This window comes from Euphorbia lathyris, chromosome 1 (genome assembly GCF_963576675.1).
Source record: "Euphorbia lathyris chromosome 1, ddEupLath1.1, whole genome shotgun sequence".
Lineage (NCBI taxonomy): Eukaryota > Viridiplantae > Streptophyta > Magnoliopsida > Malpighiales > Euphorbiaceae > Euphorbia > Euphorbia lathyris.
Window position 1 is genome coordinate 138911058 of NC_088910.1, and position 72089 is coordinate 138983146.

Sequence of the window (72089 nt, forward strand, 5' to 3'; positions counted from 1 at the left end):
TGCCTAAGTACTGGAAACATTATTGAGGCTAAGTGGGACTATCATGTAAACATGTTTATCTAAATTCCTATACAAGTACCCATTATTAATGTCTAATTGCTCAAGATGCCAAGATGTTTGTGCAAAAACAGTAAGCAAGATTCTTAAAATGGTGAATTTTTCAACTGGTGAAAATGTGGAATTGAAGTCAATACCCTCATTGTGTGTGAATCCTTTTGTTACAAGTCTTGATTTAAATCTTTCTATAGTTCCATGTGACTTATACTTGTATCTATAGACCTATTTGCATCCAATGGGAGTTTTTCCTAGGGGGAGATCATTCAACTCCTAAGTGTTGTTTGCCTAAAGTGCTTGTTATTTCTTTTGCATAGCAAGCTACCAACTTGCAAATGTAATAGCTTGTTTGCAAGTTTTGGGTTCTGTATTTCATGTAATATTAAAAATATGTTTATTGTCGATTTCAATGGCAAAAGGCGAAAAGAAGGTAAGTATCTACTGTATTTTTGCGCTCATCTTCTTCTTTTTCTAGAAAATGAATTTGCAGAATGAGTTTGCTTCACATTTTGTGAAGCCTGCGAAGCAAAATCATCCTCTGAAGTAGTATTTGTTAGGGATTATTGCCAGTTAATCAACTGTAGTGCAGCGGAATTGCGGTTTAAAATTTATTTCTAATCCCTTATAGCTTGATCTTTGTCCGTTAACCATTGATTGAATAAAACCTTTTTATCCGATTAAGGATATAAACATACCAGGACTGTCTCTTCTAGAGACGGCTGAAGAATCCACAAGATAGTAAGATCTCCGTAATCAGGTGCACGAACAGCTATTGAGCTAGAACCGGTGCTAGCCGAAGAACGAAGAAGAACTGGAGAGATTGTGTAATTAGCCAATAAAAAACCCACTAACTCAAATTGTGATTATGTCGAAAATCAATGGTGATTTTCATATAGGTTTGGTGGCCGAATACAACAGTTAGTTCATTAGGGTTTTAGTGTTTTAATTTATATATATAGTGTATTCCTAAACCTAATTGGTTTAGGGTTAATTGGTTAATTACAAAACTAATCCAATCCTAATCTAATTACATAAATAAATACCAATAATATTTATTATATGCAATTAATTATGATTAGATTAAATTTAATTACCCCAATTAAATGAATAACACTAATTAATAAATTAACGTATTGATCTAATTAATTATTCACCGAATGCAATTTCATTAATTTACAAATTAATTAATTACATCGCGCAAACTAATTAATCAATTAAATACTCAACACTTAAGACCATTAATTAATTATCTTGATACATAGTATCAATTAATCAATTAATTAACCACCAATTAATTACCTTGACATTTTACTGTCAATCAATTAATTAATTCTATCTCTCCAATGTACCGTTCTATAAGTTCTAACTCAGATGTTCGATGTGCACGATCCTATTGGACTGTCCTTAGCTAGCAGTGGGCTTATGGCTCACAGACAGTAAGTGGGTTCTAGCAAACCATTACTGCCCCTAACTAAGACAGAGTTTCAGCAGTCTAAAGATGCAGAGACCCTGTAGTTATCTCTTAACGTCTTTTACCATTTGATATCGATATTATAAACTAGAGGCATGGCGGCTGTCATCCTCTCCGATGTTTATGATATTTATTGATCTTAAGTAGATTAATGAATCATATAAGTAAACTACTTATCAGGGTGTGGCCACACACTTATCAATCTCACTTATCAAGTGGCCTGTGATATCATCTCACTGTTATGTGAGTGGTAATTCCATCACTTCACTATCAATACTAATGTGTTCACATGTTCACCCAATCATACCCGTATTTGGCATCCTGTTACAGACCTGTTAGGCGTATGTCAAAGTGAACCGGATCCCACATTGATATTATAATGAAATCTGGTCTGAAGACAGTTAGAGACCTACTTAAGAAAACTAATGACACAACCACCATGTAGTTTTCTCGGACGGATCGATCTAGTCACATGTATACAACATGTACCCATATTCACAACTGACTTATCAAGTGCTATGGCTAGTATCAATTACTACGATACAGTCGTCGAATATACAAGTCTGTGGTCCTAATCATTCCCATGATAGAATAGACTTGGGATATGGTTTTACGATTATCAATCAATGGATTCTCTATTCATATTATAGCACAAGATATAAATGAACTAGATTAATGCCTTTATTAATGTGACACAAATACATTTTATAAGAACCAATGCCTATGAACTAGGGCACACCAACAGATTCCCACTTGAACTAGTTCCAAGCGGATATTGCCCTGAACACTATAGATCTAGTACTACCAATTGCCTTGGTAAACTGACCAGCAACATTGTTCTCAGTGTCAACCCTCTACAATGTAATGTCACCAGGTAAGGTGTTACTATCTAAGTACGCGTTTGGATCTCTTGTGTGACATGGGATCCAGTGCTTGTTCTATTGTCCCATTATTGTCACAGAAAACATCAACTGATCTTAGGAGAGTTTGACCTACTCCTAAATCAGTTATGAACTTCTTAATCCAAACTTCTTCCTCTGCATCATCGCATGCAACGATGTACTTAGCTTCCGTCATAGAATCGGCAATGGTTGGCTACTTTAAGGATCTCCAACTAATGGCATCGCCATTCAGGAGAAATCCATACCCAGTATGTGACTGGTTATCATCCTTAAAACCTCGGTCAGTGTAACCTGATATTGCCATTCCTCCTACTCATCAAATACTAAGAAAAACATCCTTGGTACGGTTGAGGTACTTCAGGATTGCCTTGACTATCTTCCAGTGTTCCTTATTGGGATCTGACTGGCACCGACTAGTCATATTTGGTGCAACACGCAACATTTGGCCTTGTACATAACATAGAGTACATGATGGATTCTTGTCTATGTATGATGCCTGACTCAAGCCTAGAAGTCGGTTGGATCTAACCTTGTAGATCTTAATCGACTTCTCCTAAGTCTTTCATTATGAAGCATTTACTCAACCACTGCTTGATCTTGCAGTGTTAATATATTGCCTCCAATGAGTAGTATGTCCTCGACATACAATATTAGGAAAGTGGATATACTCCCACTGAATTTCATATACACACAGGGTTCATCAGAATTCTGTATGAATCTACTTGAAACACCACCTGTATAACCGGTTTAGCCTCCTCAATGTTTTGAGGATCTATATCGGTTCCCAAAGCATCCTCAACATAAGCTGCAGGAGTTTGTGAGTCTTGAATCTCAACGAGATCAATATCACTCCCACTGTCTACTTTGGAAAGGAACTCCTTTTCCAGAAAGATTGCAAACCTAGCCACGAATGTTTTATTCTCAGCTGGGTTGTAGAAGTAATAACCCTTAATTTCCCTAGGGTAACCCACGAACTGGCATTTAACAGATCTGGACTCTAGTTTGCCACTTATCAATTTCTTGACATGTGCATCAAAGCCCCAAATCTTCATGAAGGAAACGTTGGGCTTTCGGCCCGTCCATAATTCATATGATGTTCCTTCAACTGCCTTACTCGGTGTATTGTTAATTATATGAGTAGCAGTTTCCAAAGCAAATCCCCAAAAGGAGATAGGGAGAGAAGCTTGACTCATCATTGAGCGGACCATGTCAAGCAGGGTCATGTTCCTCCTTTCTGACACTCCATTCCATTAGGGTGTACCAGGAGGAGTGAGTTGGGATACAATCCCACACTCTCTCAAGAATGAGACAAACTCTTGGCTCAAGTATTCACCCCCTCTATCGGACCGGAGCGCTTTTACTTTCTTGCCAAGTTGATTTTCTACTTCATTTTTAAAATCTTTGAATCTCAGAAGAGTTTCAGATTTATGTTTCATCAGATACACATACCCGTATCGGCTATAGTCATCTGTGAAGGTAACAAAACAAAGTACAGAAAACCAGATCTAGCACTAGTGCTCATTGGACCGCATACATCTGAGTGTATCAGCTCCAATAGCTCTGTGGCCCTTACACCAGTTTTGGTGAAAGGTGCCTTTATCATCTTCCCTCTTAAACAAGATTCACATGTGTCATAAGACTGCATGTCGAATGACCCTAGCGCTCCAGTAGAGTAAAGCCTAGTTATGCGTTTCTCATTTATATGGCCAAGACGACAGTGCTAGATATATGTAGGATTTAGTTCATCAGTCTTAATCCTTTTAGCGTTTATGTTATAGATTGATTCACTAGGTTTTAGATCAAGGATATACAAACCATTTTCTAGAAATGCGGTTCCATAAACAATATTGCCACGATGTATAGAAATCCTACCACGTCCAATATTAAAATTAAAACCGGAAATATCCAACATAGAAACTGAGATAATATTCCTGCGCATTGCAGGTACAAAACAACAATCTCTAAGTTCTAAAACTAAACCAGTAGGTATCTCTAAGAATGATCTCCGATCTTCAAGGCCTCTACACGAGCACCATTGTCGACTCGAAGATCCACTTCACCAGATCCCATTAACCTCCTATTTCTTTGTCCCTACACATTTGAACAAATGTGAGTACCACATCCAATGTTTACAACCCAAGATGTAGAAATAGCCAGATTAATTTAAACAACATAAATACCTGAAACAGAAGCTTCGTTCTTCTGTTTCTCCCTTAGCTTTGGACATGCATTTTTCCAGTGTCCTTTCTCATTACACTCATGGCAGATATCATCTGCTGAGGCCAACCTACCTTTAGAAGTTGCCACCTTCCTAGCCTTGGGCTTGGCCTTTTGGGCCTTTGCTTTGGACTTGGACTTGGCCTTTCCCTTAGGTACGTTCCCTTTATTAACCAGCAACACTTCTGGAGTCCTCTTGTAGGATTGCTCAGCAAGTTTCAACATGCCATGCAATTCTACTACAGACTTATCAACGCCCTGCATGTGGTAGTGCATGATAAACTGATTGTAGGATGCCGAAAGTGATCCAAAAATGATGTCGACTGCTAGTTGTGCAGGCACTGGTGAGCCAAGCCTTGACAATGTGTCAATAAAACCCTTCAACTTTAGCACATGTGTGCTAACAGAAGTCCCGGCTTGCATCGTAGTGCTGTATAGCGCCTTTGTTGTCAAGTATATTTCCTGACAAGCTTGATCTTGGAACATCCTTTTGAGTTGATCCATGATCTCAAAGGCGTGCTGCTCCATGAACTGTTTCTGAAGATCAGGAACCATGGTACCCAGCATAATGCATGACACATCTTTGTCATCCTTAACATGTCGGTCGTACTCCACCATTTGATCAGCGGTTACTCCCCGACCTGTAGGACGAGCTTCTGGTAAGGCAACAGTCAGCACATATTCCTTCGACTCGTGTCTAAGAACTATTTGCAAGTTCCTAGACCAGTCAAGGAAATTAGTCCCTGAAAGCTTTTCCTTTTCCAGGAGTGGTCTGAGTGAGTTGTTGCTTGTTGCAGCCATTTAATTTTCTTTTCGTGTAATTCTGATGTGGAGTTTAATCTACGTGGAAAAATTACATTAGAGTTAGAATAAAGGGCTTAAGCCAAAGATCAAATTAATAATCCATTTTAATTCGTTATTGGTGATATTTATTTGGCTGTCTTGACCAAGATCCACAATCCATCAATAATCGATCGAGCTAGGGCTCCGCCATCGACCATTGATGATTTGGTAGGATAAACTATCCAATCCTCCGTAAGGACTCTTGGTTTGATGGGCTTTGTGACACTTAGCCCATATGTGCTTAGGGCCCGCTCTGAGCTAATGCTACCCACGTTGAGTCCAACCACCATACACGCGTTAGCCATACCGAAGTATCCTAACCCTCGACGGCCCACTAATTACTACAGCATACCTGCTAGGGCACGTCATACACTGTAGCACTACCTGGGAGGAAGAGGTGTGAATCTGGAAAGCACTTTTAAACGACTCAATATTTCATTATCCGGATTAATTAAGTGATACGGCTTTAACATATAATTATCACGGGTGATGATCTGGTGATCGTTGCTACTTATATTTCATGTTATACTAAACAATTGTATAATCAAAATAAACGTAGAGACTCTATGGGCCTTATAATACATCCTAGTGAAACTAGATATACTATCTAATCTTCACGGACTTGCTTCAAGTCTCCTTGGGCTCCCACCATGGGCTTGGACCATCTGGGCTTCTTCACGACCAATTACAATTTTATGAATAGAACCTATTCTAAAATTACATTAATGAAAGAATGGCACGCAGGCCATATTTTCCAAAATAAATTAAATTACAAACCGACTTTAATTTAGGGCCCATAGAACTCTATAACACATTGCTGCACGGTAAGACATATAAATATAATGCATGATCATGACATTCCAAAATCATCTAATAAAGTTAAGCCGAGTTACTTAGGGTGAAATCGCCAATTTTTTTTTTACCATATGTGACTAAGGCCCATAAAGGCCCAAACGGTTAACATCCATTTATATGCAAAATTACAATTTTGCTCCCACTGAATTTTAGGGTCGTCACATATCTAAAATTTAGCCCTCCCAATTTAAACCGGTGTCACGGTCTATTGGGCCAATTTCACAAATTAACCATATTCAATTTTACACAAATTATCAATTCGATTAAAATTAAATATGCATGCCGATCAAAAATGTTTTAATACCAATTAATTTTCATTCAAAACACGTTTAATAAATTAAACAGTATTAGGACCCTGATTTTATTAAATTACCCATGAAAAATTTAAAGATTAAAATCAGTCCCGTTAAATCCAAAATTAGACTAATTCCGAATTTTCGACGGACCCGGGACATTGATGGGGCTGCTGTCCGTGGACAACAGTAGTGCTGTTGTCCGCCCAACAGCAGCCGCGGGGCTGCTGTTCGCGGACAGCAGTCCCGTGACTGCTATTCCGTGTCCGAAACTATTTTTTTTCTCTTTTACTGCTTAAAATTGCTGCTATATTTTTTTATTTAATTTTCAATTATTTCAAAATTAATTTCAGAACCAAATAATACAAAATACAGACAGAAATAATAAATAGAAAACTTCCTAGAACAATTTCTACACGAGGAATTAATAGGAATTCTCAAAACTGATTTGGAAAAATAATAAAAACCAAATCTTATTAATTTTCTATCAATCAAAACGGACTAAACCATGGCTCTGATACCACTGTTAGGGATTATTACCAGTTAATCAACTGTAGCACAGCGGAATTGCGGTTTAAAATATATTTCTAATCCCTTATAGCTTGATCTTTGTCCGTTAACCATTGATTGAATAAAACCTTTTTATCCGATTAAGGATATAAACATACCAGGACTGTCTCTTCTAGAAACGGCTGAAGAATCCACAAGATAGTAAGATCTCCGTAGTCAGGTGCACGAACAGCTATTGAGCTAGAACCGGTGCTAGCCGAAGAACGAAGAAGAACTGGAGAGATTGTGTAATTAGCCAATAAAAAACCCACTAACTCAAATTGTGATTATGTCGAAAATCAATGGTGATTTTCATATAGGTTTGGTGGCCGAATACAACAGTTAGTTCATTAGGGTTTTAGTGTTTTAATATATATATATAGTGTATTCCTAAACCTAATTGGTTTAGGGTTAATTGGTTAATTACAAAACTAATCCAATCCTAATCTAATTACATAAATAAATACCAATAATATTTATTATATGCAATTAATTATGATTAGATTAAATTTAATTACCCCAATTAAATGAATAACACTAATTAATAAATTAACGTATTGATCTAATTAATTATTCACCGAATGCAATTTCATTAATTTACAAATTAATTAATTACATCGCGCAAACTAATTAATCAATTAAATACTCAACACTTAAGACCATTAATTAATTATCTTGATACATAGTATCAATTAATCAATTAATTAACCACCAATTAATTACCTTGACATTTTACTGTCAATCAATTAATTAATTCTATCTCTCCAATGTACCGTTCTATAAGTTCTAACTCAGATGTTCGATGTGCACGATCCTATTGGACTGTCCTTAGCTAGCAGTGGGCTTATGGCTCACAGACAGTAAGTGGGTTCTAGCAAACCATTACTGCCCCTAACTAAGACAGGGTTTCAGCAGTCTAAAGATGCAGAGACCCTGTAGTTATCTCTTAACGTCTTTTACCATTTGATATCGATATTATAAACTAGAGGCATGGCGGCTGTCATCCTCTCCGATGTTTATGATATTTATTGATCTTAAGTAGATTAATGAATCAGATAAGTAAACTACTTATCAGGGTGTGGCCACACACTTATCAATCTCACTTATCAAGTGGCCTGTGATATCATCTCACTGTTATGTGAGTGGTAATTCCATCACTTCACTATCAATACTAATGTGTTCACATGTTCACCCAATCATACCCGTATTTGGCATCCTGTTACAGACCTGTTAGGCGTATGTCAAAGTGAACCGGATCCCACATTGATATTATAATGAAATCTGGTCTGAAGACAGTTAGAGACCTACTTAAGAAAACTAATGACACAACCACCATGTAGTTTTCTCGGACGGATCGATCTAGTCACATGTATACAACATGTACCCATATTCACAACTGACTTATCAAGTGCTATGGCTAGTATCAATTACTACCATACAGTCGTCGAATATACAAGTCTGTGGTCCTAATCATTCCCATGATAGAATAGACTTGGGATATGGTTTTACGATTATCAATCAATGGATTCTCTATTCATATTATAGAACAAGATATAAATGAACTAGATTAATGCCTTTATTAATGTGACACAAATACATTTTATAAGAACCAATGCCTATGAACTAGGGCACACCAACAGTATTTCTCCAGCAAATGACTTTGCAGAATGAGTTTGCTTCATATTTTATGAAGCATGCGAAGCAAAATCATCCTTTGAAGTATTATCTCCAGAAAATGACTTCGTAGTTTCACAATATGCAAGCAAAATCATCATTTTTCAACTTGTATTTCTCTTCGCAGACTTCACAGTTTCGCTTTCTGCGAAGCAAAATCATCATTTTTCAGGTTGTATTTCTCTTTGCTGACTTTGCAGTTTCGCTTTTTGCGAAATGTTTCTTTTATTATTTTCCTAAGATCACTTAATTTTTGTGAAAGTTGAATAGAAAGACATCAAATTCAAGTATCTGTTTAGCTTGAATACAAAGGTATCAATCACAATGAGGGATGATTGAGATGTGATGAAGAAAGTGAAGACCAAATGTTCTAGTTCCTTTTGCTTTTGAACTTCCTCCCAAAGGCCATTAATTTTATATGACGCTACCGATTTTTCTTGCTTCTGTGAAGCCTGGAAGCACTCCAATTAGGGTTTCTTTGGTATACTGGTGCTCATGCCATTGCCGGGGGTTTAGGGTTTAAGGTTTGAATTATTGTTGCAATCTTGTTGTAAATTTTGATAATGTTATGTTTTTTTTTATGTCATTCAATACATGTTGTTTACTTTGTGTATATTTTAGGCAAATAACAAAATATACTACTTCACATTTTTCCCAAACTGCGAAGGTACAGTACGTGAATTTTTTTTGCAGTTTGCGAAAACTGCGAAGCAAAACTCATTCTGCGAAGTAGTATTTCTCTTTGCAGGCTTCGCAGTTTGAGAAAATGCGAAGTAAAATTATATGCGGAAAGTATTATCTTGGGGAAAACATACAAAATACTAAAAATCAGAGTCCCAAGTTCGTAAGAAGAAAGATTTTACGTATATATGAGTCAATAATTAAAAATTGAGTGCCAAGTTCACAAACTAAGAAAGAAACGAAGAGAGAAAGAAGAATGAGTAAGAAATTTCTAAGTTGTTATGTATATATGAAGGACATTTTGGAAAAGTCATAAATAAATAGTCTAGATATATAATGTATTGGGTAATTGGTCTAAATATTTGAATGAGCCTCCCATTTGACCCAATTTTGTAACTTTCCCTATTTAGCGAGTATGCTAATTAATTCTAGGGCAAATTCTAAATAGAATCTAATGACATCAATTTGCAGATGGATACTTATGATTTTTTGTTGCAAAAACAAGAATGCTAGCAATGGACAACGAACCCGACTAAATCGTTGTTCGAACCGAAAACTGAAAATCGGAAATGGAAACAATGGTTAACAAACCGATGGACACATTTTATGTTTGTATATATATTGATTATAATGGTTAACGGTTTAGATTTAAGTTTAAGTCTTGTATTTTCAAAAACCGATGGTTTTAGTTAAACAAATTGTTTATATTATTATGGGATAATGGTCAAATTTGACCTAACATTTTGAGTGAATTTGATCCTAACGCACGAAATGACTCAAATTTAATCATAATATTTTCAAACAAGATTAATTTTAGTCCTATATTACCGAAATTTAAAAAAAAAACTACTTTTGTTGTTATTTAAGTGTCACATTGGACCTTTCAAACATCAATTACGTCTAAAATATTTAATGTGTCACTAGCACAATTACAAAAACAAATTGCTAAAATGCTAACAACTAAGTCTTCCATATATAAGTTAATCACAATTTTTTTGGCAATATTTCTAAAATGTTTATTGTGTCACTAGTATAGTTAGAAATAACCAATAAAAAAATTAGAAAATTGTTTTAATTTATCGATAAACTTGTTTGGAATGTATGATGTAACATTTAAATAACAATTAATCCAACCTTTTCAAGTTTTCGGCAATATAGAGCTAAAATTGATCTTGCTTGGAAATGTTAGAATTATATTTATAATATTTTATATGTTAAAACTAAATCTGCACTTCTTAAAAAATGTCGGGATCAAATTTGATATGTATCCTTGTTATTATTATTATGTATATATATTACACTTTTGCTTTACTTATTAATAAATGTGCTTTATTATAGTATGATTATATTTGGATATTAATTATGTATAGATATTTATCGAATTAAGTTTTATTTGAAATGAACTTTAATTTTTTTTGGTAGAAACAGAAAAAAAAGAACAAACTAACCTGGGATCAGCCTAGGAAACCTAACCCCAATCCTATCTTCTAAAAGAAGAGAAGAAAGAAAGATAGGAGGATCAGAAAGGGTAGTAACACCTAACATCCCCTCATGACCAGCCGCCGCCAAGCGATCCGCAACCCGGTTCTGTTCTCTAAAGATGTGGCTGAACTCTAAGAACTCAAAGGAAGAGCCAAGCTTTTTAATAGCTTTGATAAGGTTTTGGCTATTAAGACAAATAACATGATTATCAGAAATCATATTGATGGCCTCCTTATTATCAGACTCCACATATAGCCTCTTAACACCCAGACTTCTGGCAAGCTTGACACCAGAGAGAATACCCCAAAGCTTCGCCGAAAAGGACGAGCCCAACCCCAGGTTTTGGGTGAACCCAGACATCCAGGCGCCCCCCGCATCTCTAAGAACACCTCCGGCCGCGATCCTTCCATTGTTGAGACAGGAGCCATCCATATTCAACTTCACCACCCCATCCTTCGGCCTACTCCAACCAATGAGGTGAACCTCTTTATTCTGGGTAGACCTGGCAAGGGAATCCCCTTTGAAGCTCTCAGTAATAGTAAAGAGCTTTTTCGAGAAGAACTCAGGTAAGTTCTGAATAAAAACAGTTTTAGCACCAAAAATCTCCTCGTTCCTCCACTTCCAGATTTGGTGACTGATGCATGCCGTCTAGCGTAGTGTTTTCTACGACAAAATGTATATTACGATAAGTGCGTTATGACTATGGATGTGATCTTTCTAAGTGCTCTATCTTTACTAGACGTCACTACTTAGGGGCAAGTGTACCCCGTCGTATCAAGTAATAATCCGGTTAAGACCGGGTATCGAATCCACGGGATTTATAACTGCAAGTATTAAACGACTCGGTTTTATACGTTATTTAAGCGGTGAATACTTTGAGGTTGATGTGGGGACCAACTACAAACTACTCCTAACTACGGGTGAGGCGAATTTATATAACAAAACTCTATGGAGTGATATGGATGCGATAAGTTATAACTATGACAAATAACGACTTCTAATGTTTATACGGTTGATGGTTTACTCTTGCAAAGACGACTACGTGTAGTGTAACCGACCCGTGAAGTACTTAGACTACATGGTTCCTAGTCAAGGCGTGTCTAATGCTTGGGACCAGAAATTAGGGCCCGTAAGTTCCGTGGCTTGTCAATTCCTACGGTTTACGGTTTGTCACTTCCGGTAAGGCAACACCTATATGAATCCCTAAAGATAGCCCGGATGGCGTCGGAAATCGCGTTCTCCTACACAATAATCAATTATGAATATCAAAACAAGTAACAAACATCAACACATATATAGAATAGAAGATTATGAATCATAAATTATAAATATGGAGAATGTAAATATAAATTACAACCAAGCCTAGTACATAGGATGAGTTCAAGCTAATTAGCAAGTGAAAAGGGAAGAATCCACCATCGGAACTAGCTAACCGAACTCAAAGCCGTCTCTTCGGACTTGGATGGTGGAGCTTTCGAGCTTGGTGCACGGAAATGGAGCGGGACTTTGATGGAATGCCGGAATCAACGAACAAGCTCTCAAGATGGAAGAGTTTGGCTATATAAAGCCTAAAAACAAAATCTAAAACTACTAATGACAATAAGTACAAGATGTAAGGTGTCTAATGTGTATTGTCTAAGGTGTTTCAAATGAGTGCTAGTCACTCTTATTTATACATCAAGCTGGGGGTAAGATTGTAATTTCACAAGGTGCAAGCATGGAGGAACATAATTTTGTGCAGAAATCCCATAATACGCCCCGCGTAAGGTGGTATACGCCTTGTGTGTGTGCCCATTCCGTCAGAAATCTCCTGCATGTGGACCAATTCCAGATCTTGTTGTCTCAAACACGCCCCGCGTAGACTGGGATGCGCCTCGCGTGTTTGAGACTCTGACTTTTTATCGCTTGATTTGGTCCTTTTATGTCGTGCGTAGCTTGAGGCACGCCCCGCGTAAATGAGTCTCTGAACTTTTATGTTGAAGAATTCCCTCACACGCCCCGTGTGTAAGGTAGTACGCCCCGCGTAGGGATAGTTGACTCAGGGAGACCATGCAGTCTGACTTTCAGGATTAGGCTAATCATTTCTGACATGTGTCATACGCCTCGCGTAGGTTGGCATACGCCTTGCGTATGCTGACTAGATTCCACATGGTGCTTGTGGATAGGGCAATTATTTCTGACTCCATGTTTCACGCCCCGCGTAAGGAGTGAGGTGCCTCGCGTATTGAGTGGATTTTCACTCCTTGCTCGTACCTGAAATACAAATCTCGAGGGCCGAGTTAGCTTGACGTTTTTATTTCCTAAATTAATCAAAAACAAGGAAAATTAACTGAAAGCACGGAATTTATTTTTATTTCGTTATTTTATTAAAACACTCTATTTTTGTAATTAAACTTATTTATTTCTTCTAAAATTAACCCGTAAATCACGCTAAAAGATAGGGGTAAAATATCCCTATCAGTGATAGATAATAGCAAAGAAAATGTCACCATGCTCCATGTTAGCCAGTAACTTCCCACTAACCCCATTAGAGAACCAATCATCCTCATTGTGGGCTAGGAAGGAAGGAAGAATGTGGTGTGGGAGAACTTTCTTCCACACCTCTTTACTTTTAGAGCAGTCCCTAAGAGCATGGCACAAAGTTTCATCATGGCCTCTGCATCTACTGCAAGCTCCGAAATCCGCCAAATGCCGTCTATGCCTATCCGAATTAGTAAGCAACCTGTCCTTAACTCCCAGCCACAGGAAGCTCCTAATACGGTAAGGGATTTTAAGGGCCCAAATAGATTTCCAAGTATCCGAGAGAGGGTCAGATCTGTTGAGGGTAAAGGCATCAAAGGCTGATTTACAACAATAAGCACCATTGTTAGTCAGGGCCCAGCAATGCCTATCATTGTCTTCCTCTTGATTACTAATCTTAACTCCCCTGATTCTAAGGAGAGTATCCAGGCTAAAGAAGGTATCAAACTTTGACCAAATCCAGTCCCCATCAGAGTCCACCACATCGGCAATCCTCCAGTTGCGGATATTACTAGGCGGGGGGAGCTACAAACATCTACAAGTGGTTTATCTCCAATCCAGGTGTCATCCCAGAAGCTGATGGACTTGCCACTACCCACCTCCAGGCCAACCCCCGGGCAGAATTCAGCAAACACAGCGCTAAGCCCTTTCCAGAGGAAAGAACAATTAACAACTCTCTCCTTAGGGCCCCCAAAGATTTTGTCTTTCCGATACTTACCACAGAGCAGACGAACCCAAAGAGAAGAGGGGCATTTCCACATTCTCTAGAGGAGCTTCATTAATAAAACTTTGTTGTTGTCCTTAGCTTGTCTAATGCCAAGACCCCCCATGCTTTTAGGCTGGCAGACCTCCTTCCAAGGGACCAGGTGAATCTTTTTTCCCTCTCCAGACTCTCCCCAAAGGAAATGCCGGTTGATTTTGTCAAGCTCATTGAGAATCGGCTCAGGCAATTTACAGGCTTGCATGATATGATTGGGAGCCGCGCAATTGACAGACTGAATTAAAGTTAGACGGTCTGCCAGGGAAAGAGAATTAGCTTTCCAACTAGCACACAATCCATTAGTTTTATCCAGAGTCTCTTTAAAAGAGGCTTTGGAAACTCTGTCGCTGTGGAGGGGAACCTCAAGATACTTACCTAAAGAGTGAGTAAGAGGAATGCCGGAAAGATCACTAAGCCTTTTACAAACGCTTTTATCCATGTTCTTAGAGCAAAGCATCCAAGATTTTTGGATATTAATCTTCTGGCCAGAAGCAGCGCATAAGCAATTAAGGATATCCATAACCACACCAACTTGCTCCTCATTCCCTTCCACAAAGATCATCACATCGTCAGCGAAGAACAGATGGGAAATAGGAGGGCAAGACTTGTTAATGGACACAGGATGGAGAATCCCCTTGCTCATAGCCTCTTGAATTAGGTGAGACAGCCTCTCCATAGCAATAACAAAAAGGAAGGGGCTCATAGGATCCCCTTGACGGATACCCCTTGAGGGAGAGAACGCATCAGACATATCTCCATTGATCAAAACCTGGAAAACAGGAGAAGAAATACAATCCTCAATCAATCTCCTCCAGTTCTTCGGGATACCAGCTCTCTTTAAACTATCCAGAAGAAAACTCCAATTTAAGCGGTCATAAGCTTTCTCCAGATCTAGTTTGAGCGCCACGATCCCTTTCTTACCTTTCCTCATCTTCATGGAGTGAACCATCTCCTGGGCAATAACCACATTGTCCATCATTTGCCTGCCAGGAACAAAACTACCTTAATTTTGGCTAATAATCTCAGGAAGGATACGCCGGAGCCTATTAGCCACAATCTTAGTGATAGCTTTAATAATGTTTATGAATTAATTTTGTGTTTGATATTTAAAATAATGGTTTAAATATTTAGATAAAAAAATATAGTTAATCATTATTTTTGTTAACCATTATATTTAAATATGGATAAAAAATATGGTTAACTGTTGATATTTAACTATTGAAATAATCGATAACCGAAAAATCTAAATGAAATTACGGTTAATCAGTTTATTTGGACTGGTTTAGGGTTATCTTCATAACCAATAGAATCAATTAGGTTCAAAAAATATAGTGATGGACCAGTTAATCGAACCGTGCCTATCCCTAACTGCGGTTCTCATCGTTAGCAAAACCCAATGATTTTTAGCTTGATACTGTCAATTTGACATTTAATACCCCCAAAATAGAAAATTCCAAAAATGAATTTTAGCACTACATTTATTATAGAATCACGTTTTCGATTTTTCAAAATCACAATTTCCAGAGGCTTTTGTCTCTAAACATTTCATTTCTCTCCCCTAATAAAAAACACCTAAATAACCTCAAAAAATAAATAGTTGAAGAACTAAAGTTGCTTATAATATCGTCAATTCTTGAAATTTTTTATTTTGAGACCATCAACAATTAAATCGACAGTGCCAACCTAAAAATTCTTGGTCTTACTAAGAGTAAATTACACCAATGGTACCTGAACTTTATCCTAATTCACACTTTGGTACCTAGATTACATTTTATCTCAAAAATATATACGAAGTAATGATGATCGGATAATTAAGTATATTTTACCGGTTAATGGCCGGTCAATGCGATTTTGACGAGTAAATTACATTGATGGTACCTGAACTTTACCCGAATTCACATTTTGGTACCTAGATTTCATTCTGTCCAAAAAATACACTTCAAGTAAAGATGACTCAATATTTTAGTATATTTGACCGATCAGTGATTGATCAACCCGAATTTGACCATTTTAAATTAAAAATTGAGACCAATCATACACTCAATTAACATAAAATTATAATACTGTCATTTAGCTCATAAATGACAATATTATATTTTTATGTTAATTGAGTGTATGGTGAGTCTCAATGTTTAGTTCATGTTGCCCGGTAACTAACCGATCAAATGAACTAAACCATTCAGTCACCTTTACTTGTGTTATATTTTTAGGATAAAATAAAATCCAGGTACCGAAGTGTGAATTATTGTAAAGTTCGGGTACCATTAATATAATTAACTCATGAAACTCGCGTTGACCGGTCATAACCAGTAAAAATATACTAAATTGTCCGGTCATCGTTACTTCAAGTATATTTTTGGGACAAAATGTAATCTAGGTATCAAAGTGTAAACTATGTAAAGTTTAGGTACCATTGTTGTAGTTTACCCGTTTTACTAACAGTGAGGAACAATAGTCCTTTTTTTTGTAACAAAAAAAACGAAAATCACACACATTCGTCTGTAAATCCACGAAACTACATGAATTATATTTGAAATTTTTGTCCTTAATTCTTAAAGCAAATGTGAATATTGAAAATTCATATAATTCACTGAAAATTCAAGGCATTTATTCCTTAATGAGAAACATTAGCATGAAAGAATATTAATGGCATATATAAACAGTAAGTTCCTGACGTAATGAAAGCATACACTTGCCAAAATTATTCAATAGATATCTTTGGTTTATAATAGAAACAAAGCATATTATATATGACTAATATTCATATCATTAAGGTTGTGTTACTCTCGGTTCCGTCAATTCATCTGTTGGTATTTCGTTCCGGATGATCTACATGTGTTTAAACCTCGCATTATAAAGGATCAGACCTATGGACTAACTCCAGAGCCGAAGTGTCCATAGGGTTCCACCCTATAGAGACATCTGCTTCCTTTCAAGAAGGCCGAATGTCCGACTATACTAGTATGGACTAGCGTGGATCGTTTAAACCGGTAACGACAACTGGTGCAAGGGTTGGCGGAGATTTGACGCCACAGTATCCATATCCCCCTATATTGTTTCTTATACTAACTCTGAGCTCACGACTAGCGTACATTGATATGTTTCATTCACCACTCGCTGCCTGATCCTCCTTGTACCCTTACCAATGCTTGGGATGACTTTGTCCATGTCTGAGGTTCAGTTTGCCTATGACCAAACTCTTAAACCCCCCCCCCCCCCACCCCACAACCGGATGCTTGACTCTCCTAGTCTCTAGTGGATCAGTGTGGATTGCTTAAAGAATACCGACAACTGGTCTAGGAGTTAGCGGAGATCCGACGCTAGGGTATTTATGTCCCCCTACAATGTTTCTTACACCAACTCGGAGCCCATCGCTAGCGTATGTTGATATGTCTCATTCACAACTCCTTGCCTGATCCTCCTTGTAGCTTTGCCAATGCTTGAGATGACTTTGTCCATGCCTAGGGTTGAGTTTGACTATGGCCGAACTTCCCCATCCTCCTCTTTGACATCCTACCATACTTAGATGATCAACGTCCACATTGATCGAGCTTGCTTCCTAAGGATGATAGCTGGAACAATGGTTCAAATGCACCAAAAATTCTATGGAAACTGTGAACATGATTTTAAATTTTTATACATAAAAACACTCAAAACATATCAATTTAACACTCATAAATCACGATAAACACCCTTCTTAATGAATCTTGGATCCATACTGCTATGAAAATATTATAGTTTTATTTGTCAGCTCATCACACTATAAGATTCTTTATATATATTTATGCCTCGTCATAACAATAATTTCAAACAAAACCGTGTCAACCAAAAATGACATGTTACCTACTCAGCTAAACCAAAATACTAAAATTGTATATCGATTTCGTATCGTGTAATTAGATCATGTATACTTTTACCACCTCTACACGTACATAATTTCTATGGAGTTTTCTTACTTTTCCGAGGACTAGGTGCTAAAGTCCCTCGACATGGCTTCCCCTTCCCTTTGGATATGTCTTTGGGTAAATTACCGAAATTGCAATGTTGATTTGATAAATAATTTCATCGCAAGTCTTTTGATTGGGTTTTTATGAGTGCAATGTGCCTCGTGTAAATATCAGAGATATTTTTTCCGAAGATTTTCAGTAAATTACATCTATGACTCCTCAATTTTAGCTTTATTTTCTCTATAACCCTTAAACTTCAACACTAAAATCTGTGAACTTTATCATCTACTAATATAAAAGTTTCTTATAAAAGTAAACAATTTCAAAATGACTGTCAATAACCTCAAATTAAAACAGTGCAAGAATTAAAGTTGTTTCCAATCCTCACCAAATGAGGGATGGAAATGCTATTTTGGTGGCTCTACACCCAAATGGTGTAGAGATTAGAAATCAACCAAATTTGGTTGATTTTGGTTTCCACCAAATTGGTGGAAACCAATATTTTAATATTATATAAATATATTCATTTTTTTATTTTTTGTATTTATTATGTAAAAAGAATAAAATATTAGTAAAAGTATTATGTAGAATGGAATAAAATAGAGAATTTTTTTTAGTGTAGTAAATAAACTGGGTTGGAGGAAAAATAAGATTTGATGTTTGAAATATAAAAAAAAATGGAGATAGAAATAGCGTAATGGGTTGGAGATGGTCTTAGAACTACATTTTTCATGAAACCTATTTACCATTTTTCATGAAACCCGTCTACAATTTTTCAAATCATAATTTTTGTCACTTTCTCTCTCCTAATTAAACAACACTTAGATAACTTAAAATTAAAAAAGTTCAACAATTAAATTGGTTATAACACTATTTCCATCTAGGGGCAGACTAACACTCTGGCGTCGGAGCGGTCTAAAAGTTAGTATGATGGGTATATAGCTTTGACCCTAGCCCCACCCAACCAGTCTCTTTTATTTTTCAATTTTAATAATCTCTTCTTATATTATTTTTATTTTGACATACATATGCTAATTATTAAATTTAAATTTAGTAATTCAAATAAATAAATAAAATAATAAATTTTAGCAATAAATTTCTATTATTTTTAGTAAAAGTTAAATTATATATTTATTTTTAATTTGAAAGAAAACTTTGAAACTTAAAAAGAAATACAATCAATACCATCGTACAAACAAAAAACAAAATAAATTGAGCGTTACTTCTAATTCAAACACCATTAGTTTGACTTTTAATTATCAAATAAATTTTTGATTGATTGGACTTTTAATTTTCAAACAAATTTTTAAAATATCAAACGTCTTTTCAAAAATTAACTACACAAAGTGTAACCGCATGGGACAATCCGCGTTGTAACTCCCTTCCTCCTTTTAATCTCCTTTCTTAATTTTACTTCTCCTTATAAAATCAACCCCGGTTTTTATCTCCACACTACATTTTACGTGTTATTTTGAAATTAACGATCATTTCTCTCAACTCCTTACACAATCAACAAACTAACGATTTTTAAACAAGTAAAGATTAGATTTTACCTCTTATTTTTAAATTGCTATTTAATTTGCCAAATAAATTTGAATTTAACCATGTTTCAATCGAAAAGTTCAAAATTCAATGGAAGATGATTATCTCTCGGATTGTTTGATGTTGCATATTGAAAGAGAGATCATTGATAGTTTTAATATATTATGTTAGGATGAATAATTTCGCTGCAAGTCTTTTGGTTGGATTGTTATGAATGTGATGTGCCTCGTTTAGACATATGGAATATATTACATCTATGACTCCTCAATTTTGCCTTATTTTCTCTATAACCCTTAAACTTCAACACTAAAATCTGTGAACTTTGTCATCTACTAATATAAGTCTTTTATAAAAGTAAACGATCTCAAAATTACCGTTGGAAACCTTAAATTGAAAATGTGCAAGAATTAAAGTTGTTTAGAACTACATTTTTCATGAAATCGCGTTTACAATTTTCAAATCATCATTCTTTATCACTTTCTATCTCCTAACTAAACGACACATAAATAACCGTTGTTTGAATTTTAACAATCATTTCTCTCAACTTCTCACACAATCAACAGACAAACTATTTTTAAACAAGCAAAAGGTTAGATTATGCCTCTTATTTTTTAAATTGCTATTTAATTTGGTAAATAAATTTGAATTTATATATGTTTCAGTCAAATTTAAGTTCAAAATTCAATGAAAGATGGTTATCTCTCAGATTGTTTGTTGTTGTATATTGAGAGGGAGATCACTGATAGTTTTAGTATAGATTTAATTATTGATGATTTTCGTACTTTGAAAGAGCGACAGTCTCAATACATTATTAATAATATAATATATATTTTTCTATATTATATGTCCGTCCTGTTTCCATCAGCTCTATAATGGAGGATTACTTGTTATATATTGGATGATAAAGGTTAAATGAATTTTATATCGATATGCTTTTGGGTGATTTTACTTGCAAACACGACTCAAACTTTCTATATTGTTATAAACACATTACATGACCCCAACATGATATTAGCAGACTTTTGGTTTATTACTGTTAGGCTTAATAGACTTTTAGCCCCCTGCACTTGTCTACGAAAGTCAACTGCCCCCTATACTTTGAAAAAGTTTTATCAACCCATTGAACTTGCTGTGAACAATTGACTTTTTGAAATGTATCTATTAGCCCTTTAAGCTTGCTTAAAGTGTACAGATTTCAAATTTTTCAAAAATTTTCCTTACTCTGTCAAATGTATTTTATTTAATTAATATGTCACTTTAAATAAGTTTAAGGGTAAATTAAACATTTTAGAAGTATAATAGGGCAATTGAATTTTTTTGGACAAGTGGGACTAGGATGTATTAAGCTCTCACTGTTAGCAATATTAATCCAAAAATCACATAAAATATTTAAAAATAGTAATAGATCCTTCTATATTTTTAAAAGTCATCATTGATATGCATTCATAGTAAAATTACATGTGACCCGAAAATACGATAAGAAATCGACACTGGCCCAATTAGGTTAGCATGGTGTTGACACGATTTTTTTTTTTTGATTGAGTTAGGATTGACTTATTTTGACATTAACACGAAATTGACACGACACGAACTAGATAATTACCACCTTTACAGGACTTAAGGTGCAAAAATACTCTCAATGTTGATGGTCAAGAGCAATTTCACTCTTCACGTCTATAATAGTGTATTTTTTTCCCCTAATGTTAGCAGCAAAGAGCAAATTTATCTCTAACATTGTCAATTTGAGAAATAATTCATCAAACTGTCTTTTTTTGAGTCACAAATCGTGTCATTTACACTTCATATATGCGTCATTTTATCACTACATATCACAAACATATGAATATATGTGGAATTTTTTTAAAAATCATATTGTATTTTGTACGAGTTGGACAAAAAAATCTAAATATTTTGCCGAATATCAATATATTAATTTTCAATTCTATTATTAAATTAGAAAAACATGAAATCTTTTTCTTTAACCAACTCATATGCAAGTGATGCAAAATAAAGAACAAAATATTTGTGTTTTATAATAATGTCTGAATCGACCCAACTTGTCAATGTTATGGCTAAAATTGCTCTTAGTTGCCAACATTAGGGATAAAATTGCACCATTTTACATGTTAAGAGTAAAATTGCTCATCAATGTTAATGTTATGAGTATTTTTACACTTTATCCCAAAATTTTACAAACTAAAGCACCATAAAATATCAATGGGATAACGATCGAATTTGACCCTAATGTTTTTGAAGAAGTACAGATTTACCCTAACATATGAAATGATACAGATTTAACCCTAACGTTTTCAAGTAAGATCAATATTTTAACCCTATGTTACTGAAAATTTAAAAATGCTGATTTCACTGCTATTTTACTGTCACGTGAGAGCTTCCAAACAAGTTTGTCGTATCAGACCTTCCAAACATCAATTACATCTAAGATATTTAATGTGCACTAGACAGTTATAAAAAAATTTGTTAAAATGCTAACAACTAAATCTGCTACATACAGGTTAATCACAATTTTTTTAATGTTATATTTACTGTGTTACTAATATAGTTACAAATGATCAACAAAAAAAAATTATGAAATTGCATCAGTTTATCGACAAACTTGTTTGGAATCTCTAACATTACAGTAAAATAACAATAAAACCAACATTTTTAAATTTTCAGTAACATAGTGCTAAAATTGATCTTACTTCAAAATGTTAAGGTTAAATTTGATCTTTATCCCAGTATCAATTGAACCCCAATAAATAGGGGTGGCAACGGGGGCGGAGGCGGTTTTGCATCCCACATTCCGCCCCCAATATTTCCGGGGGTAGTTTTGGGGAATGCCCAAAAAAATGTTCGGAGATTTTTTTGTCACTCACACCCGCCCACACGGTTCCCACAAGTAACGGAGAATCCCCAATCCCCGAATAAAATTTAAAAATATATATAGAATTAATAATTTTATAAAAAAAATTAATTTTAGTATAAACGTATCACAGATTTATACCAGCAGACTGGTTTAAACCAGTGTTACTGGTTTATATTACCCACACCGCCCAATTTTAATGTTCGGGACTAAAATTTCCTCCCGCCCCCAGCCACACACCCAAAAATTTTGGGTTTTCCCCGGCCGGATTGGTTCGGGTCCCCACGGTTTTCGGTTTTCCCTTGTCCCATTGCCACCCCTACCAATAAAGCACCGAAAAACGCCTTATTAAGCATCCCGTATCAGTGAATCCTAGATATGATACCCCTAAAAAATCAAGCAACGGTGTATATATTTCTCAAGTAGCAAAAGAACGTATATAGTGTGAGAAAATTGCATGTCATGCAATCCTAGATTCTAATTCCCAATCCATGCTGCCTCACCATTATTGAGTTAAAAGCATCTTTTTATCTTAAAACACCTGTTTAATTCCATCTTCTCTTCTATTATTGTATAATTTATCCTGACCAGACATATTTTTCTTTTCCTACTTGTAGTTTTTCCCCCCTTTAAATCATGATCTACTTCTCTCAATACTTCATTCAGTAACGTTTCTGTGTTTCGTGTTCGTTTCTGTTTCCGTGCAATATAGGTACGGTAAATTCCAAGATTGAATTAGAGTTCATAATCCTTGATTGGAGAATGAATGGGAAAAAGGGTAGTAGTTTTGCTATCAACATTCCACCCGAGGAGCCGGTGGGGGCGGGGGCGGGGGCGAAATTGAAGTTGCCGGAGGCGGAAAACGGGGGGATTTTTTCTGCCTTGAAGGGGTGGATATGGAGGGTGTGGCAATTTGGAAGAGAAGATATAAATAGAATTACATTTTCATTGAAAGTTGGACTTGCTGTTCTTCTTGTTTCTTTGCTTATATTGTTTAGAGCTCCTTATGATGTTTTTGGTACTAGTATCATATGGTCTATACTTACCGTTGCGATCATGTTCGAGTATACCGTTGGTACGTAGCTACTTAACTCGTAAACTTATATTCTGTTTGGTTTAGTTGTTTATATCTACTGTTTGTTTGTTGTTGTCGGTAGCTGGTAGAAGTTAGCTGATTTTTCTTCTGAAATAGCTATTACAGTTGTTTTTCAGTCATAATCGAAACACTTTTATTCTACTGTTTGGAGTGGAAAAATGAAAAGAAGCAGTGAAATGTGAACGAAACGAGCACTTAGTGCATGTTTGGTTCTCTTTTTTTAGTTTCTTATTGTTATTTTACTTCGGACAACATAACTATTTTGGAAAAAAAATCAGTTATTATCCACCAGCTAACGACAATATGATTTTTCTTCTGAAATAGCTATTAACAGTTGTTTTTCAGTCATAACCGAACACTTATATTCTACTGTTTGGAGTGAAAAAACAGAAAGAAGCGATAAAATGAGAACGAAACGAGCATTTAGTGCACGTTTGGTTCTCCTCTTTTTTTAGTTTCTTATTGTTTTTTTACTCCGGACAATAAATACAAAGTGTTGAGTTAAGAGTAAGAAACGCCTCTGATAACTATTTTGGTAGAAAAATCAGTTATTATCCACCAGCTAACAACAATAGGATTTTTCTTCCGAAATAGCTATAAGCAGTTGTTTTTCAGTCATAATTGAACACTTTTGTTTTACTGTTTGGAGTGGAAAAACAGAAAGAAGCGATAAAATGAGAACTAAACGGGCGCTTAATACCCGTTTGGTTCTATCTTTTTTGTTATTATACCCTGGACACAGATATAACGTGTTGAGTTAAGATTAAGGAACAACTCTGATAACTATTTTGGAAGAAAAACAGTTAATATCTATCAGCTAACAACAGTAAACAGTAACAGCTAAAACAAACTGATCATTTAAACTCATAGCTAAAATTTTAAAAATAGTGTTATTTTTTTTAATCTCTGACACACTCTACACGCAAATGTAAAAACTTTTGATTTTTTATGTTATATATGTTGAAGGCGCGACATTCAATCGAGGATTCAACCGAGCACTTGGAAGCTTGCTTGCGGGAATATTGGCTATAGCCGTTGCTCAAATAGCTCTATGCAGTGGAAGAGTTGCTGAACCTATCATTATTGGAATTAGCATCTTCTTAATCGGTATTAAATTCTTACGAGAAAATCATCGCGGTAACTTTAGTTTGATCGACAGTCAATTTTTCTTAAAACTAATAAATATATTCGCTAAAAATGTCACGTGGATAACAAGTCATCAAAATTTTGCGACGTTTTTTTTAACGAGGATTATTTTATTAATGTAGGGGCAATCACGTCATTCATGAAACAATGGCCATCACTTGTACCATATGAGTATGGATTTAGAGTGATACTTTTCACCTATTGTTTGATTATAATCTCCGGCTACCGGATGGGAAATCCGATCAGAACTTCGATGGATCGGTTATACTCTATTGCAATAGGAGGGTTTGTAGCCGTTTTTGTGAACGTTATGGTTTTTCCTATATGGGCTGGGGAGCAATTGCACAAGGAATTAGTTAACAACTTTCACTCTGTTGCGGACTCTCTTGAAGGTAACATTATTATAAGTAGGGATAACAATGGGACGGGTAGCGTCCGAGACTTGAATAGCAGAATGAATTTCGTCCGAAAAAGAATTTTAAGTGTCAAGTTAATACACAAATTAGTATTTTTTTTTTAAGATGTGTCAATTTCTAAAGTTGACAAGTGTCATTTTAGACCGAATTGACATAAAATATTAAGTTAACGGGCCAAATTGATACGTGAACAATTTAAAATACAAGGAAAAATGAAGGACCAAAATTATAAATGTGAACTGGTCATAGGGATATGATGGTGTTGATTATCGTAAATTGGAATAAAGGCATATACGGTCCTTGTAGTATCCAAAGTATTGTCATTTGCCCCGTGATATCATACGATAACATTTGCTTCCTGAAGTATTCTCATAGATGAAATTTAACCCATTTTAGATGAAATTTTAACTGATCTATTAATTATTGCCGCATGACATAATTTCTGACACGTGACATGTATATGTGATGGTTGTTTTCAATTATTATTTTAAGGGTTAATTTCAAATAAAAACATGTGGTTTCATATCTTTTTTGCAAATCAGTATCTATAGTTGTCAAAATTTTCAGTTTTTCAAAATTTAACCGATAACGATCTCAAAATTAAAATTTTCAAGAATTAAATGATATTTTAAGAACCTTTAATTCTTCAACGTTTTAGGTTTTAGGTCATTTAGGTGTCGTTTTTTATGAGAGAGGAAGTTAATGTTCAGAGAGAGAAAACTCCAAAAATTATGATTTTGAAAAATAAAAAATGTGGTTCCGTAGTAAATATGATACTAAACAACTTTAATTCTTGAAAATTTTCATTTTAAGGTCGTTATCGGCTAAATTTGGAAAAATGAAAATTTTACCAACCACATGTACCGATATACAAAAAAAAAATGTGAAACCACCGGACATTTATTTGAAATTAACTCTTATTTTAATATAGACTTAATAATATGGATAAAATAAGAAAAAAAATCCTTTGTTTATCCACGTATTAAGTCTAAATGGAAAAATAAAATAAAAAAAAAATATTACGTATATATGTCGCGTGTCAAAAATTGTGGCTCATGGGATAAAAAATTAACTAACCAGTTAATTTCCATCAGTAGGTTAAATGTTATCTATGCGAATAACTTAGGGCCAAATGATACTACAAGGGGCAAATGATAAAATTTTAAATATCTCAGGGTCAATTAAGAGTTTAATCCTTGTAAATTTGATGGTTCGGAAACAGGAAAATAGATATAAAACTACAAGAACAAGAAATTTGCACGGTTTCGAGAATTTTATTTTGTCCTCATCGTATAAAACGACTCAATTTGCTATTACACCGGAAATTTTAGCGTAATTCTTCCATTATAAAGCATTTCATCGCTAAATTTAAACCGGATATTTTTACGTGAGAGTAAAATTGAGCTAAAATTGCAAAATTCGGCTACTTTATGCGATAAAGTAGATGTTATGGATAAATTTGGCCGTTATCTCAATCGTAAAAGTATAATCTCTTTCGTAATATTAAAAAAAAAGTTATGTATTGCTATTATAATTAGGAAAATCAAACTAGACGTAATTTAACGGAAACTAATATTGAGTTTTATGTTTTGATTAATTCAGAATGCGTGAAGAAATATTTAGATGATGATGGATTAGATCATCCAGAGTTTGCAAAGACAGTAATGGATGAGTTTCCGGATGAACCGGCTTATAAGAAATGCAAAAGCACATTAAATTCGTCGGCAAAACTCGAATCTTTGGTAAGGTTTTCGCGCACGTTTATTAACTACAATGCACGAACACTCTCTTTAGTAGCGTTTTTGTGTTTCATGTATGCATCCTTGTCCATTTAGAGGTTGTATTTTGAGAATAACTTGTACGTTTTTATGATTTTGAAGGCATTAGCGGCGAAATGGGAGCCGCCACACGGCAGATTCCGACACTTCTTCTATCCATGGTCTGAATATGTGAAAGTCGGAGCAGTTTTGCGATATTGTGCCTATGAAGTTATGGCACTTCACGGTGTCCTTCACTCCGAGATTCAGGTAATTCTTCTACTCGTCTAAATTTCGACATTAATCGGGGCAATAATTGAGTCTTTTATTAACAGTTCCGTTATTAGATTGCATCACATGCATCTAAACATATAATTTTCGTCAATAATATCATTATATTCAAAATATGTTGCGGGTTTGACATTATTGACGGATTTTGAGACCGAAATTTAGTGTTTCGTCCCAAAAAATCAGTAATTTTGAATAAATTTTCTTCAATTGACCCCGAATATTTAATTTGTTATGCTCCGCCACCGGATGCATTGGGAACAATGTCGTTAACGACAGAGCTAAATTTCAACAATAATTAAAAGGATAAGAATTAAATTTAACCCTAACGTTTTTTAAGAAGTGCATATGAAATAGTGCAAATTTAACCCTAACGTTTCCAAGTAAGATCAATTTTAGTCTTACGTTACCGAAAATTTGAAAAAACTGACTGTTATTTAACTGTCCCACATCAGACATTCCAAACAAGTTTGTCGATAAAGTGAAATAGGTTCTTACATTTTTTGTTGGTTATTTGTAGCTATAAAAAAGTGTGATTAACTTGTATATGACAGACTTATCTACTGGCATTTTAACATATTTTTTGTAACAGTGGTAGTAACACATTAAATATCTTAGACGTAATTGGTTTTTGGAAGGTCCAATGTGACAGTTAAATAACAGTCAAACTAATCTTTTCAAATTTTCGATAACATTGAACTAAAATTGATATTGATTGGAAACGTTGGGTTAAATTTGGACCATTTCATACGTCATGTCTAAATTTACACTTTACTGATAACGTTATTATCAAATTTGACCCTTATACAGTAAAACCTCTATAAATTAATAATGTTGGGACCATGAAATTTTATTATTTTAAAGAGGTTATTAATTTATCGAGTATTATAATTTACTGTATATCCTAATTAAAAGGTACGAGTTAAGTGTCACCAAATTAAAGTTGACACAAATTTGATAAGCACAAAATATAACAATCTGGTCGAATACTACATAGATATTGTCCGCTTTAGTATTGCACGTCACGGTTTTAAAACTCGTCTACCTGTATTTAAAACAAATCTTACTAATATAACTCAATCATTTTTCTAATTTCGATGTCAATCTGGCCTAGTGACATCCTTTAAGACCGTTGTTTGCTCAGACCTTTCACCCCGACGTCACCCACTTAAAACCGAGTCGTTACGTAACATCGGAATAAGATTTAATTCTATTCTATGTGTTTTCTCCGTGTATATTGAGTGTGGTGATTGTCAAAATAGCATATGCATAGATATACATAAATTATGTGACATGGAATATTCTTAGCAGAATCTTTTGGCTAGTTGGATCTAAATATGCTAGCAACTGAGGAATCTATGGAAGAAAGAATACAGTAGCTTAAAAGGGAAATATGTGACCACAACCCTTAGAATTAAAGAATTATGCTTAGGAATTTATTCTTTTTATGGGCATCTAATCACTAGAATATTGAGTTATATATTCACTCAATAAGTCATTAGATTATAAACGGGACGGGACAGGGGCGGAGCCAGTTCGGAACCACCCTTATTAAGGGTAGTTTCAGCTCATCTGTTTCCGATAAATTAGGGTTTGGGGCGGGATAGAGATGGGTAGAGGTGGAGACAGGAGGGAGCCAGGGGAGCTTTGCCTCTGGAACCACCCCTACCAAGGGTAGTTTCGGATTCTCTGTATCTGACAAATTGGGGATTGGGGCAAGCGAGATAGAGATGGGCATAGGTGGAGACATGAGGGAGCCGGGGGCGGCCTCCGGAATCACCCCTATTAAGGGTAGTTTAGGCTCCTCTGTTTCCAATAAAAAATTCAAGGATTTTCCACCCCATTAGGACGGATCCTGGACGAGGACGGAAAATTTCTGCCCTATTGACAACCCTATTCATTAATAGTCTATATTACGCATATTTAGATGCTTATATGAGCAAATATAAAGCATTAAAGCATCCCGAGATTTCTGAACTTTACTGTTTTTCATACATTTTTTTTACGTATTGACCCAACATTTTTTCTTCTCAATCTTTTGCAGGCGCCCTACAACCTCCGAGTCACATTCCAAACGGAAATTCACGAAGCAACAACCGAAGCCGCGGACTTACTAAGAAGCTTAGGCAAAGATATAAACAATATGAAGCGAAGCCTCAAAACCGTGCTACTAAATAGAGTACACACCTCAGCAGAACGGTTACAACGCGCCATAGACTTACATTCATATCTCCTGACACCCAATTTTGACCCTTCAGACAACCAATCGAAACAACCCTCGAAGCTATCTCATGCTAATTCGGGCATCCCGTCCGATCTCTCGAGTACTCAATTACTTGACCTCCTCGACACCGCGGACTCGACGACAACAAGTCAAGGTACGATGTCGGGAACTATAGCACTAGGGCAACCAGTGGAATCGTACCACGAAATGATGAGGAAGCAATCAAGGAGGATGTATTCGTGGCCGTCGAGGGAAGTCGATGCGTACGAAGAAGAAGGAGGGGGTGGTTCGGGTGATTTCGTACCCCGAATGAAGGCGTTAGAGAGCACCGCGGCGTTGTCGCTTGCAACGTTTACTTCGTTGCTAATTGAATTTGTTGCTAGGCTTGATCACTTAGTTGAGGCTGTGGATAATCTTTCAAAATTGGCTAAGTTTAAGCATGTATAGAGGGAAATTAATTAATTAATTAATTAATTAAGTCTTAATATAAAGATTATCAAGTTGTAATCACTTGAAATTTTCCTAATTATTTTTGTAATTCTAATGTTTAATGATGATCTAAATTAATAAATATGAAAAAAAAAATTAATTGTATTTGTTGTTTTAGATTGGCAGTCTTGATCACATGCACCTTAATGAGCAAGTAGAATTTGTTCATTCACCATTTGATCTAGGCTTATTAAATCTAAGCCTCATGATACTTTCAATCTCCACCTTAGGATTCTAATAAGCCTAGATCTAACGGTGAATGAGCAAATTCTACTTGCTCATTAAGGTGCATGTGATCAAGACTGATTAGATTGATTATTATATTCCTATTAGTTCCGATCTTAACAAATTTATGGGTTATACAGACGAAATAAGGCTTAATACATCATTTACCTCCTGAACTTGTCCAAAATAGTTGATTGATCTCCTGAACTTTCAAAGTGTCTCGATAGCTCCTGAACTTGCATAAAATGTTCAGTTAGCCCCCTGAACTTGCATAAAATGTAATCAATTAATCATTCGGTTGTAAAAAAAGTAAGTTAAATACGGAAGATATGTTGCACGCATCTTAAAAAAGTAAAACGACAAAGGTCGGGGTATGCGATTATAATATTAGAAGAAAATATTTTATAGTTGAATAAGTAAGAAATTCTTTTTTAACATGTTTAAATCTATTTTGTGAAGTATGTAATAATATTCTAAGACACGTGTAACATATCTTGCGCATTTGACTTACTTTTTTACAACCGAATGATTAATTGATTACATTTTACGCAAGTTCAGGGGGCTAACTGAATATTTTATGCAAGTTTAAGGGCTATTGAGACACTTTGAAAGTTCAGGAGGCCAATTAATCATTTTGGACAAGTTCAGGGTGCAAAATGATATATTAAGCCTAGATAAAAGTATGTAAAAAAATTAAAATTAATTAGAATTTATAAGAACTTTGCATTTATTATCGGATAAAGTAAAAAAAAAAAAAAAAAAAAAAAAAAAAAAAAAACTCATGTGCTTTTACGTTTTGTCAAATTGGTATCGAAAAAAAATGTCCAAACGGTAATTGGGGTTTTCGTTTGCGACAAGAAGATAACTGAGGTTTTTCGCTTTACTAAAAACAAGGACCTTAAAATTTAAAATGAGCGTTGACGGCCTTAAAATTGAAAAATTCAAAGATTTGATAATATTCTAAGTAACTTTAATTCTTTAACTTTTTAATATTTTGAGGTCATTTATGTGTTGTTTGGTGAGGAGAGAGAAAATGAATGTTTTAGAGAGAGAAAGCTCCGTAAAATGATGATTTTGAAAAATACAAGATTTGGTTCCATAGTAAATATGGTACTAACCAACTTTAATTCTTGGAATTTTTTATTTTGAGGTCGTTAACGGTTATTGTTATAATATCAAACTAAAATATCATTGTTTTCAGCAAAATGAAAAACCCTAGTCACCGTTTGGACAGTTTTTTTTCCAGGTACCTGTTTGACAATACGTGAAAGCATAGAGGTTTTTTATAATGTCAATTAAAATGACCGTTGAGAACCCTTAAAATTGAAAAATTCAAAGACTTGATGATAATTCTAAACGGCTTTAATTTTTCAACTTTTTAATTTTAAGTTCATTTGGGTATTGTTTTATGAGGAGAGAGAAAATGAATGTATAGAGAGAACTCCGAAAATGTTTAGAGAGAGCGCTGAAAATGAAGATTTTGAAAAATAAAAAATTTGGTTTCATAATAAATGTAGTACTGACCAATTTTAATTCTTGAAATTTTCCATTTTGAAGTCGTTAATTGTTATTTTTATAATGTCAAACTAAAATATCATCATTTTTAGTAAAACGAAAACTTCAGTCCACGTTGGACAAAACATATTTCACAGGTACCTGTTTGACTAAAACGTAAAAACACGTGATTTTTTTTTTTACTTTACTCTAAAAAATTGTAGGTAAAAATTTAAATTCTTAGCATGTTGGTTAAGAGCTTACCTATGACCCTAGAGGTCATGGGTTCGAATCACATGGGGTGAGGTAGATTGAGGGTTTTCCTTTGTGTTTAATGTAATTTTCCTTTGTTTAATGTAAGTGCATTGCGCACAACTTTTTTTTTTTTAAAAATATTAATAACACATTAAATATTTTAGACAATTTGACAAAAAAGATTATGATTAACTTATATGTAGCAAATTTAGTTTTTAGTATTTTAACACAATTTTGTAATTTCGTTAGTAATACACTAATTATTTTAGCATAATTAATATTTGTAAGGTTTGAAGTGACAGTTAAATACCCGTCCAACCAGTTTTTTCTAATTCTCGATAACGTGAAACTAAAATTGATCCTGTTTGAAAACGTTAGGGTTAAATTTACACAATTTCATACGTTAAGGCTAAATCTACATTTCCCTTAGAACCTTAGAACGTTAAGATTAAATTTGATCTTTATCCTAAAAAATTAATTACAGAAGAATAGGAATTAGACAGTCTAAAATATCAATTATTTCGATGATTTAAAACCTGATTATTATTAATATGTATATATATAAAAAAAATTATTGCACACATATACAGATTTAATAAATAAAAAATTGGACACTCTTGGCTCTAGGTCCGTGTGCTTCTGGGCTAGGCCCATGACCGGCCCTAATTCCTATTTCTGAATTTCTGGTTTACCATTATGGGAAAATTACACAGAAATTCATATTTTAAAAACTATTTACAATTATGAAAATCGCTTTTATATATTTTATCATTATATGATTTTAAATTTTAAAATATCAGAATATCATAATTTTATTTTTATTTTTGTCAAATTTTCAGTTATTCAGTTGCAGGAAATAAAAACAGTTTTAAAAAAACCACCAAATATGACATTTAAATAAATTTGTTTGACAGTTAAATAAATTTGTTTAAGGATCTGACACAGTTATAAATAATTTGTTAATTATGATCATTGTGTAATTTACCCCATTATTTGTTTATTGAGAGAAACAGTACAAATAGCAAAAAAAACTCTTAGAATAAATATATGAGTTCGTCTCGAAATAGTGCACAAGTTGTTACACCTTTCATACCGATCGATATATATTTTTAGGTCGTTTCGCCTGAAACTCCGGTCTCCGGCTCTAGCTCCCTTGTCACTGATCAATAACGGGATGCTTGGTATTCTATTGGGATGGGGATAAGAATAAATGGTTGAGATAAGGATAAAAATATGATAGTCGGGAATTATTATTCAATATTTGATATGTGGGACAGGGATAGGAATAAAATAATACATTTACTATTTTAACCTTATTTAAACTACATAACATTAATTTGAAGGATAAGATGGACTTTTCTATCCTATTAAAATCGCAGGAGCTTATCTCATCTGCTTATACCACCCCTCTCCTGGGTATAGGATTTGAGGGATAAGAGGCTTATCCCCCATCTGTCTCACTCTTCTATCTCCCAAACAAACACGGGTTAACTTATCTCGTGTTTTTTATCCATATCTCACCTCCTATATCCTTTCTAACAAACACCCTGTAAGCACTCTAAGCGGACATCAAATCCTATACATGATTTTACAATTTTGTAGAGACCTATGTTTCTAGTAAACAGTCACTCAGACATGGTCGTTGTGACCCCTTTTCGAGGAGGCACCCCCTACTCTCGAAGAAAATAATCAACAATGAATTAATTCGAAAATAAGAAACCGGAGATACTGAAATTATGAATTACGTTCTTTGATCAAACGGTTTAAGAGTTTAAATGTTAGCAATTTCATTCATTTGTTAAAATCTCAATAAACATGTGCTTCCGCACACTTTAAGATCGAAGGGTGCTTTAAGATTAAAGAATGTTTAAGCATATGCATAAATCCAACTTTATTAAACTTGTTTAATAGAGTTGAGAGTTCATTTAAGCATGTAAAATTAACCTACAAAATCGTAACAAATTTAAACGTAACATTTTCAATTCAAACAATCAAATTTAGTTGTGTTACCAAAAATTTTAAAAGACTAGTCTTTAAAAAAACTAGTTTGACTGTTATTTAAGTGTTGTATTGAACTTTCCAAATATCAATTATTAGGGTAAATTACATACATGATGTACAACCTTTACCCATTTTCACACTTTGGTGTACAATTTTCAATTTTGCACACTAAAGTGTATAACCTTCTGGTGACCTCCCACTAAAGTGTACAGCCGGTATTTATGACCGGTCAATACAAGTCAACGATGCCATATCAACAATTTGACTATTCAAAAAGTCAAAAATTGACACATCTATTAAAAAATTACTAAAACACCTCATCATCCTAATTTTTACCTCATCATCATCTTCTTCTTTTTATTTCCTTTGTCTTCCTTCTTACTTTCTTAATATTATTCTTTTCCAGATTATTGATTTTTTTTATCAGAAAACTCAAATCCGCCTCTCTACCTTTTATCTCCTCTTTGCTTGAGAAAATGTAATTCCATTATTCCAACCAACTCATTTTCTTTCACCGACTATTGAGTATTGCCACTAATGAATTGAATTCGAGTAAAAAATAGTATGTGGCCAAGCGGCGGTGTAATCTGGTGTTTCGAAAGCGACGGCAACGTGCGATTGAGCAGCAAGATTGTAGACTTCGTCGGGGACAATGGTGTCGACCCAACGGCGGAGGGAAGAAGCGTCGGTGAGATCAGCGTAGTGCAGCTTCATTCTGGCCTTCTGAGTATTATGTGGATCGACGTAGATGTGGTGGATCAGACCGTGAACTTCGTAGAGGAGAAATTCTATGAGGTAGGAGCCGTCGTTATTCCGATGACTAATGCTATCTTGCGCTTTTGTGGAGTTGCAGAGTCGCCATTGACGGTGGGATTGGCAGATTCTGAAAGAACAGCAGCCATGGAAATGTTTGAAACGGGAGAGTTTGAAGCTGAAGCTGTGTTGATTAGATTAATGGAGGGAGGGTTTTAATAGAGAGGATTTTGATGGCAGAGAGAAGGATTTCAACTTTATCATCCAATTTGTTGGGAGATATGGTTAATCAAATTGATGGATCTAAGAGGTGCTGTTTTTTTTCCGATAAGGTCACAGTTTTGGGATTGATTGTCATACAGCAGGAGGTTATTGGAGAGAGAAGAGTTAGAGAGAGAAAGTGGAAATGAGAGAGAAATGATATTTGATAAAAATGAAGGAGAGAGAAAATAAAGATGTGAGGTTGAAGAAAATGAGTGGATCCATTTTCATTTAAAAATGGATTAAAAATTGATGATTTGGCATGTTGACCGGGTTGACCGGTCATTTTTACCTGGTGTACATTTTAGTGGGAGGTCACCAGAAGACTATATGTACACCAAAATGTGAAAATGAATAAAAGTTATACACCACATATGTAATTTACCCTCAATTATTAAGAGTGTTACTTTTCAAATATCAATTATTAAGAGTATTGCTATTTATCGCCCCCAAATTATGAACAATTTTACCCTTTTCCTCGATCTGCCCAGCCCAGCCTGGGTGCTGGATCCACCCAGTTCATTGTTTCATTATTAGTGACGAAAATGCAAAAATTTTCACTTTTTTGTACGAAAATTGTAAAATCATCACAAAAAATATGCATTATTTTCATAAATTTTTTGACCAAAAAACGTAAATTTTAATGTTTACAACTCGTAATCATCCATTTTCAGGATTTTAGTTGTCACATTAATTATTTTCATAATTTCAATTATTATTATTTGGATTTGTGATTTTGGAGAGAGAATTTTTAATTTTTAATCAAAATTATGAGAAGGACAAAAATGTCCAAATGAAGGCGGTAACTAGTAAAAAAGACGTGATATTTAGCAATTCACATTATTAATCACAGTGTTACTAATATAGTTACAAATAACTAAACAAAAATGTAGATAATCACATCGATAAATTTGTTTGGAACATCTTACGACATTTTTCAAATTTTCGATAACATAAGCTAAAATTAATCTTACTTAGAAACATTACGGTTAAATTTATAACATTTCGTATGTTAAGGTCAAATATGCACTTCCCAAAAATCGTTAGGCAAATTTAACCCTTATCCCAAAAAAAATATGGCTCACAAATCCTTCAACTAGCGACACAAATCACATAACATACCCGAGTTTGCAAACTTTTTTTTTTTTACTTTCGACAACCAATAACGAAATCCGCATACACAAAACAATAATAAAGATGGTACACCTACAAAAATTATTAATGCCAAAATGTTTGACAAACTGACAGGCAATAACCTGCATCTGCATACATAACCAACTGCTGATCATATATAGATATTTACAGTGAACAACTCCAGAACCATCTGACCGACTCGATCCTAACAAATTTCTAATTGATTTTCCAAATTATCACACAGATTTGTGGTCTAATTTTCTTGCCACTAATGAGAACAAGCTACAGAACACCAACAGATCAGGCCAATAAACTCCATCCGCTATGTTAAATCGAAAACACAAGGGGGTAAGGAAGAAAGAAAGAAAGAAACTTACATCCAGCTTTGCGGCATCATGCGAGATTTTCTGGGTTGCTGTGATGAATCACCAGGTAGAGTTTGGTTGCTGGTTGAGCCAATGCTGGGTCCGGAAGAACCACCACCACCGCCCAGCATTGCCATCAAACTGCCACCGTGCACTCTGCCTTCTGGTATGAAGACGGGTGCTGTTTCCTGAACAGGTATGTGAACATTTGGATAACCAAAATGTTTCAAATCAGCAGCTTTGTTGGCAATATCAACATTCATGTCGTCAACGGTGGCTAGTTCTTTCATTTTCTCAAGGTGGGTGACTTTAGGGTCATGGATCATGGGTCCTAATGTGGCACCACCGTGAACCCTCTTATCCTGTACTAAGCCGCTATGGAGTGCACAGAGACCTGTTTTGCCCCTTGCGAATGAATTACAAGGATCAGTAGTTTGGACACCGTATTCTGACCCGGGATGGCCCCACGAGCATCTCTTTCCACCACCATGTGCTTTGCAGAAATCTGTACTGCCTTGTGCGCTTTTGCCACAGCCTTCGGATTTGCATCTTTTACCACCACCGTGACGGACACAATAATCTGTTCGTCCTCTTGCACTCTTGGTACAGTCAGGTATAGCGCACCTCTTGCCACCCCCGTGTGCCACGCAGAAATTAGTCCCTCCATGGACACTCTTCGTACAAATTCCGCCACCATGGAAGGCACACCTTTTGCCTCCTCCATGACCCTTGCAGAAAGGAGTACTCCCTTCAGCACCCTTGGTACAACCTGGTGCTGTGCAGCGTTTGCCGCCACCATGTGCTTTGCAGAACATAGTGCTCCCTTGTGCACCTTTAGTACATCCTGTAGCTTGGCATCGGCGGCCGCCTCCATGAGAGATGCAAAGGCCAGAGAGACCTTCTGCACTTTTTGTGCAATCTTCTTTCTGACATCTCTTCCCACCACCATGTCGAATGCACAATCCTGATTTGCCTCTTGCTGCCCGAGTGCAACCTTCACGACTGCATCTTCGACCACCACCATGGGCAATACAATAATCTGTGCGTCCTTCTGCACTTTTAGTGCACCCAAGAAATTCACATCGTCGGCCACCCCCGTGGGCTTTGCAGTACACAGTACGTCCCTCAGCTCCCTTGTGGCAGCCATGCTTTTGACACCTCCGGCCACCACCATGGGAGATACAACGGCCAGAAGCACCTCTGGCTCCCTTTCCACATCCCTCAATCTGACACAATTTGGATATAGAATTGCGTTGTTGTTGCTGTAGTTGTTGCTGCTGTCGCCGCTGTGTTATCCCAGAAGTACAGGTGACTGAACTGTTTGGTGTTGTTATTACACTAGATGAGAGATCTGGAACAATTGAAGTTGGATCACAAGTTCTTGGAGTCTGATTGAGGCAGAAACTCGCCTCTTTGTTCTGTGAAGCAGCGAATGCAATCCCTGTTTTCCAACTACATGATGTTGCTCCTTCATCCACATTGGAAACCCCACCAAAGGCAAGAGGCATCTCCATGCTAAATTCCAGTGGAGTAGAGCCTGGAAAGACATTAGTAATACCGGATTCTGAAGGCCCAGTAGAAAGACTCAACTCCAGGTCAACCTTCCGCTGCAATTCCAGTCCTTTAAGATTTGATCTAACAAATTTCTTTGGACTCAGCATCTTTTCGTTGCCAAGATGGAGGGAAAAATCCAACTCAAGATCCATTGAGGACTCCTCATCAGTTTCTTTTGCTGAAGACATTGTTGTGCAAGCAGTTGCTGAACTTCCCTTGCTATCTGAGGAACTTGATGGGCGACCGAGCCCAAGAGATAAGGAAGAGCCAACATGTTGACCCATGGATCCATCAATCAAATTCCATTTCCGTTTTATTCCCTTTGAAGGAGGCATGCAAGTGACAGAAGAACCGGGGGAATCAAGACGTAAGTCGGTATCTGCACAATATTCAGGCAGAGCTCCTCCAACTTGCATTGGACTGACCAAAATCTTGAATGCATTTGAGGGATAATTAGCAGCAAATCTCAAGTTCTGGAACTTGTTCTCCATGAAACAATGACTAAAATCAAAAGTGAATTCCAAACCTATAAACAACTAATGAACAGACACCTGACTTCTGGGGTTAATAAAATTAGCTACAAAACTAGGGTTAGTGGTCTATGAAGGACATCCCACCCCCGCTTACGAATCCAGAAGTATCACAACGATCCATTTTGTTGTAAATTTAAAACAAACTTGCTGATTACTAGCAACTGATGAACATGACTCTCTGTAGAATGAAACCCTTCATTCCAATAAACCTGCAGCCAACCATCCTGTTTCAAAATTACAAAATAAGAAAAAAATAGTTAAACCTAGCTAAAACTCAATGCTACTAATATTGATCAACATAAAAATTCCAGAGCTTAAGTCACATAATCTAACTTTATGAGCAGATGTCTGAGAAAAGTTAACAAAGAATAAAAATGTTCAAGAGAGCCAAAAAGAACTAAAGCTGTTGCTGTTTTTAAGACACAGAAGTACATGACTTGGTGACTGAAATTAAAGAATCTGAGCTAAATCACATGACCAAGAAACTAAAGCTAGAACCATCAAAAGCATCAGCCAAAATGTCAGCAGTCATGCAACATAAACACACACTACATAAAGTAAGGGACTTGTCTACACACCAGCAGAAATTCTTCCCAAAGAAGATTTTTTTTTTAAATCATTTTACATTGGATGTAACATATCATCAAAATCAGTGCTTAAAAGTAGAACTATCACTGGAATTAGCTAGTATGACAGCAGAAATCTTTTCCTCGTAAGCTTACAAATCATTCTGCATTTTAGAATATCATATCACAAAATCAGTGCCTAAAAGTAGAAATGAGATCATAATTAACTGTTGTACCATTACAAATCTTTCAAAATGAACTTAAAAAAAATTCTACAATGTAGAAAGAGTATCATATCATATAAAAATGATCATGGTATAATCCTAGAACCCGTTAGGTTAAGGAAATTGAAACTAGTTTCAGAAAAGGTACATATACAATATAAATCAGTGCCTAAAGGTAAGAAATCAATTATAATAATACAAGAAAGAGGCTGTTAGTATATGAAAGCCATTTGGTTGGCAACTTTTAACATAAGCTCGTTGCGACTAAAAGAAAAAGTATTCGCAATTTGAGCATAAATGCAAAATTCTATAAGAAGCATAACAAGAATAAATTCTGGATAAGTATTACAAAGTTGGGATGAAAGAAAGTTGAACACACCTTTGATCATACGCCAAAAGTAGAGTAAGAACTAGATGCAACTTGCAAGCATCAAAAGCATACTGGCAACTTGAGATCTAGGAAAGGAAAGCCACAGGTCAGAAAATAAGAATATAATATAGCAATATAACAACCAGGAATGAGCAAGGACAGATTAGCTGCTAGGTCACTCAAACATGCAGAAAGTACACAACTGCGGGATGGAAAAAAATTACAATTCCAAAACTCAAGCATACATATCCTTAATGCCTCGCCTAAAACGCTAAAAAAAATCAAGAGCTTCAAAAACGAAATCTCGTACTCCGATCCAAGCCTTTCGTAACCTTGGCTAAATAGATGATATTCTCAAAGAGCCATTTTTTCTGATATGCCACAGGATTTTTTCTAGACAAGGACACCTTTTTTTATATTTATCTGGAATATTTATAAAGCCATCAGCAAACAGCATTTATATTTTCAATGTTTATAGTTAGCAACCAATCAAAAGTATAAACTTGAGTAAGACATATGCATTGCCCAATAGAGGGGAAAGGAAAATATAAATATAAATCTGTTCTGTTCTGTTTAACCAAAGGCAAATATAAACAGTTTTCAATGGATCTGCTTATAGATCTGGGCATGGAATCTAAAATTAAACTTAATAGCCTGATATTTCCACTTTTTTCAGATATCAATAAGAAAGCTTCTTTTTCACTTCCTATTGAACTTGAAAAAAAATGAATAACAGAAACCAGAGAATAGCAACTTACACACTGAATTAAGTTACCCAATACTCAAAAAATCCGCTCTTAAATCAAATAAATCAAGTTCACCCAACAAACCTAATTAAAACATCACACCAAAGAAAACTTGAGTAGGAAACAATAGGAACAGTGGTGAAGGAAAAAAAAACTAAGATTCGAGCAATATAAAACCATAAAAAATTGTGATTAATTCAGAAACTACGCATCTGAAATTTAACCTGCCCACAACAAACCAGGTTGAAACCTGTCGAGCAAATGAATGAATCGAAACAGAGTCTTCCAGCTTATAGCAACAAAACAGAAGAGAAGTATACGGCTAAAACCATAATGTGAACACAATTTTTTGGGGGCTGGAAAGGAAAGGAAAGGAATAAAGCTTGATGACTGCCTTTTTCGGCAAAAACAAAGATGAAAAATCCAATCACGGAAATACCAAAGAAGCTCATTCATCAGAAAACGAACCTCGATAAACTCCACTGTTTCATCTGCTTAAAAAATGAAGAGAAAGAGAAGTACAGAACCGAATAAATTGACTAAAAAAGTAGAAAATTCCAATTCATCTTAGTCACCAAATCAACGAATCTTAACTCAACAACAAACACAGACCTCAAACTCAACGCAACAAAGCAAAATTCCATGAATTCGCTTATTTTCTTGCAGCTTCTCAGTTATCAAACAAGAAGAAGCTCCAATTTCCATTTAAACCTGGAATCAACACCATTTTTACCCCAAAAAAAATGATAAAATTGCAAAGAAAATTCGATTTACCTCGTATGTCGATGGAAACCGGTGAAACAATCAGTGGCGCGAAGATGTACGGACGATAAGAAAGTCATTTTAGGGCATAAAAATAGCGGCGGCAGGAGAGGCGGAGACAAGGCGAAGAGATAGAGCGAAGAAAAATGATGAGAGAGATGGAGAGAGAGAGTGTATGTGGGGGGTGGAATGGAAATAACGAATGGGAAGGAGGGAGAGTGCTTGCACGTGTTAAAAACAATGGGGACGCACGTGCCAATACTGAGTGTTGGCTTTTTAAGCACTTGTCATTATTTCTTGTTTGGGTAAATAGTGTTTTAGTCCTTTCATTTTTACTCAACATACTTTTTAATCCTATATTTTGTGGATTGCTATTCACCGCACCCAAATTATTTATCACCGTCCCTTCTTTCACACTTTTGCCCTTTTTATTTTTTAAACTGAAAAACTGAAATTCTCTCAAATTTCTTCGAAATTCAAAAACTCGAACAACATTTATGGGACTTAAACACGGTAAAGGAAAAAGACTAATAATTCCTCGGATAAGTATTTTTATTTGAAAATCGAATCAAAAATACGAGTTCCGTCTCCAGATTCGGAGATAATACGAGTTCCGTCTCCAGATTCGGAGATAAAACTCGTTGAATACATACTAAATGGGTGATTCACACTACGTGACCTAAGCAGAAACGGATGAACTATCCGTAATGGGAAGTTCATCCGTTTCTGCCTAGGCCAGATGGTGTGGATCACCCGTTTAACACAATTTGGATGATTTTTTATACTAATTGGATCAGTTAGTTTTTTTAGACGAATTTCAATCAATGTAAATAGGAACTGTAGTTATTCGATTTTCTCGACGTTCTTGGGTCCATTTTTCAGAAATCCAATTTTTGGCTCGGGAGATAGAAGATATTAAGTTTTTGAATGAAAAAATGAAAAGGGTAAAAATGTCCAAGAGGGAGCGGTGATAAGTAATTTGGGGCATTAAATAGCAAACATAAAATAAATGGCTTAATGCATATTTAGGCCCATAAACTTGGCACGTTTTACCTATTGCCACTATGAACTTTTAAAATAATCTATCTGATGTTTATAGTTAGCTTTAAAAATATATCATACACTTATAGTTGATTTTAAAAATCTAACACACACCTATAATTAGTTCATTCAGACCTGCTACATACAAAATCATTGATTTGTCATTTTGATAGATGAGGCGGCGTACAAAACGAACTTACGTGTTTGTCTTGTTTTTTCCTATAGCACGCATCCCACCTCAACTGTCAAATATAACAGATTAACGATTTTGTGTGTATGAGGTCTAAATAAACTAACTATATATGTGTGATAGGTTTTTAAAGCCAACTATAAATGCGTGATGGGTTTTTAACACCAATTAACTATAAGGGGATAATGTGCAAAAATACCCCTAACGTTTACAGACAGAAGTAATTTTACCCAGAACATATAGAATAGTGTAATTTTACTTCTAATATTGGTAGTCAAGGGTAATTTTGTCCCTAATATTGTCAAGTTTGGTCAATTTTAGATATTATTATAAAACACATATATTTTGTTCTTCATTCTGCACTAATTACATATCAGTTTGATTTTAAAAAAAAAAAGATTTCATATTTTTTATGGTTTAATAATAGAATTGGAGATTAATATTTATAAATTCGATAAAATATTTTAATTTTTTTTATCCAACTCGTATAATAGACAGTATATTTTTTAATTTTTTTATAATTTTTTTCACGTCTAATCATATAGTTATGATATATTACAAATTAGTAATAAAATGACTCGCATATAGAGTGTATATGATAAAATCCATAATCGATGAGATAGTTTGATGAATTATTTTCAAACTGGTCTAATTTGACCATGTTAGGAGTAAAATTGCTCCTAGGTGCCAACATTAGGGATAAAATTGCACCATTTTGTATATTAGGGGTAAAATTGTTTCTAGCGGTAAATGTTAGAAATATTTTTATATCTTATCATAAGTGTATGATAAGTTATTTTAAAAGTTCAGGATTCTAATAGAGAAACATATCAAATTTAAGGGTGTAAATGGATATTAAGCCAAAAAAAAGGGGCTAAATTGTAAAAACGGAGTGCTTTTATTTTTATTTTTTGTCAGAAGATGTTTTTCGTCACGCTATTTAAGGCATCTGATCTGTCACTTGAACTTTCTCCCAACCGGCACTACTAATTATTTTTTACCAACACATTAAAATTTGAATTAAGGAATCAATTGGTGTTTTGATCGGATAAGATGAAAAAAAAAAAAAAAAAACTTAATAGGCATCCAATCTCCTAAATTTGTAACTTTTTTTCACCTGGCGCCCTCAATTTAAGGGACAACCTCTCAACCCTCCAACTCTCCAAAAACATCACATACAGCTTCTTGCACCTCTATGTTCGGTCAAAATATTAACCCGTGTAGAAAACGCGCTTGAACGTTGACCTCACCAATGCCACGTGTCACTTTTTTATTAAATTTTTCCAAGTGATTTCACCTCGACGACCACTACCGTCAATCTCAGCACCTCGATAAGGTTGCGACGACAAACAGCGACAACACCTCGCATACAAAAATCACTTGGAAAAATTTAATAAAAAAATGACACGTGGCATTGGTATGGTCAACAGTCAAGTGCGTTTTTTACACTGGTCAATATTTTGACCGAACATAGGGGTGTAAGGGGCCGTATGTGATGTTTTTGGAAAGTTGAGGGGGTTGAGAGATTGTCCCCTAAATTGAGGGGGCCAGGTGAAAAAAAGTTACAAGTTTAGAAGGGTTGGGTGTCTATTAAGCCAAAAAAAAAAATTTTATCTCCAACGTTAAAATTGTACTCCTAATATTGGTGGTAAAGAGAAATTTACTCCGAACATTGATAAGTTGAGTCAATTTAAAAAATAATTTATTAAAATATTTTCTCAAAGGTGTTTAGCAGCTCCTTTTCATTCTCATATTTGTCTTTTCACTTCAAAATGGAGAATTAGATGTTTAGTTACTGACTTTCTGTTTGTCTTTTACAACTGAAAAGTAGCATTTCATAAAAGCAAAGAATCCTTTTTTTGGAAAAACGGTTTTATCCAATAGCAAATTGTAACAGCAAACAGTAGGTAAAACAAACGGGCCCTCAGTCATGAATCGTGTCACTTCACGTGTTTATCATTTTCTCACTTATTAGAGCATCTCTAAGAGACTCTTAGTACACTCTCTAAAAATAATATAAATAATTGACTCTTAGTAATTTAAGAGTGACTAATATATATCATCTCCAACAATACTCTGTATTTCACTCGTTATTACTCCATCCGTTCCACAATATATGTCTTTCTAGAGAATTTTTTTCCACAATACATGACATTTTACTTCAATCTATACACATTAATTTACTTTTACCAAATATACCCCTATTTAAGTTGACTTTTTGCTTTAGGAGTAAATAAATTTATTAATGGATGCAATTAATACAAGAGTGACAAAGTCTTTTAGTTAAAATTAATTGCATTTTTTAATTAGTGTGCATTAACCTTACAAGACATGTATTGTCGAACAAATGGAGTATTATTTTCTTATTAAGATTACTGTATTGTTATATTTACCAATAGTATGAGGAGAGAGACTCTCCAATAATAAATTATTAATAAAAAAATGAATTAAGAAGTTACTAAGAGGTGGAGAGAGGTCTCTATTAATTAGACCGGCGAGCCCGTCCACTCCCAGATCCATTTAGCCGGGCTTGGACACATGAAATTGTTATCAGGCTTGGCCGACCCAAACCCATATAAACCCGCCAAAAAATGAGTGGGTTTGGGCTTTATGAATTTTACATTGACCCAATCCGGTCCGGCCCGATATACTATATATATGTATATAAATTATAATATATTTTTATAAATATAAATAACTTAAGTTTGATGTGATATATAACAAATTATAATATATAAATATAAACATAAATATATTTTTATAAACATTTTAAATTTAATTGTATTATACAGATAGGTTTGGATGGGCGGGTTTGGGATTCATATCTTAAGCCCGAGCCCAGTCCGAGCCCGACTAAATTTCTTGCGAGTTGTGCTGGGTTTGGGCTCGTCGTGCTTTATTAAAAGCCTGACAGGCCCGATCGAGTTCGGCCGAGTCCGGCCCATGCCCAGATCTACTATTAATAGAGATGATGAAGATACTCTTAGTGATTTGAGGGAGCCACTAAGAGGCTATTGGAGCTGATTTTTAATTCTTTCTCCTTAAATTTTAACTTAAGAGGCAAAATAAGAGGTTGTTGGAGATGCTTAGAGCATTTCAATGCAAGGTGCTTGGAATGGTACTTGATGAGGTGGAGGGTACTTGAAAGAGTGTTTTGCATTGGAGTAACAAATGTTGTTTAAATGGTTATGGTAATGTTGCTAATTTTTTACACCTCTTTGATACCCTTACTTTTTAAATATAAAAAATTGATTTAATTGTCTAATATTGATAAAATTTTATGGTAATATTTATAATTAAAATAAATTATGTATAAAATAATGATTTGTGTAGACGATGAAGAATTAGAGTCAGTGATGAAAGCACACAGAAATTGGCAGTCGGAGGAATTCTAAGAAAGTAGTAGGAGACGAAGAAATAAAAATGAAAGGCAAAGTAAAATGGTTTTTTGGATGAAAAAACACCATATAGGCAACCAGCGCCAAAAAAAGTCGTGTGTGACATGGTTATTCTTGATTGGTATGGAGAAACACATCTGACAACGCAATGAATGTCCCTTACACGGTAGGAAGACAGACAACCTTAAAGGGCTTTTTCAACCTTTTAGGGACTTCTGATGACATCCAAAATATTATCAAATGAGTAATATGGAAATAATACAAAAAGTGAAGGTGCAGCCAGCATCATAACGAGCCATGTGTCATTTGAAGGGATACAAATGCTAAAGTAGTTGTATCCCCCCACATAAGGAATACGCCAAGGTGGATATGTTAAGGTCCGTTGTTACGCCTCATATCTGTTACAAGGAAGGGCACAAGAGATGTAACTAAGTAAAATGCCTCTTGAAGGTAATTATGCCGCTAGTAAATAGCATTAAATGAATAATGAATTTACAACTATTCATCTTCATTACCATCCATATAATTATAGAAATCTATATAAATACCCTCAGTCTTGATCACATGCACCTTAATGAGCATGTAGAATTTGCTCATTCACCGTTAGATCTAGGCTTATTAGAATCCTAAGGTGGAGATTCAAAGCATCCCGAAGCTTATATTTAATAAGCCTATATCTAACGGTGAATGAACAAATTCACTTACTCATTAAGGTGCATGTGAAGATTCCTGTACATACCCTAGTACCCTAAGATCAAAGTTACATTTACTAGTTCTATAACACTTTTGAAATTATTCTTATTATCTTCTCGAATATTATACTGACTTTAATATCAAAATGTCCCCCATCAATCCTAAAAATACCTCACAAAAAAAAGGATTTCGATCAAAGAGATTTCACAAGTTATCGATAAATAAATAAATAATAAATTAATAAAGCAAAACAATGTGATGGTTTCTTCTTTTAATTTAATAGTTGACATTGACCATACATACATGTAGCATAAGTTCTAGATTTTACTTGCAAAAGCATCTACATTGTTACAATGTGATATATTTTTTTTGGTAGAAACAGGAAAAGAAAAAACAACAATAAAAACGAAACCTAACTTGGGATCAGCCTAGGAAAGCTAACCCCAATCCTATCTTCTAAAAGAAGAGAAGAGAGAAAAATAGGAGGATCAGAAAGGATAGTGACGCCCAACATCCCCTCATGACCAGCCGCCGCCAAGCGATCAGCAACTCGGTTCTGCTCTCTGAAAATGTGGCTGAACTTTATGAACTCAAAGGAGGAACAGAGCCTTTTAATAGTTTTGATAAGGTTACAACTATTAAGACAAATAGCATGATTATCATAAATCATTTTAATGGCCTCCAGGTTATCAGATTCAACAGATAACATCTTCAAACCCAGACTCTTGGCAAGCTTTATACCAGAGAGAATACCCCAAAGCTCTGCTGAAAAGGAAGAGCCCATCCCCAGATTCTGGGTGAACCCAGACAGCCAGGCTCCCTCAGCATCTCTAAGAACACCTCCGGCAGCAATCTTCCCATCATTGAGGCATGAGTCATCCGTGTTCAATTTCACCACCCATTCTCTCGGCCTGCTCCAATCAAGGAGGTGGACATCTCTCTTCTGGGTAGACCTAACAAGGGAATCCCCTTTGAAACTCTCAATAATGTGATATATAATATAGCTAATATTTATTTATAATAATAAAGCAAATAATTTTTTTATAATAATATAGCAAGTACTAGTTTTTAATAATATCTTCCCAACAATTATACATTACTTTTATTTTTGTTACAAGAAAAATAAAAATAAAAACAAACTAGGGAACAATCCAACGGTTAAAACTGATATCTGTTAGATCGTGTTAAATGATTTTAGCAGTATATCTGAAAGGTTGAAGATGACAATAGTCCATAAAAGGAAAAAAAAGTTTTTATAACCATCAAATCAGCACATGCATTAGATTCTCTATAAATGTGAACAAACTTGATATTAACGTCATTCGAAGAATATTTCTTAATGGAGTTTGAAAGATTATGGTGAGTGAGTGACTTGAAAGTAATTCGTACGAAATAACTTCTTATAATTATTTTCAACCAGCAAAAATCAAATGCATAATTGTCTACCGAGAAGATTGCTAGATAATGTTAAGGGTGAAGGAGTCTGTCATGTCGAGCTTTCGGAAAAAGCCTTTAATCCAAACCCATTTGCCATGAATTCAACATTTTCAACCATTTTTTTATTACCGACCTTAATAATTAATCATATGTAAACTCATTTTTTTTATTAAATATGTTTATGCTAGTAATTTTTCATGATGTATTTTTTTGGGTTAATAATAATTATTTAATAATTTTTTTTATCAATTCATAATTTATTCAATAATTTTTATTATTCTATCAATAAATATCGCAAGAATCATCATCAGAATCAAGATCTTCTACACATGTATACGATGGATCAGACATCCCACTACCAGGAACATTCCAGATGAAATGACCATCTATGTGTGAAATATAGGTGTGTCGACCATCAGGCCCAAAACTATGAATAAGAATCTTCTTTTCTCTAGGAAAAGATGTCGGAGAGATCATCATAACTTGGTGAAAAGAATGCCTTGGAGGATGAAAAACTATCTTTACCAATTCTGGTATAGTGAGTATATATTACAAAAAAAATCAAATTAATTTCATATTGTTATTACAAAAAGTACTTATGTATTTCAATATAGTAATTTCATATTAATGTTTAAAAAAATCATTTAATAATTGTTTTTTTTTCTTTTCTATTTCAAAAAAAAAAAAAAAGTAAAGTAAGAATAACCAATAGGCAAAAAAGCATAATTAAATCCATAAAATTTACGTGTTTTAATTATTTTTCCATATTGAGTCATTGATCATTGATTTTGTTATGAATTTGGCTCTTATTTAACTTTTCTGTCGAGTTTGGACACCACACATCATTAGGGCGATTCGGCTTATTGATATGGAAAAATAAAAATAAGAGTTTATTGACGAAGATAGATAAAGAGTAAAAAGTAACAAGAAATTACTGAAATTAATTTTCAGTATGTTTTTCTAAACTCGATCCCCCCTCTTCCATTTTGTGATTTTCGGTATTAGAATCATCAAATCGATCTTATCACCTTCTAAACTCGACGGAAAAGTTAAATAAGGGTCAAATCCATAATAAAATTAATGATCAATGGTTCAATGTGAAAAATAATTGATTAAGACCTTAATCCTTAAAACAGGCAAAATCTAGGGCTTAATTATGCTTTTTGCCTAACAAATACCAAACCATAACAATTAAACGAAATTAATAAACCCTTATGCAATGTTTTAAAACCGCGATTAGAAATTCAATTGAACCGGATCAATGATCAATTGATTCAAAATCAACTGGTTGATTCTGATTGGTTAGATGATATTACAAATAGTGTATAAAAATATATTTAATGTTTATATCTAGGAGCAATCTTATCACTTACGTCTAAAATAGTGCAATTTTACCTTTAATATTAACATCCAAGAGAAATTTTACTCATAAACATCCAAGAGAGATTTTACTCATAATATTGATAAATTCAAATTTAAAAAAATATATATTTATATTAATCAAATTTTATGTTTAAAATTACTTTTTTTTTTTTTGACAAAAAGCATCCTGAGGCCCCTGATCTTTCATTGTTTGGTGCATTAAGCCCTCGATCTTTCATTTACACACATTGAGCCCTTGATCTTTCATATATGGGTGTATTAGGTCCTTCCATAAATCAATTAATATATAGGTTTATTAAGGGCATGTTTGGTTAGGTTTATATAACTGCAGCGTTTCGCATTTTCTCTGGATACTGCAACATTTTGGAGCTTTTCACGAAAAGCTCTTTTCATGAACAGTTGTTTGTAGTTACTTGTTATTGATAAAATCACCCTTCTTATTTTCACAAAATGTGCTTCAATTTTAACATTATTTTTATTTTTAGAGCATAATTATCGAAAACAATGTTTTATTGTGTTCAATAAATTTTTTATTTTTTATTTAAATTATTTTTATTAATTTGTATAATATATTTTTTATTTTAGAATTTGTTATTTTTAGAACATCATTTGTTGTCACACCAAAACATGCCCTTAATAAACCTATATATTAATTGATTTATGGAAGGACCTAATACACCCATATATGAAAGATCAATGACTCAATGTGTCTAAATGAAAGATCGAGGGCTTAATGCACCAAATGGTGAAAGATCAGGGGCTCAATGTATCTAAATAAAAGATCGAGAGCTTAATGTACCAAACAATAAAAGATCAGGGACCTCAGGATACTTTTTGCCTTTTTTTTTTGTTATCAAAGACTTAATAAAATGAAAAAAATAAAGAATTAAAAATTTAATGTATCCAAATAAAAATTAAAGGGGAAAGTTCAAATAAAACCCATGTGGTTTCACTAATTTTCAGATAAAGGACTGTGGTTTACTTTTTATCAAAACGAGGACTGAGGTTTCACACTTTTAATAATGCTATTAAAACTATCTTTAACGACCTGAAAATGAAAATTTTCAAGAATTAAAGTTGTTCAATGTCATATTTTCTATGGAACTACATTTTCGATTTTAGAAAATCATCTTTTTTGGAACTTTCTCTCTCAAAACATTAACTTTCTCTCTCATTACCAAACATCATCTAAATAATCTCGAAATAAAAAAGTTGAAGAATTAAAGTTGCTTAAAATATTAGTAGTTCTTAAAATATGTCATTTTTGAAGTTGTTAAGAGTGATTTTAATAGTATCAATCGAAAAAGTCATTATTTTGCTAAAGTTGAAAACCTCAGTCCTCGTTTTGATAAAAAGTAAACTACAGTCCTTTATCTGAAAATTGGTGAAACCACATGGGTTTTATTTGAACTTTCCCCAAAATTAAACGTTTTTAAACCGAAAAACGAAAACATCAGATCATGGCTTAATAATACTTTTTGCCTATATTAATTCATTGAACCTGGAAGAAAAAACGAGTAGGTTCATCTATATTTATTAAAAAAAAAAGCTTAATATATTTTTATTATAAAAAAACAAAAGTAAAACTGATTAATAAATAAAATATTATTATTAAGTGATTTGTAACGTAAATGGTGACGAAAGGTGAGGAATTCGAGAGGATAGAAACAGAAGGCGGCGCGTGGCGAGATCACAATGGGACCCACTTCTTGACCACCAACAATCTTTCACACGTAAAAAGAGAAATGACGTCATGATTTTGTAAACGGCAGCGGCTCGTCACCGTTCATGGTGCTCTCTCTCTGTCTCTGTCTATCGGTCCCCACGCGTTTATGATGACTCATACTCTGATTTTGGGTCCCACTTTGCACAATTCCCGTTTCGCCACCTCTTTCGTTGATAACAGCGGCGGTTAGCGGTTTTCAATTATCTATTTAACTCCTCGCCAGCCGACAAATGTTTTTAATTTTTCTTTGTTGCTTAACCACTCTCCTACCCAGCACGTGTTCTTCAATCTCCCAGACTGAAAATGAAAATAGATGGGCCCTGTTTAGTAAAGAGCGTTTTGGGATAAAAAGAGCGGTTTTGACTAACTTTAGAGGTTGGACCATTGAAACCGCTAATTGGAGTGTTTGGTGGAGAGAGGTTTGGGAGAGAGGTTTGGGATGAAAACGCTAATTTAGAAAAAGCTCTTAAAATAAGTTTTTTCAATTAGCGTTTTGCAATATTAAAATTAATGGACTTCTTTAACCCTAATAGATAGACTTCCTCTTCTCCTGCGCTAAAATTAATGCCCTTATTCGTCTTTTTGCACAAACCGCTATTATCAATCAGTTAATTTTTACCAAACAGGTCTACACAAACAGCTAATCAAATCAGCTAGTCCAATCAGCTAATGTAATCAGCTAACAGCTAATGCAATCAGCTAACAGCTAATAGCTAACAGCTAACAACTAATTCCCAAACAGGGCCATGGTCTTGCAATACACGTGTACTTTAATTTTAGGGATGAGATGAAAAATACTACTAACGTTAGTAATATTTATAACGAGATGTTTAGAATTATGTAATTTTATTTGTAATGTTAATAATCAATAGTAATTTTACTTTTAAAATTGAGAAGTTTGGTCAATTTGAGAATTTATTAAACTGTCTTTTCGATCATGAATTTTACCATTTACACTTTAGATAAAGAGAGAAGAAATGGAATTTAGGTGATGAGTTTAACGTTTTTTAAGAAAGCTTCATTAATGAACTTCAAACGGACAAGATTGTAACATTACAGAAGAAAGCTAAGATTCTCCTCATAACGTGAGTTTCCTTCAAGGTTTATTTCAAATGTAGAAAGGATTTCAGGTGTCATCGAAGTATTGCCATCCAAATTTAGTCGTATGACTCATACTTATTGGTTTTAGTTAAAAAGAGGAGAAATGAAATTTAGGTGATGAGTTTAACATTTTTTTAAAGAAAACTTCATTAATGAACCTCAAACAGACAATAATGTAACATTACAGGAGAAAAAAAATATCCAGGATATTAGAAAAAACATAAGACAAAGGTAAAAGCGAGACAACCATGACAGGGTGTGAGCTACCTCATTAGCTTGTCGAGGAACACAATTGACTAAGTAAGAGTTGTGTTGTGGAAGTAGAGGCCGACATCTTTCCACCAAGTCACCAAACTCCAACCTATCTTTTGAACGAGAGAGGATATCGTCAGTGATAAGCTTGGTGCCAGATTCAAAAATAACTCACAAATAGCCTAAATATGCTACCCATTGCATGGCCTGAAGAAGCACCAAAGCTTCACACTCCTTAACTAGCAAAATCCGAGGCAGAATGATCGATCTCGCAACAATAAAGCCTCATGAACTATCCCGGAGAACACCACAATCCCAGTCTACAAATTTAAGGAGAATATGGATGTGTCTATATTGCACTTAACCGTAAGGGGGGAGGGTGCCAATTCGCATAAGTCGAGGGGCAATGAGAAGAGCGAGCAGTTAGTTGTATCCAGGGTTGTAATCGAGTGTTGCCATAACTTTTCATCCAAAATCGCCAAATGCTCCATAACAACATTAGAAATCTGCCAACTACCAATTTGGACGAACTGCTCAACAAATTAAAAAGGAATTCCGTGAAACTGATCGCTGCAACAGTAAACCTGGAAACAATAGAGGTGAGCCCAACAACCTACCATACATTTCTAGTAATTGAACATTCGATGAAAAGATGTCACGAGTCCTCCAAATCCCCATTACACTACACAAGGACCATCCAAATCAATATCTTTCCTATTGAGATTAAATCGAGTAGGGAGACAGTGACAAGCTAATTTCCAAGCGAAGATGCAAACCTTATGAGGGACTTCTGCCTGCCTTATTAGATTCCACGCCTTATGTTCATAGAATTGGTCCGCCTTATGTACATAGAATTGCTCCGATGAATCTAACGATACAAATATTTTATACGCACTTTATTTATGATAATCGAAAGATATACATGTAATTAATCATTGTGTTTACTTCCAAAAATTTAAAATTAATGTGAAAAGATCTAAATCCAAAATATGATTATAGTATCTATGGCAAGGTAATGTTTTGTTACTTCTTTAATTGCTTGGGCAAAAATAGATATACATTATCTAAAACTACTAGCTATAATTGGAATAAAGACAATAATTAAATAGCCATATAAGCACATGCTCAATTTATATATGTGATTCTCTATAATAAATAAATAAATAAATAACTTATATTCGTGTTAAGATTGTTGCATTGTAATTGTTTTTAGAAGAAAAGTTCAACATATAAAATGTTACAAATTCAAAAGTATATAGAAATTTGAATTTGTATGTTCAATATTAATAGTATTGTAGCCTAAGCTAAACAGTAAATTTGTTAAAAGAAAAAAGGATCGTCAAAAGGTCTGTTGATCTTCTGAGGGAAGGCGGTCCTTCCGATCAGGCAATGACGGTAGATATTCCGGTGACGATGGTAGATATTCCTGCGACGACGGTAGATATTTCAGAGCACCATACATGTTACAGTGTGGGAAGCAATTTTTCCACAAACGCTCCGATGCCTAAGTCAGATATAATAAATATAGTATTAATTCTATTGCTCAAAATCCAACCCATTCCTCATCAACTGAAGGATTATTTATATCCATTGAGGAGGAAGTTACTTGTGGGTTATCAGGAAGATACGGTATTGAACGTGGGTACAGTTACTCCGATAGATAGTGGGTTACGTGTACTAGGGTTATATCAAATAGTATACAATGTTTAAACTGTTTTTGTTTTTGGTACAACAATGAAAAATATACTCCACTTAAAATTAACTTTATAATCTTTTTCTCCATGAATAATTTCGTGGTCTTTCGATGTGTAACACTCTGGTCCAATACCATGTAGATATTGTCTGTTTTGGTCCAAATCCAACATATTGGGCCTCACGGCTTTAAAACGCGTCTGCATATATTGGATTTTCATTTTACTAATAAGCCCCAACCACTCCCTCTCCACTTCCGATGTGGGATTCATTTTATTCCTGTCTCCATCGCCATCCCTTAGGGCCGCTCCTTGCTCATGCCTTCTACGCTGACGCCACCCACTCCGGATCGGGTCGTTACAGGCCCAACAGCTTCTGTCTGGTTCGTTCCCGAACTACACACCATATGTGGAGAGTCGACTCTAATACCAATTGTAACACCCTGGTCCAATACCATGTAGATATTGCCCACTTTGACCCAAATCCACCACATTGGGCCTCATGATTTTAAAACGCGTCTGCATGTATTGGATTCTCATCTTATTAATAAGCCACAATCACTCCCTCTCCACTTTCTATGTGAGATTCAGTTCATTCCTATCCTCATTACCATTCCTTAGGGTCGCTCCTTGCTCAGGCCTTCTACCCCGATGCCACCCACTCCGGACCGAGTCGTTACGCAATGAGTCAGATTTATGTGATGATAGACAAAACTCTTATAATTTTCCATGAAGGGAAACATGATACACACATAGGAAGAGAAACGACAACAATTCATATAAGGAAACAGACAATAATCATCCATAAAGAGAAAAATAACAAAAAAAAAACTACAAATAATGAAGAAACTATAAATAAAAATGAGTATAATAAATCAATAAAAAATTTATTTAATGGAAAAAGCAAAACAAAAAATAGGCTTATTTAGTCTATTTATTTTGAAATATCAACCTAATTTCCTAATAAATATAGATATTTAACGCATAAAAATCATCTTACTCAATTTTGAACTTCACCAAATTTGGTTGCTTCAAAATATAGGGAAAAAACGAGTAAATTACATCAATGGTATCTGAACTTTATCTTAATTCACACTTTGGTACCTAGATTATATTTTGTCTCAAAAATATATCCGAAGTAACGATGACCGGACAATTAAGTATATTTTACCGGTTAATGGCCGGTCAATGCGATTTTGACGAGTAAATTACACTGATGGTACCTAAACTTTACCCGAATTCACATTTTGGTACCTAGATTTCATTTTATCCAAAAAATACACTTCAAGTAAAGATGACTCAATACTTTAGTATATTTGACCGATCAGTGATTGATCAACCCGAGTTTGACTATTTTAAATTAAAAATTAAGACCAATCATACACTGAATTAACATAAAATTATAATATTGTCATTTAGCCCATAAATGACAATATTATAATTTTATGTTAATTGAGTGTATGGTGAGTCTCAATGTTTAGTTCATGTTACCCGGTCACTAACCGATCAAATGAACTAAACCTTTCAGTCACCTTTACTTGTGTTATGTTTTTAGGATAAAATAAAATCCAGGTACCGAAGTGTGAATTATGGTAAAGTTCGGGTACCATTAATGTAATTAACTCATGAAACTCGCGTTGACCGGTCATAACCGGTAAAAATATACTAAACTGTCCGGTTATCGTTACTTCAGGTATATTTTTGGGATAAAATGTAATCTAGGTACCAAAGTGTAAACTATGTAAAGTTCAGGTACCATTGGTGTAGTTTATCCGGAAAAAAACCATTCTAAACTTTGCATGCTTTAAAGATTAAATCTCTAATCAATTATGGATACGGTCTTCATTTAATCTTTTCATTGAGTTTGGGTGATACAGGCTTTATGAGATTCCGTTTGCTGACATTTTCACTTTCGTGTGGGCAAATAAAAGATAACTTTTTTGACTAGGTCCTGTTTGGTAAAGAGTTTTTTGGAGTAAAATTAGAGGTTTGAGCCATTTTAGAGGTTTTAACTAGACAAACCTCTAATAGTGGTGTTTAATGAAGAAAGTTTTAAAAGAGCTTATTGGATTCAAAAAACTAATTTTGAAAAAGCTCATGTTAGGAGCATTTTCAATTAGCTTAGGGCAAAAAGCATAATTAAGTCCCTGAACTTTAGCTGTTTTAAGGATTAAACCTCTGATCATTTATTTTTTCACATTAAGCCATTGATCATTGATTCTATTAGGGATTAAGTCCTTATTTAACTTTTTCGTCGAGTTTGCACTGCATACATCATTAGAGCGATTCAGCTTGTTGACATGGACAAATAAAAATAAGAATTCCTTGACTAGGAGAGATAAAAATTAAAAACTAAAACGAAATTATAGATATTAATTCCAGTATATTCTTTCAAACTCGATTTTCTCCTCTCCCATTTTGTGATTTTCAACATTAGAATCGCCAAATCGATCTTCCCATCCCCTAAACTTGATGGAAAAGTTAAATAAGGGCCAAACATTACAAATTGGAATTATCTCATTCCTATTCTCACGTTTATAGGGAGTAGAATCGGGTGGCTGATCGGCTTGCTGCTGAGGGGCATGAGAGGACCTTGGACGTTTCTATTTTCTCTTCTCCTCCTGATTTCCTGTTACCTCTGCTTTCAGATGATGTTGTGGGGGTTAGCTTTCCTAGGCTAATTCCAGGTTAATTCTTGTTGGGTTGTCTGTTTGTTTTCCTTTTCTTTTCCCTACCAAAAAAAAAAATGTGTTTTTAATTAAAAAATTTCATTATAAATGTTCCTGGTATTAAATTGATTTTTTATTTTTTTAGTTTCTTTATTATGAATGATTTTTCTAATTTTTTATCCAATAAATATATTATTATCTAATAAATTTTGATTTCGTCTCATTTTGATTTCGTCTTGATTCCGATTCCGGATTAAACCAAACAAAAGAAAGAAATATGTATTCCCATTTCGATTCCGTAACATTCCGATTCCGATTGCAATTGTGATTCCGAAGTTTGAACCAAATGCCTCCTTAGTGATTTGGGGAGCCACTAAGAGACTGTTAGAGTTGATTTTTGACTCTCTCTCCTCAAATTTTAATTTAAGAGCTAATTTAAAAGGCTGTTGGAGATGCTCTAATCAGCTATCAGCTAACAACTATTTACCAAACATGACATAGGAGAGGGAAAGTAAAAAGTAAAATTGATTTTCACTTGTTTGTTTCAAATTAGAAATGGAATTTGAGAGAAGATTACTTTAGGGATGGAAGGAATGTAAATCCCCATTACAAATGAGTTAGGGATGGAATAACTCGGCCCATCCTCAACCCGTCCTATCGACAAGCCTAGCTTAGAATATGATGTTTGAATAAAGATGAAGATTTGGGAGAAATTCATATGCAAGAATTGTACCAAAAACAGGAAAAAAAACCGAAAGTGCCAATTCAGATATTAAAAATAAAAGAGTGGTGCTCATAAATTTCTAATCTGTATAAAGGTCAAATTTATACCCAAAAATATTTTTAAAAAAGTCAAAAGAATATGATTCCATTTTCCCTCTTATCACTTGATCTCCCCACCGCTAGATTATGCCACGTAATTAATACTGGCCGTCCGATCATTGATCAACTCGGACATTGGTTTTTGTCCCCTCTTAAAAGTAACATTTTCTTTTAACATAAAAAGAACAAATTAAATTAAAAAAAAAAATTATTTTCCATCAATTTTTTTAGTCAACATAATATTGGATGGTGAATTGGAGGGTGTACTAAGTGCATATGTTCTTCAATTTTTTTTTGATAAATTTCTCAATTTATAGGTGCATTTTGTGAGATAAAATTTGGAGATATGGTGCAAAAGATACCTCACTCTAATAAGGTCGTCTGAACTGCTTAGAGCATTTCCAGCCTCTTAAATTGACTCCTAAGTTAAAATTTGAGGAGAGAGAATGAAAAACCAGTTCCAACAGATTCTTAGTGGCTCCTCAAATCACTAAGAGGGTGTTTGTTTTAGCTTTTCGGAGGAGCGTTTAGCGTTTCACTCCAAACCGCAGGAAATATAGCGTTTGGTTAGGTTTATATAATCGCAGCGTTTAGCGTTTTCTCTGGAAACTGCAGCGTTCTGGAGCGTTTCACGAAAAGCTCATATTTGGAGCTTTTCATAAACAGCTGTTTGTAGTTATATGTTATTGACAAAATTATCCTTCTTATTTCCATAAAATATGTTTATTCTTTAACATTATTTATATCTCTACAACATGATTACCGGAAGAATAAGGTTTTGTTGCGTTCAATAATTTTTTTATTTTTTTATTTTTATTAATTTGTGTAACGCATTTTTTATTTTATAATAGGGTAAGGTGCAAAAGTACCCCTAACATTTATAGCTAGGAGCAACTGATGTAGAATAAGAAACAAAATATCTATGTTTTCTAATAATATCTGAAATTACCAATGTTAGGGGTAAAATTGCTTTTAGCTGTCAGTATTATGAGTAAAATTACACTATTTTAGACGTTAAGAGTAAAATTATTCCTAGTTGTAAATGTTATGAGCATTTTTTCACATTTTTTCTTTTATAATTTCATCGTTGATTAATTTAAAACATGTCCATTTTAGACATTTTAAATCCGAACAACAACAGTTCAATATAATTTTACCAAACACTAGTAATTAAGCAACTAATAACAAACAGCTAACAGCTTACTGCAACTGCGAACAGCTAACAACAACCGCAACAGCTATTAGCTAACAGCTGAACCAAACAGGCCCTAAGAGTCTTTCCATCCTCTCTATTAATAGAGAGCATCTCTCCACATCTTAATGCCTCTTAATTCATTTTTTATTAATAATTTATTATTGAGGAGTCTCTCTCCTCACACTATTGGTAAATATAACAATTAATAATTTTAATGATAAAATAATAAATAAGGAGTGAATATGAGGAGTATTGTTGGAGATGATATGTCTTAGTCACTCTTAAATCACTAAGAGTCAATTATTTATATTATTTTTAGAGAGTGCACTAAGAGTCTCTTGGAGATGCTCTTAGACGCTAAAAATCGAGAATACGTCCGATTTTCTCTGACGAGTCTCTTTAGTAGGTGTTTTTTTGGTCCCTAGGTGTTTCTAACCGTCTGACCACTGTTTGTTGTGATTTTTTTTTGTTTTATTATAATTCACTTTTGAGTTGCTTCAATGGTATTGTTGTTGAAATGTTGATGTTTGTATATTTTTCAGGATATCTGTTACAAATATATGTGTTTTTTTATATTATTATTTTTAGATATTATCATATATATTTTAATTGAATTTATACGATAATTTGTTGATTAACAAGTAAAAAATAAAAAAATATAAATCCGATTAATTCCCGACTAATTCTCGAGGACCATGTTCGTCCGACTAGCGCCTAACATTGTTTACAACCTTGATGTTAACAGGCAAGAGCAATTTACTCATAATGTCTAAAATGATGGAATTTTACTTCTAATATTGCTAGTCAAAAACGATTTTACCCCTACGTTGACAACACCTCGGAAGACCATAAGGACCCAAAAAACGAAAGCAAAAGATCAACAACCAAGGGGACAGACCTGCAATAAGATCCCAAGCAAACTGCCCAGACAAAGCAAGATTAAACCGAGCAAGATCCTTAACTCCCAAACCACCCAAAGGAACCGGCTTAATACAGATCTTCCAAGGAACAAAGACTAACTTCCGCTCAAAAACATTACCAGTCCAAATAAAATTACGAATATGAGAAGTTAATCGCTTGAGGAGACTACGCGGCCACTTATAAATCAAGAACGAGTGGGTAAGAGAGCTAGTAATGATTGAGTTAACCAAAGTGAGCCTGCCTGCCATAGAGAGGAAAGAACCTTTCCAACGAGCAAACTTCCCAGAAATCTGGTCCGACACCGACACCATATGAGAATGCCTAGGAGCACCACGAAACAAAGGAACACCTAGGTACTTAAAAGGCAAACAGCCAATCCGGATTCTGCTAATATCAACCAAACGCGAGCGCCTACTCGCACCAATAGCATCCCCAAAGAAAGATTCCGACTTTTGCCAGTTAACCAACTGACCCGAAAATGAACCATAATGAGCAAAAGTCGAATGAAGGACTATAACATTAGCTAAGAGAGGCCTTGTAAAAAACAATAACATCATCCGCATATAATAAGTGAGAAGGAAAAACACAACTGCGGGAATATTGCATGACCGAAAGATGACCATCCGAAACCAAGCTATTGAGAAATCTGCTAAGATAATCCTCGACAATGCCAAACAAGATCGGAGAGAAAGGGTCTCCCTGCCGGACACCCCGCGAACAGGCAAAATAACCTTTAGGACTAGAATCCGTCATAATATAAATACGAGCAGAGGAAAGTATGTTCAGAATCCAATCCCTAAATTGGAGAGAGAACCCAAACGACTGAAGGACTTCAAGCAAAAAATTCCAATCTAAAGTGTCAAAAGCTTTCTTAATGTCAATCTTAAGAGCCATGTTGCCACCAAAACACTTCCTATTAATGTTATTAATACATTCCGAAGCAATGACAATGCAATGGTGGATATTCATACCCTTCACAAATCCGAATTGATTATTCGAAACAATCTTGTTGGCAATCAGAGCTAATCAACGACAATTTTATTCAAATGTAATTTTATAAATGACGAAAATATAGTCTTAGGAATATCCATTCGTAGGTTAAAATAAAGAATAACTATTTCACAAAAACATGAAATACACATTCTATGGAATACTAATTTATCCAAAATTTTCAATCAAATGAGAATTGCTATTCTATTCCCCTTTCATTCCATGAACCAAACAAGCCCTTAAAGAATTGATGGATTTTTTCTTGCTTTTTTTTTTTTGATATCTTCATGTATTGTTTGTTTGAATATCAGCGAACCGATATCTTCATGTATTGTTTGTTTGAATATCAGCGAACCAATAGCCCACAGTTTAACTTAAATAGTTGGCTCTCAATTAGATCCTTGTAGTTGGGTGGGTTTTTCCTCTCTTTTTATAACAGAAAAAATAAAATTAATTTAAATTATTTTTCATTTAAATCAAAATCGGTTTGACCATTGTCAAACCAATTTTGATTATACACTACTCTTATGGAAGGAGCAATGTTGTGGAAATCTCTCCTGAAAAAGAAGATATTCCTAATAAAAGAGCAACACGCCTCTTTTGTCTGTCCTCCTACCAGGAAATCTGACAATCTTTGTCTGACTTCCTTGCAAACAGAAATCGAACAAAAATGCAATCCGAGTATTTTTCTCGGTATACGTCGGTTGTGAATAAATCGGATGATTTGCATCCGATTTTTAAACAAATTTGAAATTGGATAAAAAATTGTTTAATTTTTCCATAATTAGTAAAGCACTATCAGTGCAATTATCTTTATCTCTAACTAGACATTCTCATGGGAGCATTATCCACACTAAAAATTCAATATTATCAAAACTCTTTAACTGAATTTAGGAATATGGTGCAAAAATATCCTAACAGTGACAGTAAGAAGAAATTTTATTTTTAATATTTAAAATTATGCAATTTTATTTCTAACATTGGAAGCGAAGAACAATTTTTTACCTCTAACATGTTGATAAATTTAGTCAATTTGAGAAATAATTCATCAAATTATTTTCTCAGTCACGTCTTGTTATTTACATTTCATATTTACGTCATTTTATCATTCATTAGTAATAGATCACAAACACATAAATAGACGTAAAAAAATTATACTGTATTTTATACGAGTTAAAAAAATCAAAATATTTCATCGAAGTTAAAAATATTGATCCCAATTCTATTACCAAATCATAAAAAAATTGAATTTTTTTTTAAGAACCAACTGATATTTAACCGGTGTATAATATTGAATAAAATATCTATGTTAATGATGTCTGAAATTGACATAATTTACCAATATCAATTTAAATAGGCAAAAAGCATTATTAAACCCCTGAACTTTGGTTGTTTTAAGGATTAAGCCCCTGATCATTTATTTTTCCAAATTGAGCGATTGATCATTGATTCTATTATGGATTACGCCATTATTTAACTTTTTCGTCGAGTTTGGACTGCATACATTATTATGACGATTCAGCTTGTTGACATGGACAAACAAAATAAGAATTCCTTGACTAAGAGAGATAAAAATTAAAAACTAAAACAAAATTATAGAAATTAATTTCCAGTATGTTCTTCCAAACTCGATTTTCTCTTTTCCCATTTTGTGATTTTCAACATTAGAATCGCCAAATCGATCTTCTCATCTCCTAAACTCGACGAAAAAGTTAAATAAGGATTAAATCCATAACAAAATCAATAATTATGGGCTCAATATGGAAAAATAATTGATTAAGGGTTTGATTTTTAAAGCGATAAAGTTCAGAAACTTAATTATACTTTTTACCATTTAAATATGAAAAAGTAAAATTACTTTTTTTTTTTGGTAAACAGACGAAGGCAATTAGCCCAGGAACCGAACAAAAAGGAGAAAGAGAGTAAGAGCGAACAACCCGACTCAAAACTGAGCCCCTGCAATTAGGGGTGCAAACGAGCCTTGGTAGTTCGCAAACTATTCGAGTTCGGCTCGGTGAAAGCTCGATCAAAGCTCGACTCGATAGGGTTCGACTCGAGTTCGGGACCGGCTCGAGCACTAACGAGCTGAGTTCGAGCTTCCTCAGGTTCGGCTCGAAAGCTCGCGAGCAGACTCGATTATTTTTAATTACTATATAATTCACAACTCAAATAAGATTAACCCATACAAAAAATGACAAAAAAAAGTTTAGACATTTGAATCTTTAGCGAGACAATTATGTTTTGATAAGGAATAAAATACATTACAAAGTTTAATATATATGTCATTGTTTGAAATTTTTCTTCGAGCTTGTGTTTTCCGATCACAAGTATCATATACTGTTATGGAATCTCGACAATAACATGATTGTTTTTCTTTATAAATATTTTAAACTTATATGAAGTATGTTATAAGGCTTTTCTATTTTTTTATGCTGCTTATTCTATGAATGTATGATGAATTTGGTTAAAGCTCGTTAGAAGCTCAATAAAAGCTCGGCTCGGTCAAAGCTCGGCCAGATTCGGTCAAAACTCGGCTCGGTCAAAGCTCGTCAAAGCTCGATTCGAGAGGGCTCTGCTCGAGATATTAACGAGCCTATAGGGATGGCAACAGGTACTCTACCCGCGGGTACCCGCACTACCCGATCCTAATGGGACTACCCGTACCCTGTATAAAAGGGTATGAGACGGGTATGGGATCAAAACAATTACCCGTTAGGGTAATGGGACGGGTATGGGAAGACCCCCCAGGGTACCCGGTACCCGTTACCCGTCATAACTTTTGTATATATTAAAAAATATTATTGTATTTTAGATGTAAAATGTGAGATTTAAACACCAATTTTTTGTTTTTCGACCATTAAGTGATACCACTAAACTACTTTATTTTTATTGATTAAGGTTCAATTTGTTTAATTTTTAGATGGATGATTTATTAAATTTATACTTGGTTAAATTTATATTTTTTTTTGTTTTATTTATTGATTCTTAACGGGTAAGGGTACCCGCGGGTACCCGTGAATTAAATGGGATGGGTATGGGATGCAAAATCTATACCCGTTAGGGTAATGAGAAGGGTACGGGTAATTAAAAAATAAACGGGTAAGAGTTTAGGATTGGCACTACCCGCGGGTACCCTACCCGTTGCCATCCCTACGAGCCTACCTAGGGTTCGGCTCGGTTGCACCCCTACCTGCAATCAGCTGTAAGGATCTCCTGGAGGCCTGCAGGAGGCACACCAAACTCATGGTGACCCAAAGGAAACATCACTGCGAAATTCACCAACCAGTCAGCTGCTCTATCTCCTTCCCGACAAGTATACAAGAGTAAAATTACTTTTAACTATCAACATTAGTAACTATTTCTACATTTTATCTTAGAAAATATAGAAAATATTCTGTAGATATGTTATAAAAATATATGGATGTTGACAGATTGGGGGAATAGAATATGCCTTGTAATATTCGCTTTCTTACTTTCTCGAGCTGCTGTTGCCACGTCTTTTTTTTTAATTACTTTTTATGGAACTTAGGATCAACTAATCAAATGTTATATATTATTTAATTAGTTTACCACTCTTATATTTTTGGGTAATTAATTTATTAGTCCCTATATTTTGACAAAACACACTGTTTAGTCCCTGTATTTTCAAAAACACATGATAAAGTCCCTAACTTTTTTCTCAATAAACTGTTTAGTCCCTAACGTTTTTCTCGGTGAACTGTTTAGTCCCTGCCGTTAGACTCTCATGAAGATTTTGTTAGTCAATTTGGATTTGCGTTCTTCTTTTCCTTTCCTTTAAACTCTAATGCATCTGAAATCAACTTTGAATGTTATTCTTCTTGATTTTCTTCTTAATCGTTCAAATTCGTATGCATTGGGTCTTTTCTTTTTCTTGTTCTCCATACAAATAGCTTCTTTTAAATTGGATTTTCTCTTTTAAAGTTTGAAGGTAAATTGTAAAGAGTAATTTAATCATTTCTGAAATCATAAACGGTAAAAAAAATCTAACAAACAGACGGAAGGACTAAACAGTTCATTGATAAAAAGGTTAGGGACCTTAACATGTGTTTTTGAAAATACAGGGACTAAACAGTGTGTTTTGTCAAAATATAGGGACTAATAAATTAATTATCCTATATTTTTTTGGTGAGAAGGGAAGAAAAAAAACAAACAAACAAAAACCTAACCCGGGATCAGTCTAAGAAGACTGACCTCAATCCTATCCTCAAGAAGAGAAGGTAACAGAAAAGAAGGAGGAACGGAAAGAGTAGAAACACCTAACATCCCCCCATGCCCAGCAGCTGCCAAGCGATCCGCCACGCGGTTTTGCTCCCTATAATTAGTTCACCACTCTTATTATTATTATTATTAATTTTTTTAAAAGAAAAATAATAAAAAAGATTAATTATTGATGTTAGCATAAGGTTTTAATTAATTTCTATTGGGCATATTTGTAGAAAGGACCCACAAGATCTTCTTCCAACATCACAAAGGCCACCTTTTTTTTCTGAAAAAAAGGCCATTTTTTTTTAAATTGATTCATTCTTTTTAAATTTAACTATTAATTAAATGTCTTCTTAAAAAAAACTATTAAATAAATGTCAAGAATAAGGCTCGTTTTATTTAGGAGGTGTTTGGTTAATGATCTCATGTTTGCCTTTTAATTCTAAAAAGCAGCATTATGTGTTTGGTTAATGATTTCCTGTTTGCCTTTTACACCCGAAAAGCAGCGTTTTACAAAAGCAGATAATCTATGCTTTTTGGAAAAACAGTTTTTTCCAACAGCAAACAGCAAACCGTAACAGCAAACATCAAACAACAACAACAAACAATGGGTAAAACAAACGGACACTTAGCTATTATTTGTTGTTACTGTTTACTGTTGCAGTTTCGAAAAAATTGATTTTTCAAAAAGTAGATATTCATTGATTGTGTGAAAAACTAATTTTCACATATAAAAGATAAATATGAGATCCTTAATTAAACATACAAAACTCTGCATTTTAAAGTGAAAAGGGAAACAAGAGGAGGAAATGGAAAACAAACACCCCTTAAAGGTCGTTTTTTTTTTTCACATTTGCTGTTATTAATAGATAGTAGATATTAAGTGCTGGGTTGTTTCAATTTTACGGAACTGCTTTTTCCCTTTTAATTCTAAACATGAGATAAAAATGTGTTTGGTAAAATTTCAAAACAACAACTTTTAGCAGAAAAATCAACTAGTATCTACTACATATTAGCAACAGTAAACAACTAACAAGAACATGTGAACACTTTCTAAGTCACTTAGTTTATATATTATGGCTTAACCTATTTTTCACTCCACTTCAGTAATGGTTTTTCTTATGACAGTTCAAAAATTCCTATAACATAAACGGAAAAACCACTGGTGTAAAGATTAAGATTAGTTGCAAAAATCAAAAGGGATTAACTGAATCAAAAATTAGTTCGATTATTCTTTAGCTTAATTTTTATAGTTGTTTCTATTTGAACCAGTGGTGAGAAGACCCATACAGAAACATCTAGGAAAATAATCTAAAAAATAACCAAACTGATCTAGTTATGTAATTTTACAAAATAAACCATCACCTACTGAAATTGAGGAAGAGGCCATGAGAAGAGAGAAAGTAATTGTTAAGCAAATGTCTTAGCAGTTTATGATTTGCTTAGCAGAGGAAGCGACTGTTATTTAACAGTTTACGAATTTGTTTCGCAGTGGAAACAACTGCTAAGTAATTGTCTTATCAGTTTACGATTTTGCTTCGCAGTGAAGCAACTGCTAATTACCAAACTGTTCCCCACATCTTAGCCATAGTAATATCAAACTAGCCCTTATCAATAATGAAAATGAGAAATTGAGAAGGAATAATAGTAGCATTTATTTTAACCAAGATTGCTAGATTTTTGCCACAATGTTTCACCACATTTAAATGGAAAAAACCCTAAACTTAGACTAAACTAAATTATCTCTATAGTATATATTAAATTAGTAAGAAAGCATAAAGGAAAAATGTATGATGTTGAAATAATAGCCAATGAAGAAAGTGGGAAAAAAGAAAGGGCAAAGTGAAGTGAGGTTTGTGTCATCTTTCTATGTCTCAAATGATTTGATTCTCAATTTAAAGTTATTCATGGATGGGCTTAAGTGTGCCACGCCTTCCATGTTTTGGCACCTCTTAAAGATTTTTAGATTTTTTTTAGAATGCCAACTTCATAATATCAGTCTTCTTAAAGTTAACACTGTCAATAACGGCGGATACAGGGGTCTGGGAGGCCAGGCCCCTCCGGCCATTAGAAACACCCTGATCAGGGGTGGTTTCGACCCCTGTCTCTAAAAAGATTGGATGGAGTGCTGAATTAGCACCCTCAAAATGGGAATATTATAATTTGATATCCTAGTTTGATTGGAGATTTGATAAACTGCTGACTGATACAAGGGGTTTAGGGCCAGGCCCCTCTTGCTGTTGGAAACACCCTGATCAGGAGTGGTTCTGACCATTGTCTCCAAGAAGATTTGCTGGGGTGCTGAATTAACACCCTCAAAATGGTAAAATAAAAATTTGACAACTTAATTTGATTGAAGATTTGATAAACTACAAGGAGTCAGGCTCCTCCAGCCGTCAGAAACACCCTGATCAGGGGTGGTTCCGACCCCTGTCTTTAAAAAGATTGGCTGGAGTGCTGAATTAACACCATCGAAATGGAAAAATAAAAATTTGATACCTTAATTTGACTGAAGATTTGATAAACTGCTGACAGATACAGGAGGCCTAGAGGGTTAGGCCCATCCGGCCGCCGGAAACATCCTGATTAGGGGTGGTTCTGACCCTTTGTCTCCAATAAAATTTGATGGGGGTGCTGAATTATTACTATAAAAATGCCTTCTATGTTTTGCCACCTCTTCTTCTCCACCCTTTATAAATTTTTAGATTTTTTTTAGAATGCGAACATCATAATATCCGTCTTCTTAGAGTTAACACTGTCAGCCACAACTAGAACGGTGAATAAGCCGAGTTGTTCATGAACAGTTCAATGTTCAGCTTAATAAACAGTCGATTATGCAGTGGCGAATACAGAATTATTTAGTTGGGGGACCGATTTTACACGTGCGTTCGTAATTTTTTTTTGCTAAATCGAACTTGCTCTATTTTTTTTTTGTATATATGCGAGTTATAACTTGAATGGTCAAGAACCAATTTTTAAGTATTGATGTAGAATTTCTCAAAATTAAGCTAGATTTCGTTTAAGAGTCCTAATATGTAAAAAAAAAATGGATTTAGAGAGGACCGAACAAGTAAAAAAATTAATTTTTTTATTTAAGAGGACCTTTTTTTTTTTTGACAAAATTTAAGAGGACCTACCAGGCAAAAACATTAATAATTTGGATTTAAGGAGGGCTAATATGTTAAAAAAAAATTAAAAATTTGGATTTAGAGAGGCCTAACAGGCCCAAAAAAATTAGAAATTTCGATTTAACAGACCCAAAAAATTAGAAATTTGGATTTGGGGAAGCCTAACAGGTAAAAAAAATTAGAAATTTGGATTTAGAGGGACATAACATGCCCAAAAAATTAGAAATTTCGATTTAGAGAGGCCTAACAGACTCAAAAAAAAATTAGAAATTTGGATTTAGGACTACCTAATAAGTCCAAAAATATTGAAATTTTGAATTTTGGACAAGTCTAACACTTAATGGGCCACCTTGGGGGGCTAATTCAACACTCCAATAGTTTTTTTTCAGATAGGGGGGCCGAAACTACCCGGAGTCAAGGTGGTTCCGGTGGCCGGAGGGGCCCGGCCCCCCAGGCCCCTCTATGTCTACGCCACTGATTATGTTCGACTCGATTGATAAAGGCCTAATACATCACCAGTTTCCTGAACTTGACCATAATAGTAGAACGACTCTCTAAATTTTGCAAGTGTCTCACGAGCTCCTTGAACTTAATTATCCCGTATCACCAACTACTTGAACTTGTCCATAAAAGTAGATTAGCTCCCTGAACTTTATAAATGTCTCACCAACTCTCTAAACTTGCTTATTCCGTAACAACTAAATACAAAAATCTATTAAACCTAAATTCTAAAAATACATCTTCATCTATTCACGAGGTAATTTTTTCTCTTTTCCTACCTTTCAACCTATTATAAGAGTTCGTGTTACAGGTTTGGGAGATCGAATGCATGAGGATTGTGAGTTAGTATTATAGTTTAAGTATTTAGTTGTTACCAAATAAGCAAGTCTATAGAGTTGGTGAGACATTTATAAAGTTCAGGGAGCTAATCTACTTTTATGGACAAGTTCAAGGAGTTGGTGATACAGAATAATCAAGTTCAAGGAGCAGGTAATGTATGTAGACCATTTATAAATCAGTTGAGTTTGAGCATGACGAAGTTCGTTAGCAGACTTGATTATAAGTTCATGAACAAGCTCGATAATAATGTTCATGAATAAGCTCGTGAGCAAGCTCAATTATAATGTTCATGAACACGCTCGTGAGAAAGCTTGCTTCGATCATTATGTTAATAATAATATTTATATAAAGGGAAATATAAAACAACGAAATTTTGTATAAAATAAATTTAGTTTTGTAGGTTTCAAAACTATATAGTTTTGTGTTAAAAACATTTCAAATCAATATATTTAATGAACATAATTCACAAGTTGTTCATGAACTAAATTAATGAGCTGCTCGCGAGCAGAATGTTGAGCTCGGGCTCGAGCTCGTCAATTTTCTGACAAATCAAGCCTGAGCAGGCCAAAACTCGATTCGGCTCAATTACAACCCCAACCGCAACCTTTGCATCGACTTCATAATATGAGCCTTCTTAGAGTTAACACTGTCGGTCAAAACCTTTACACCGACTTCATAATATCGGCCTTCTTAGAATGGAATAGTTAACAGTCCATTTCATACTAATATCTAATACACCCCCAGACGCGAATATCCACTGGACTTGAAGCGTGCACAACACATGCTCATATTACCATGTCATGGAACCAATTAAACTAAAAGTTCAAACTGATAGTTAAAGATCAATTTCATATTAATATCTGACAAACACGATCAACCATAACCTTTGCATCGACTTCATAATATCAGCCTTCTTAGAGTTAACATTGTTAGCCACAACCTTTGCATCGACTTCGAAGGCTATATGCATAAAGCTAAGCCTTGAGACCTAAACAATACACTTTTGGAGGGATAGTGCTTAGCATACTTCACATCTATAATTCCTTCATGAAGCGAGTTGTGACAAGCAACAAAATGACTGTTTGTATCCCGGATCATTGCGCTAGCCCCGACACCACAATCTCAGCAAACAAACCGGTATCACAATTGCATTTAAACCATCCCACCGCGAGAGCAATTCAATGATTGATAGAAGGAGCAATTCGAGTATTGAGAATATTAATTGAACCTCGAAAGTTACCCGCTTGAGTACTTAGAAAGCTCTATAATTGATATTTAAGGTGATAAAAAAATATATTTGTGTTTACCCTCATTTATTATTGTGTAACATTAACTCCTTGACCTATAACAATCAATCACATTTGATTCGATTTAAAATATAAATTAGCACGTATGTAAAGAGATCCGTTAAATTGTGTGTAGGATGATTGCTAATTTGGTGGTAAATATTCACTACAATATTCTTTGTACGGAATGATTAAATTTGCAAACTCCATAAACCACATACCCATATTTATAAACTTTTAAACCATGAAAATGTCTTCACAAAACGACCAATCATATATTTTTATTTTTTATACTTTTTCCTAAGAATCATTTAATTCAAAGACTACAAGAATAGTTTTATTTGAATAGTATTTTTACAAAAAATACATATAAGAATATGAATATATGATGAAGAAAATGTGTTCATTTTCTAATCTTTAACTCACAATCTCAATCACTGTAATGGCCGCGAAGACTAGAAAAAGAATGCCTCCTGTGTACGCAATAACCTGTAAAAGACGTTGATAAGTTTTCTTAATATCAAAATGTGTAATAAATGACAGATTAATTCACCGAGATGCTTTAATGTCTATAGGTATTTAGTGTCTATTTATTTCCAATTTTCGGAACTATTTTTGTTTTTTAATTCTAAAGAGGAGATACAAATTGTTCGGTAAAATTTCGAAACAGCTACTTTTAGCAGAAAAATCAACTATCACCTACTACCTATCAGCATGCGAACCAAACGGACCCTTAATTGAAGTTTTTCTTTAGGGATAAGGTACAAAAAATACTCTAATATTGACAACCAAGAGCAATTTTGTTTTACATTAACGTTTAAAATGACGTAATTTTACACCTAATGTAAGCAATAAAGAGCAAATTTACCCATAACATTGACACGTTGGGTCAATTTCGGAAATAAATTATCAAATTGTCTTCTCAGTGATGAAACTTTTTATCTACATTTCACATGTACGTTATTTTATCACTCATTATAGTAACAGATCACAAACATATGAATAGACGTGAAAAAAATAAAAATAAAATTATATTTATTTTGTACGAGTTGGACAAAAAAATTCAAATATTTCATCGAATTTAAAATATAATCTCAAATTCTACTATTAAATTATAAAAAACATGAAATCTTTGTTTAGAACCAATTGATACGCAACTCATGTAGAATACGGAACAAAGTATTTGTATGTTTTATAACGATGTCTAAAATTAACTAAACTTGTCAATATTAAGGGTAAAAAATTGCATCATTTTAGACGTTATGAGTAAAATTGGTCCTAACTGTCAACGTTAGGTGTATATTTGCACATTATCCATTTTTTTTGTGCTTTTATCCTAAAAAATTAAAGCTCTATATGTAAGTTCAATGGAACTTTCTAGTGATTAATATGTGCTCAAGTCTCCTCCCGACCTCCCCTAGATCCGTCCATATTCACTACTCACATATATGGTATTCCAATTTTCAGAAATGTAATGCAAATCTTAAATTTGGGTCCAACTCCAACACCTTAAACAGGGAGGATTGTTTCACACGTATAAATGACTCGTTACCTTTATAGCTAGCCAACATGAAATACTTAACACACCGAGTATTGGCTTACTCCCCTAAGCTTAGATTTCGTCATGTGGCGCAAAATCTCAAATTGTGCCACATGGCGTAGGGAGTTAACAACATCCAGTGTTGCTAATAAAACCTCCGGATATCATCTTAAATTTAGACGTAACTCATTCCAAAAAACACTTTAAAACAGACGATACTTAATAAAAAACACCATAAATCTTAAAT

The 72089-nt window shown here is 34.4% G+C and overlaps 3 protein-coding genes across 4 annotated transcripts in view; 1 reads left to right on the top strand and 2 right to left on the bottom strand.

Annotated features, from left to right (window-relative positions):
• The first annotated feature begins 23328 nt into the window (after nt 1-23328).
• LOC136215955 (aluminum-activated malate transporter 9-like) lies at nt 23329-30053 on the top strand. 2 transcript variants are annotated; one of them, XM_066002960.1, is made up of 6 exons: nt 23329-23731; nt 24719-24889; nt 25021-25290; nt 26917-27056; nt 27195-27341; nt 29404-30053. In XM_066002960.1, the coding sequence occupies exons 1-6, from the start codon at nt 23419-23421 to the stop codon at nt 30028-30030; spliced, it is 1668 nt and encodes a 555-aa protein (XP_065859032.1). In that variant the 5' UTR covers nt 23329-23418; the 3' UTR covers nt 30031-30053. The 2 variants fall into 2 exon arrangements, with proteins under 2 accessions (XP_065859032.1, XP_065859033.1); XM_066002961.1 differs by having other exon boundaries at nt 23331-23731; nt 24719-24859.
• Nucleotides 30054-36250: 6197 nt separating this feature from the next.
• LOC136211113 (uncharacterized) lies at nt 36251-41517 on the bottom strand. Its single transcript, XM_066002654.1, has 3 exons — nt 41328-41517; nt 39817-39893; nt 36251-38871 (listed from the first exon to the last, which is right to left on the bottom strand). The coding sequence occupies exon 3, from the start codon at nt 38603-38605 to the stop codon at nt 36569-36571; it is 2037 nt and encodes a 678-aa protein (XP_065858726.1). The 5' UTR covers nt 38606-38871; nt 39817-39893; nt 41328-41517; the 3' UTR covers nt 36251-36568.
• Nucleotides 41518-70498: 28981 nt separating this feature from the next.
• LOC136211114 (GDT1-like protein 1, chloroplastic) overlaps nt 70499-72089 on the bottom strand; it is a 14243-nt gene continuing 12652 nt past the window's right edge. The window contains exon 12 of the mRNA XM_066002656.1: nt 70499-70791. Coding sequence (XP_065858728.1) covers nt 70720-70791 — 72 coding nt within the window. The 3' untranslated portion in view covers nt 70499-70719. The remainder of the gene's footprint in view (nt 70792-72089) is intronic.

Excerpts from the sequence above, each read along its gene's own strand:
- LOC136215955 (XM_066002960.1), top strand. The coding sequence starts at position 23,419 with ATGAATGGGAAAAAGGGTAGTAGTTTTGCTATCAACATTCCACCCGAG. Across the intron at positions 24,890-25,020 it reads CTTACGAGAAAATCATCGCG|GGGCAATCACGTCATTCATG; the intron begins GTAACTTTAGTT and ends TTATTAATGTAG. Across the intron at positions 27,057-27,194 it reads CGGCAAAACTCGAATCTTTG|GCATTAGCGGCGAAATGGGA; the intron begins GTAAGGTTTTCG and ends ATGATTTTGAAG.
- LOC136211113 (XM_066002654.1), bottom strand. The coding sequence starts at position 38,605 with ATGGAGAACAAGTTCCAGAACTTGAGATTTGCTGCTAATTATCCCTCA.